The following is a 72089-nucleotide window of genomic DNA, read 5'->3' as shown; positions in this document are numbered from 1 at the left end:
AAGTTATAAATATATGTATACATGTAAGTATACTTAATGGTCAACAACGATATTAATATTAAATTAGGATTAATGTTAATATTAATATTAATATCAACATTAATATTAATATTAATATTAATATTAATGTTAGTACCTAATACTATGTTAGTAAGGGTTAGTACCTAGACTAACCTATCCAATGATACTTAACTATGGCTTAACCTATACTTATGCAAAGCTTAAGCTATTGATGCCTAACTTCAAAGGACTTTGCAAAGGTTTTGGGTTTTGGTGAAAGGCGGCAATGAAAATTCAGTTAATGTGTTGTAGGTTGTATTTGGTACTATGGTTGCCAAGTGTCGCAGAAGCTAAGGAATGAGATTTTTATGGTTATGCTCGCTATTATGAGCATTGATTTTTTTCTTCTTCACGATGCTTGAGCTCAAACCGCCATTGTGGGTTTTCAGTTAGGAAATTTGGACACTCTGTTGAGTGGGTTTCTCTACATTTTTCATGGGGATTTTGATGACCATGATGGAGAATGTCATTTCTTATCAGCTTTTTAGAGGTTCATGTTTTCATTTTATTGATGGTTCTGTTGTCGTTTCATGGGTTTTCTTAGTTGCCATTATTAAGAAGGTTTCCCTGGTAATTTTGTGTTTAGTTTTGTAGATTTGGAAGTGTGGGGTTGCAGGTTTGAGAAGAGGACTCTCTAGACAGCTTTGCTTGTGTTTCTTATCGCATATAAACAGGCAGGGGGCTTTTTCTCTAACTCTACTCTCTTATCTATATTATATTCAGTGAGTAATGTTCAATATCAATTAATTAATAGATGGAGTGTTTGAAATTTGTTACCCAACTCTGGGTGTATGCAAGATTTGGGGTTTTCATAGCTAAATTTAGTGTAAACCCATCATCGGGTGTAAGATTATATATGCTTTGTAATTTCTGCTTATATTGCATTCAAAAATTTGAAATGTGTAAGTGTATATCATTCTTTTTAGTTTTAAATGGTAAGTAATTACACTCCAGCATGGATAAATGCAGAGTATGGTTTTGTAAGCGATGTTTTGCTCTGCACATACCCATATTCGAATGTGGGTATGGAGATATCACTTTGGTAACATTGATGTATATGGGTATTACGATTTTATGTGTATGTTGTGGTTGTAGTTTATGTGTGTGATTGTGAGATAGCATAAGGTATCGGTTGTTATATGAGCCGAGCTCTATGGATACCTTGTTTCGTGTTTAATATTTTTTTTACTATTGTGACTTGGCCATGAATATGAGAGTGTGGTGACATTAGATCTTGGTCACAAATTTACAATGTTTTACGGGTCACGACTATGAACCGAGGGTATAAACTTGAAACAGAGGTTTTTTTTTTTATGTCAACAGTTGTCGTTTAACATTTTGCAATGTTTTAAATTTTGTTTAGGTGTTGAATTTAGACAGAAAATTAGGAAACAAAATGATTGCATGAATTGTTATTTGACTATTGTCTTTCATCAATAATAATGTGTACTTAGGACTTAAAGATATAGGCTCATAATTGTTACATTGTATGCGATTGTGAGTTTCAAAATTTTGTGTGATATATATATACATACATATAATTTCTAGGTTAACATTTTGAAAAGGGTTTTGGTTCCTGTTTATTGTATTATTAATTTTTGTGAATTCAAGGTTTTCATTATAAGCAAACACTTGAGTTATACTGTGATTTTATGAGAGTTACTGTTGTGAAGATTAAACTATAGCATAGAGATATTCATTGCGACTGTTAACTTATGCTTAGTTTGAATCATCGATAGGCAAACAAGATTATTTGATAGGCTATATCAGATTTAGGAAATTTGGAAATTATGTTTCATTAATTTTGGAACGAGAATTCTAAAACAAAACAAACACTTTGATACCGATACATTGTCAAACAATTACTAATTAAAGTAGAGAGAATTGTATTATCTGGTAGTGACTAGTTATTAAATGTACAGTGGAAAAAGGTTATTATCTATTTTGAAAATTGACTTTAAATTAATAAGGCTCTACATATTTTTTGGTATATGTAAGTGAGTACGTGTATGTATATGTATAAATGTTGTGCATATATATATGTACAAGTATTTATTTACAAGTATCAATGTGTAAGTATATCCTTATGAGTTGTACTATTAGTTTTACCATAGATATACAATCTGTAAATTATTGTGATTACTGGTTTTGGAAATGGAAATTGATTAATTTTTTAATCTGATGAGATTATATGTGTGGATCATTTTATTATTACGTTTTTTTTTTTTTTTTATAAATGAAATGTAAATATGGTGAATCTTAGTAAATTTGATTTCTTATTATTTAATTTGAATATAGTTGTTATTTAGTGGAAAATTAAAGTGTGGAAACAATTATGGTTTCATTTGGTACTTTGAAAGATTGAAAATGGTTTCAAGTGATATTTTTGTTTGCTAGTGCAATTGTTATATTGAAGTAAATGAAATAAGTGTATTAGTTGGAATTGGAAAATTAATCTAATATTTTCTTCCAGTTAGTATATCTAGAATTTTGTGTATGTTAGATTATGCAAGTGTGATCCTTTAGATTAGGTGGCTATCATAAAGCAAGTAACTTGTGGTGATAGAATTATTGTCGGATGCCCTCTGACAGTAGTCTGGATCCTTATGGGAAAGTTTATGATAGTTATTTAATCAAGTGGTAATATTTAAAATTTTATGGGTTGGGAAATCATATAATAAGATAAGAATATTATGGTTTCACCTGGCATATTGAGTTCTACAAGTGGCTAAACGTAGATTATTATGTTGACACCCATGGACTACTGGATCATTACCTTGTCATATTTTGTACGAGTTTATTTCTGCATATCTGCATGAAGAAATTATGTATTTGCTTTATAATTGAATGTGGAAAGAAAATAATATTTTCAGTATTTTTTTAAAAAGGATTATTATGATTATAGTTTTTTCATAAAATCTAACGTGCAGGATTACTGGAGGTTTTAATGATTTTATTCATGTTTTAAGCCCTGTTTGGTGTATTGTGGATTTGCTATTTTTTATTACAGGTTCGAGATAGGTTTGGTTATGGACTTAGAAGAAATGACTGTTAAATACTTTGATTCAAGGATTAAGCTGATTGTATTTTAAAAGTTTTTGTATTTCTAAAAAGAGTATAGATATGCTATATACTCTAATGTAATAATTTGGAAATGATCATTGCTGATTATGAGTACATTACTGAACTTATTGTGTAGGATTAAATTGTAATGGATATTGTTTAAAAAAAAAAATTTCGGGTTCTAATCTAATTTGTATGTTTGGATTATTGTTATTTGGTTATTCTTTAGTTTGAGATGGTTAGGGTATTATAGAAGATCAAAGCCTATGTGGACACCAAAATAGGTAGTAAGGGAAGGTAACCATGGACATCACTACAATTGGGACTACAACACCAGGTAAATCTATCATTACTATCAGGAATATGGACACATTACTAAAAATTGCAAGAACACATTTCAAAGGGAACTATAGTAGATGGTTGAGCCAAAACACATGTTTTAGTTGCTTGAAGACTAGTCATATCAATAGGAATCATCCAACAAGGTCAAAGGCACCCAACCCAAATAATAACAAAGGTAAAGAGAAGGTAGATGTTGAACACATAAAAGGAGAAATGAATAAGATATGGACGAAGGAAGATGTGTGTAGCACATCAAATGAAGGGATCACTTCACCTAATAGGTCAAGTGGTCACACTTCATTAAACTAAGCAAAGTGAAGGCATGAGGGACTGATTTACAAAGCTTTATCATACATCAATTCCTAAACAAGTAAGTACTGAAAAGAAGAGATTAGCATGAACAAAGATGCAAAGTTAAATTTCAAGATTTTGGAAGTGTTGCCAAGTTGCCTTCAGAAGTTGAGTTAACTAACAAAATTAGTAGAAGTTGAATGATTGATTGGAGCTAAGTTGGTAGAGGAAGCCGAGTGAAGAAGAAATCTTAGTTGAAGCTGAGTAAGGGATACTCCTATAGAAGTTGAGTGGTGGAAAGGCAATGGAAGCTGAGTAATGTAGAAATCCTTTAAAAGTTGAGTGGATAGCTGTAAACATACTAAGCATTAAATGTAATGAAAATAGGGTATATTATCACATTTTGAATCAATTTTCCCGATCATGAACAAAGAGCAAAGATGAGAAAGAGTGTAGAGAAAGTCCAAAAAAAAAAATCCAATGATTAAATAAATTTCAATAGCATTTCAGAATGATTTCATTGATCTTGAGGTATTTACATTTGTGTCGAGCCATGCAGTTTCATATTTTCTTTGCATACAAACCCTAGATTGCAAAATTAGCTTCTAGCTCTAGGAAAACTTAGGAGAACAAATAATTTGAATTCCAGATTATGTCCAATGAGGTCAAACAACTTGATTTCTGCCCAATCCCAAAGGTAGCATATAAGAATGACCCAGCTGGAGCCCTATCTATCATACCCCCTAAAGTAGTTATAGTTCAAGATGTAAGGAAGTGATATAATTGCAAGATTGGAGCCATAGGTGATATGGAGATGAGGGAAGCCTATGAAAAAATATGTGAAAATGGAGTACTGAAGGAAGAATACCAAATTGTTGAGAAGGGTTTGATGCAAGCCCAAGAATTTCACATAGCATTCAAAACTAAATGGACCAGACTAGTACTTAGCTAAATACATGATGGAAACTTATGGTTGGAGGATGGTCCTATGAAAATCATGAAGAGAATTGTACATAGAGTGACAAGGTACCCAACCCTAGATCAATCAAAGACATTTAGGAGTGATTTCAAGGAGGCAATTGAGAAGAATACTAGTGTTAAGTGGAATAAGAGAGGGATGAAAATTGACACCATATAAGACCCTCTTGTTGATTTTGTTGTCAAAGTCATTGCACATAAATTCTACCAATCTAGTAGACTCAATAGTGTGCCTTGCATTGTAGTGGATGTTGGTTATAAACTTGTAAAGAAGGATCATACCTATGATCTTGTAGAACTACAACTACAAAAAATTAATGAAATGTAATGCCCTGCCAAGGGATCCAAAGAATTAACCTAGAGTTTCACTAAGTTTGGTAACTTTTTTTTTTTTTACATGAAAGTAAATACCATACATAACTTATTCACAATAACAGAAGCAATAGCAATGTCCATCTGAAAGTAAACATAACATACATAATAGATTACATTCTTTAAAGATCCCTTAACGGGGCATTACATTTGGTATTAGAGCCCGAGTTTCTACATTAGGAGCTCTAGGTATTTTGGAACAACTAGAACTTTGAACTATAAAATGTATCTCTTCAACTTGAAACTAGGTGAACTGAAACAGAACCTGAATTGTTACTTGAATATTTTTCATACTTCAACACTTAGTTTTCAAAACTGGAAATTTTACTTAAACCTAAACATAGAATTGAACTTAGTCTATTGCAAACATGCATCTTTTGATTTTAATAGTACTTTGTACTGTTGTAGGATGGTATCTGGGACTAGGTCTTCTGTTAGAGGCCGTGGTAGAGGCCGTGGAAGAGGTCGTGGTCGTGGCAGAGCTGTCAGTGCCCATGAGTCTGCCCATGAGGGATCAGCTCATGTAGAGAGAAGGGAAGAGCACTCTAGTAGGTAGTAGGAAGAGAGCCATAAAGAGGACCAAGCTGAGTCTAATATGGTTAGTCTGAGACAGATGATGTAGACTATTCTAGAACGTTTACCTCCTGTTCAAGAATAGCCTAAAGTGCATCAGAAAGAACAAGAGCATAGACCCAGGTCTAGGAGTCCTCGAAAGGATTGACAGAGGTCCATTGTGTCCACTTAGATGAAAGATCTTTCAAGATCCAAGGTCAAGACTTTCAATGGGCAGGGTTTTGGTTATGTGGCCAACCAGTGGCTTATTTCCCTCGACAAGATTTTTTCTATGCAGGAGTTCGATAGCAATGTTAAGGCAAGATTTGCGATCACTAATTTGGAAAATTTTGGGGCCACTTGGTGGATGATTGAGGAGAAGAAGCCAGGAATCGATATGAGTAGTGTCACATGGGAACTATTCTTAGAGAGTTTTCGTGAACGATTCCTACCAGAGGAATGGAAGCAGCAAAGGGCAGATGAGTTTCATAATCTCAAGCAGTACACTTTGTCAGTGACTGAGTATGAGTGTAAGTTTTATGAGCTCATGTCTTTTTCAGGGTTCAGTGAAAATTCAGCTCAATTTACACAACACTTTATTAGGGGTTTGAATAACCGTATAATTGGGGGTGTCAAGGTATTTGAGCCAAAAACTCTCAAGGATGCAGCACATCGAGCAATCCTTTTTTAGCAAAGTGTCAACCTTGGTCAAGGTGGTTTTGTAGGAGCACCAGTAGCATCAGGATCTAAAGGAAACTTTAATTTAGGTGGTAACAAGAATCCTTTCTTTTCTAAGGGAAAATAGTATCAACAGTAGTCTCAGCAGATGCAGCAGTAGAAAGGATCAAATTCTCAGGCTCAAGGTGGTGGCAAAGGTTCTAACTTTAAGAATAACTACAATTCTCAATGCAATAAACAGAATCAACCCAATCAGCCAGCTCAGAGTAGCCAGTCTTTTGTTAGCAGGAACAGTCGCCAGCAATCTAATGTACCACCTATGGGTAGAGGATCTAGCAGGAATATAGAATGTTTTTCATGTGGACAGATTGGACATTATGCAACTTAGTGTCCACAGTGAGCACCTCAGTTTTCAAGACCTAGGCCTACAGCTTCAGATTCCACAGTTGGTGATGCAGGTAGAGCTCATAGAGTTTTTGTAGCAGTTGATCCGCGTCAAGCAGATCATCAGGGAACAGTGGTTAAGACCATAGGTGCTATTCAAGGTATATCTCTTTCAATATTGTTTGATTCGGGAGCTACAGATTCATTTATTTCAGCATCTATAGTTTCTAAGTGTTAGCTGGATGTGGTGAAGCAAGATCATGGTTGGCAAGTGGAACTAGCCTTAGGGATTAAGGTCTCCACAGATTCTGTAGTTCATAAGTGTGGGCTTAGATTATGAAGCTTTGATACTGCAGTGGATCTTCGAGTCATACCCCTTGGTTCCTATGATGTGATTTTAGGCATGAACTGGCTTGGATCTCATAGAGCCAGTATAGATTGTAGGAAGAAGATTATTTTGTGCCAAGATGACCAAGGGAATGATGTGAATTAAGTTGGGATACCAAGGCCTATATCTCTACAGATGATTTCTGCTATGCAAATGAAGCAGAGTTTCTGTAAGGGATGTCAAATATTTTTTGTTATGGTAAATGATCTTGATGAGGAAGATCCTATGAGGAAGACTTTAGATCACCCGATTTTGCAGGAGTACGCAGATGTTTTTCGAAGTGAGATTCCAGGCATGCCTCCAAAGAAGGATATTGATTTTAGTATTGATCTGATTCTTGGAGTGGAGCCTATCTCTAAAGCTCCTTATCGAATGACTACTTAGGAATTAGGTGAGCTACATCTTAAGCTAGAGGAACTTCTGGCCAAAGGGAGCATTCAACCTAGCATATCACCATGGGGAGCTCCAATGCTCCTTGTGAAGAAGAAAGACGGTTCTTTGCACCTTTGTATTAACTACAGACAGTTGCATAAGATGACTATTAAGAACAAGTATCCTTTTCCTAGGATTGATGACTTATTTGATCAGATCAAGGGAGCTACAGTATTCTTCAAGATTGACCTTAAGTCAAGATACCACCAGCTTCATATTAAGGAAGTAGATATTCACAAGACTACTTTTTGAACTCGCTATGAGCATTATGAGTTCACAGTGGTACCTTTTGGGTTGACTAATGCGCCATCGATTTTGATGAGTTTGATGAATGGTGTTTTTCAATCATATCTTGACAGGTTTGTACTTGTGTTTCTTGATGACATATTGATATTTTCTAAGACTTAGAAGGAGCATGAGGAACACCTGCGGTTGGTTTTGTAGTGTTTAAGAGGCAATCAGCTTTATGCCAATGCAGCTAAGTGTGAATTCTTCAAATCGAAGATTCAGTATTTAGGGCATGTTATCTTAGGTGATGGTATTTTAGTGGATCCTGCAAAGATTCAGGCGATAATAGATTGGCCAACACTGACTAACGTGTCAGAGATTCGTAGTTTCATGGGCCTAGCTGGTTATTATCGCAGATTTGTCCAGAACTTCTCTAGGATAGCACATCCTATCACTTCTCTTCAGAGGAAAGGTAAGAAGTTTGTGTGGATAGAGAAATGTGAGGAAGCTTTTCAGAGGCTCAAGGAGCTTTTGACCAGTGCACCAATTTTAGCTGTACCTTATCCAGAAGGTGATTTCATGGTGTGTACAGATGCTTCTCTTGAAGGAATTGGGGCAGTGTTGATGCAAAATGGATAGGTGATTGCGTATGAATCACACAAGCTCAAGGATCATGAGTTAGCAGCAGTAGTTCATTCTTTGACAAGATGGAGACATTTTTTGTTGGGGCACAGGTTTGAGCTACATAGCGATCATCACCATCTTTAGTATATTTTTACTCAGCCTAATTTGAATGCTCGCCAGAGACGATGGATGGAATTTCTATGCGAGTATGATTTTGAGGTTAAGTACATTTAGGGTAAGGAGAATGTGGTGGCAGATGCTTTGAGTCATAGGAGACATGTGGTATCATCGATGACTCTTAGTGTGGATTTGAGGAGTCAGATTCTTCAGGCACTTCCTACAGATTCTTGGTATCAGGAAGTGTGCAGAGAGATAGATTCAGGAGGACCCTTGGATGGTAAGTTTGTAGGTTACGTTCGAGAATCAGATGGTCTTTTGAGACATTTGGGGAGGATTTATGTGCCATTTTTGAATGAGCTTCACACCTTGATTCTAGCATAAGCCCATCGTACACCTTACTCAGCACATCCAGGTGTCAAGAAGATGCATGCTGATTTGAGACATTTATTCTTTTGGTCTGAGATGAAGCGAGACATTTTTGATTTTGTGGCTAGGTGTCTTGAGTGTCAGAGAGTTAAGGCAAAACATCAAGACCCAGTTGGACTTTTGCAGCCAAATCTCATTCCTTCTTGGAAGTGGGATATCATCTCCATAGATTTTATAGTAGAATTACCTATGACAGTTCGACGTCATGATGCTATCATGGTAACCATTGATCGGTTGACTAAGGTGGCACATTTTTCACCTATCAGGTCTTCCTATACAACAACTTCTGTAGCTAATGTCTTCATGCATGACATTGTGAGATTACATGGTATTCCTAGAAAGATCATTTCTGACAGGGATCCTGTATTCACATCTGCATTCTGGACATCGTTGCAACATGAGCTTGGAGCGCAGTTAAACTTTAGTTTGGCATATCATCCAAAGATTGATGGTCAGGTAGAGAGGGTGAACCAGGTTTTGGAGGATATGTTACGGATGTATGTGATGGATAGGCAGACACATTGGGAGGACTATCTCTACCTAGTGGAGTTTGCTTACAACAATGGGTATCATAGTTCTATTGGCATGGCACCTTTTCAGGCATTATATGGAAATCCTTGTCATACACCATTGAGTTGGGATAGCCTCGAGGATCACATTCTATTGGGTCTTGAGATGCTTCATGATATGGAGCAACAGGTAGTGCATATCCGTGAGCATTTGACTACGGCATAGGATAAGTAGAAGAAGTATGCCGATGCTCATAGGACAGATAAGCAGTTTGCAGTGGGAGATAAGGTTTTCTTGAGAGTGCATCCATGAAAGAGTCTGATCCGGTACGAAAAGGGTTCTAAGCTAGCACCTCGCTTTGTGGGACCATTCGAGATTCTAGAGAGGATTGGCCATGTTTCTTACCATCTTGCTCTACTGCCCAGCCTAGCTCGCATTCATGATGTTTTCCATGTTTCAGTGCTTAGGCAGTATATTCTTGATATTGTGCATGTTCTTGATTGGAATGCATTGTAGGTAGAGGATGGGCAGTTGGCTTTGAAGCCAGTTCATATTCTAGAGCAGCGGGGTTTGACCCTCAGGGGTCGAACCATCGAGTAGGTAAGGGTTCAAAGGGACCCTACTGATGATTCTTCAGCCACTTGGGAGGATGCAGCTAGATTGAGGGAGTTATATCCCTACTTGTTTGTAGGCTTCCAGGAGTAAGCCTAATCCAAGGGGGGGTGGATGTAGTGCCTACCCTCGTTCACATCTTTTCTAGACTCATTGTTGCTATTATTATCAGACTTTGATGGACTAGTATTATGTTGATGGTTTAGTGGTATTGTTTTGAGACTATCAGACATTATGTTATGGATTCAGTGGTTATATGATGTGATCATTTAGACTTTACATTTCATGTATACATGATGATCATTATACTATTTTCAGTTATTAATGATGATTAGTTAGATGGTTTATTATCTCGTGTTTTATTATGGTTACTTACCCCATACTTGCATGTGTATGGTGTGTGTGTTTTCTTATTGTATGGCATTTCTGATGTGGTTAAGGAAGGGAGTCGTAGTCACTTGCTTAGTCAGGATCTACATGATGCACCACTTCCTGCCATTGTCTTTTTAGCTTAGCATTATATATTGTATGTACATGCATGGTTTTTCTGCAGGTTGCAGGTACCGGGTATCAACTTCCCTGAATTGCTAGGATGAGCGTACCCTATTATACTATCTCAATGATAAGAGAAGGGAGATAAATTCTCAAGTCCAAATCACAAACCCTTAAACCATTTGTCCTAGTGAGTTAGGACAAGTATCAGAGTTGAGTACCCACCGAATATGTCGGATGACATATTTCATGATTTTTAACCCTTTAGACTGATTTTGTATGATTTGTTCTATGATGGGTTTTCATATTTTATTTTGGAGGTCTATGGTGAATTTTTCATTAATTAAGTCTTAATAAATAGATTTAATTAATAAATTAATTATTTTGGAGAAAATTAATAAAATATCACGATCTTTGATATTTTGGGTATAATTAATTAAATGAGAATTAATTGAGGAAAAAGAATTAAATAAAAGAAAATTAGTAAATTAAAATTAATAATAATAATAAAATAATAATAAAGTAATAAATAAATAATAATAATAAAAGTTATAAAAATTTAAATGAAAGTTATAAAATTTAAATAGAAATTATTTAAAAAGTAAATTGGAGTTATAAGCTTGCATGGGAATTAACACACTTTCATATTTCTCATGTGTCAACAACACGGGGGTTAGTGCATCAATTAAGCACATGGTGTCTAAAACTCTATGACTCATCAAAAAGGTTGGAAAAGACCCATGCTTAGTTGGTGACACCTTCTAGCTGTTTCTAGAAGCATTCTAGATGTTTCCTGAAAGCTCTTTATATTGAAGCATTCTTAGAAGCTTAGACGCAGTTTGGAGTACAATTGGAGCATTGGAGGATTCAAGAGTTCTGAAGAAGGGAGCTTGCTCTGCGAGTTTTCTGAGGAAGAGCGATTTAGCATCAGAATCTGGGTAGATTCTTGTGATTTTACTTATGCTATTTCCACATCTTGCTTTCCTTGTCTTCTTCGGGTCTTCCATATGTCTTCTAAGGAATTTCATATTTTTATGCATTTTCAATATGGGCAATTAAATTTATTTGAGAATTTTATTTGCATAGATCTGAAAGGAAGATGGGGCTAGGGTTTAAATTGTGGCCAAATCCATTAGATTAATATTTGGATAATTTTGTGATTTAAAAACTTATAGGAAAATTCTGAGAATTGAAATTTATATATATATTTATATTTCCAAGTCTGAATACATATATATGCACATATATATATAAATTCAATTATATATATGCCTATAAACTGTGATATTTGATTAAATTCTGTATATATATATATATAGACACACACATGTATATATACATATATACTCTAATATATATATATATACATATACATATGCACATATACATATATATATATTTCATTAAAAATTTGAATGTCACATATTTCACAACGAGCAAATGACGCATCTTGATCGAGGAAGGCGTTTTAATAAAACACAACATTTAAAAATATAATTTAAAATGTGAATGGGCAAAGGGGACGTGATTTTTTTTCCACCCCCACTGGCAGCAATGCCAAACGGACTGCGGTACCGTAGAGTACCTACGGTCTGCAGTGTACCTGCGACCGCAGTGTACCCTACGATCCGCGGGTCACGTATATATGCTTGTTTAAAAGTTCTTTTAACATTTGATATAAATGAAATCGTAATCGGTTTTCATATGTTATTTCATTTCAATAGAATTCGATGTTATTCGATAATTATAAATATTTATATATTATATATGTATGTATATATATTTAAATATAAATATATATATATATATGTATATATGTAATATGTAAATATGTTATTAATAAATTAAAAATTATTTGATAAAAAATTTAAGAATTATTTTTTATAATAATGAATAATTTTGTAATTTTATAATTTAACTATTAAAATTTAATTAATAGTTTTAAATTATGAAATATATAAAGTATATGAAATTTAATTAAAAGTTGGTGGGGAACAATTTCAACAGAATATTGTAATTGGAAATTGGATTTTAGACTTATAAAGGAAAACTTTTATCCATCCAAAAACAATACATGGAAAAACATACAAAATGTTCCTCTAATTCTTTCTCTAAACTTGGAAACGTAAACTGAGACTTTTGCATTTGAATTCAAAATTGAAAAACTTAGCAAAACCAAAACATGTGTTTACATTGTGTATTCTTTATGATATTGTTTTGGGTTTTGGGTTGACTAGTGTTCACCAGTTCTAGGACGTCTACCAAAGGCTTGGGGGTTTTGTGATTGTGATGTCATGATGATGTTTTAGTCTCGATCTTTATAAACCCAACCATAGTTTGTGATGGAATGCTCTATGTATTGGATGTGATTACTGATTGATATAGTTGAGATTCTTGTGTATAAGACACTTGACCTAACCATTATTTTGGTCATCGATCAATTATCCTTGATTATTTTCTAGTCGCCATGATGGGATTGAGATGTGGATTTATTCTTGATGATTTCATGTTGTGACATGTTTGACTCAACCATTTTTGGAGTCTTCAATCAGTATGATTGAGATATATTTTGGTTATTGAGAACCATTGGATACTTTTGATTATTAGTGATACTTCAGTTGCCAATAGAGAGCTGTTGTGTTCATGATTTTCTATGGATGTTTGCTCATGGAGATTTGATGCTTGTATGCATATTTGATGATTTTATTATGGATTATCTTTTGTAATTTTGAGATTTATGAGTCCATGAGCATTAGGGTAGGATATCTGCATGTAGTGACGGGAAGTGGCTTGCAATGGGGGTCGAGGTCCTAAGAGGCTGCCAGGGTAACTCATTGTAAGTTGGATTAATAAGTGATAACATTCACACCTAATACTAACAAAATGAACCTAAAAAGATAAGTGTTTTGTTCTCGCCCATTCCTTGAGTGCTTGTACAAGCTAGGATGGGAGTAGTGAGAATGCATGGTTGTGACCTTGCATTCCATAGTATGCCTTGTCAGTATGAGAGAATACTAGTGGCCGCATGAGATCAGTATGGACCCGTGGAGTTTAGCTAACTACCAGGGTAACTTGTACGTGATAAATGCGATGACACTTTCCTACTTGCATAGTAGGTTCCTACATGTCATTGTGTGCCTCTGGGAAGTAGATGTCAATTTTGTGATTGGAACCTTTGAGTTAGTATACTTTTAGGATTCCTGGACTTATAGAGAGATGTGCTATGTGATTTTGATAGCCTATTTGGGACTTGAGATTATCTCCTTAGCACGGTGGGAGTGGACCACTTTGGTACCACACGGTCAGGTGGTAGTGTATTTTCCACTCTTATCATTTTGAGATTCATTGAGACATTGTGGCTGATGCGTCCTTCATGATGGTGGATATGTATCCTTTTTCATTGATGATTAGCATATGTTAGATGATGTTATATTATGCTTATATTTGCATGTTAGATTACTTTCTACATATGATGTTGTATATATTAGTAGTGACATTCCTACTATGTTAGTACCGATGATCTCTTCGGTGATTTGAGATGTTATGCACAGAGGGATGGCTAGGGCCCACGATGGTTTAATGATGCTATTAACGGTTGGGAGGAACCATGCACTTAGTTTATTTTGTTTGATCTTTATGATGGATGTATATGTCTTCTATAATGATGTATCATGTGATTATCTCTACTTTGATGTGTCATGGATTGGAATAGGATGATGCACCTTATTCTACATATGTATATTCTTTGAGCTTGTCATACCCTGTGACATGTACAGAGGATGATTGAGCATTTGGATATGTAATGTTTAAACATTGGACTTATCATTATTATTTCATGTGGATGTTGTATTAGATGGATTCTTGTATGTAATTCAACGTTGAGGGATCTTTAAAGAATGTAATCTATTATGTATGTTATGTTTACTTTCAGATGGACATTGCTATTGCTTTCGTTATTGTGAATAAGTTATGTATGGTATTTATTTTGAAAAAAAAAAAAAAAATGTTACCAAACTTAGTGAAACTCTAGGTTAATTCTTTGGATCCCATGGCGGGGCATTACATGAAAATCTAGCAGCTATCAAAAGAACCAAGGGAGCCCAATGCAAATTTGGTGCTATTTTGATATGTATATTCTTTTATGTTAATAATTAATTTCCTTTTTTTCAAAAAGTTGCATGGAAAAAAAATAGGTCAATTTTAGCTCAAGTAAATGAATATATAGAGTATATGGGAGCTAATTTTGAGACCTTAATGACTAGTTATTTTGAAGACTTTAAGAAGTCAATGAAGAAAAGGCTAAGAATTCCAGTTTCCTTAGTAGAGAAACATGTAAATGATGTATGTTTTCTTGTAGATATTGACTATACATACATTCAAGCTGCCATACCAAGAGTGAGATGGTTAAGACATCTTGGTTATGAAATAAATATAGGTGAAGCATTAGCAACAATAACTACATTAATAGTAGAGGAAATAGAGAAGGATGCACCACATTTTGAAACCTATGACATGGTGAGATCAAAATTGGATATGGCATTGAAGACTACCTCCACTCTAAAAAAGAAGGATAAACTTGTCAAGAAATTAAAAGCCAAATTTAGAGAAGGCATTATAGAAGTAGTAGAGGAAGAAGGTGAAGAAGTCGAGGATGATGAAGAGGAACAAGGTCAGGAGGAAGTTTTTATAACCCAAGGTATGGGGGAGGATGTTGAAGAGGAGGAAGGTGTTGAGTAGGAAGCACCAAAACCAGAGCCCAAGAAAAGAAAAGCTCAAAAATAGCCAGTTGCATAGCCCAAGGGAAAGAAAGCCAAGCCCAACCAAGCCAACTACAAGGATAGATACCAGGGCTACAACTCAGGTGGCTAAGGAACAAGAGAAGTAGAAGACAATAGAATAAGGAGGGCTTATAGAGCAGAAGAGGAGAAGAAAGTATGTTGCACCTCCTAAATCAGATGAAGAAAGAACAAAGTCTGATGAAGATTAATTCAAATTGGTAAGACATTCTACCAAATCTAAATTGGAAAGTATTTTCTATAATATTAGAGATAATGCAGATCTAACCACTCTAAAGACCATTGATTTTAATAAGTTGTCAAAGGGACAACAAAACATAGTGGAAGAGTCCATCTACGCTATGATGGCTAAGTTCAAGACCACCCCACTTGAACTAGACAACTCAATGCCTAACGAGCTAAGCTCATTAGTTGAAAATAAATGGCATTACTATCTCAAAATGGAAAAATAAATAAAGGATTCTACATTGGCTTATGTAATTCCAAACCTTACAAAAGTTCAAATAAATAAGGCTAGCAAGAAACATGGGAGCAAATTTGCACCCAAATATAGAACATTTAGAATTTTGCAAAACCAAATAGAAGATGTTGTGCAAAAGTCCACACCTTTGTGGAAATTAATCTATGCATTGACAATAGTCAAAGAAGGGTAGGAAGACCCATTTGAAGGGATAAACGATGAAGAAGAAGAGGAAAATGAGAAAGAGGAAGAGGTAGAGAAAGAGAAAGAAGAAGAAATAGTGGAGAAGACAAAGGGTGAAGAGAGAATAGTTGAAGAGCAATAGCCAAAACATAGTGTCCAAGACACCCAATCGCCACCACCAAGTCCTCCACATACATCACCTATAGAGACTATAATTGTCAAGTGTGTTCTCGACACTTTAGCTTAGAACATCAACCCATTGACTACAAAGGATCTCAAAAGATCCTTCACCAAACTACAATGCAATCACAACTATGTACTAATCTAGTTTTGGTGAGTGTGGATGATTTGCAAAAGGCTATAGTTGAGATAACAAAGGAGAAGGAAAACACACAAGAAACACCTTTACAACCTCTTGTTAGATTGTGGTGACTAATCAAGAAAGTACTGTACATATGGCTAACATGTTTTAACCCTAAAACAACATAAAATACTTGTATAAAAGGACTTAGGGTTAGGTATTTTTCATTATTATTTTATGTTGTGATGCAAAATTGGTTCTTGCAGTGGTATTGAGCTGTAAGGGATTACAGATTGTAATCAGGTTGTAATCACTAGATTGTAATAAGATCAAACTTGCTATTTGGTGGATGTAGCCCAGGGATTGGGTGAACCACATTAAATCTTGGTGCCTTGTGTTCTTTTCTGTGTGATCTATTATTTTCTATTATTGGTTATATTTGGATGTAATTATTATTTCTATCCATGGTTTAATCCTAACAAGTGGTATCAGAGCCTAGTTGTTTTTTTTTTTTCAGTTATCCTCTATAGGAAAGTCTCACAGTTGAGTGTGAGTCTCATGGTTGAGTAGGAGAAATGGAAGATGAGGGTAAGCTAAGGGTTGATAGCTTTAATGGGAAAAACTTCCAATTATGGAAGATGAAAATGGAAGACTATCTTTATCCGAAGGACTTATAGAAGTTGTTAGAAGGCAAAGCCAAAAATTAGGGATCTATGTCAAATGATGAATGGGATCTTTTGGATAGAAAGGCACTCGAAAGGATTTGGTTCTGCCTAGCACCATCGGTGGCATTTAATATTACAAAAGTGAAGACGATAGAAGAGTTGATGAAAACCCTAGCGACACTATATGAAAAGCCCTCTGCTTCAAACAAGGTATTTCTCATTAAGCCTTTATTTAATATGAAAATGGTAGAAGGCGGATCTATTCAGATCATTTAAATGAGTTTAGTACTATTAATAGTTAGTTATCTTCTATGGGAATCAATTTTGATGAAGAAATTATGGCTCTTTTAATTTTGTGTGCTTTGCCTGAAAGTTGGAATGGCTTGGTAATGGTTGAGTAATTTTGTTCCTGTATCTAGTACCCTAAAATGTTGAGATGCGATCGGTGTTGTTTTGAGCGAGGAAACTTGTAGGAAATCCTCAGGTGGATCTACATTAGGAAGTGCTTTGAATGCAGAAAGTAGGGGCAAAATGACTGAGAGAGGAAATAACTCTAGAAATTGTGGGAAATCAAGAGGAAAGTCAAAGGGTAAGAGGTCTCAATCAAGAGGACCAAACGACTATTGGTACTGTGGGAAACTAGGTCATAAAAAGAAAGATTGTTGAAATTGAAAGAAAAATGAAGGAGATAAATTAGATGGAGACAAGAAGGAAAATGTGGTAAGTAACAAATCCGAAGAGGATGCTTTGCTTCTATCTTTAGAAAGTGTTGATGATTCATGGGTTTTAGATTCTAGTGCTTCATTTCTTGCTACACCTCATAGAGGTTATTTCATTGATTATGTCCAAGGGGATTTTGGGCTTGTTTATTTAGGGGATAATGAACCCTATTAGATTGTTGGAAAGGGAAAAATTAAGATTAAGTTACAGAATGGGAATCATTGGCTACTACATGAGGTAAGACATGTTCCAAGGCTAAGTAGGAATTTAATTTCAGAAGGGCAACTCGTTGATGAGGGTTGTGTAGTTACTTTTAATGATAAAAATTGGAAGGTTTCAAAAGGTTCCCTTGTATTAGCAAAAGGTGTGAAAGTAGGTACCTTATATCTTTATGTAGGTCATATTGTTCCTTCTACTTTGATTGTTTCAGATAAAAATGAATGTTCAGGAACAATTGATGCAGTTGAGCTGGGAGAACAAATAGCTACTGTAGATTCTGATACAGCGATGTGGCACAATAGACTTGGGCACATGAGTGAGAAAGTTATGAAAGTACGTCATTCAAAGAAAGTTTTACCAGGTCTAAAATGTGTTAATATGGATTTTTGTGAAAGTTGTGTGTATGGAAAATAAAAGAGAGTGAGTTTTGTAAAGACTGGGAAGGAAAACAAAAAGGAGAAATTAGAACTTGTGCATATAGATGTATGGGGACTAGCTCAGGTATCTTCCCTTGGAGGCTCTCATTATTATGTTACAATTATTGATGATGCAACAAGAAAGGTATAGGTTTATTTCCTTAGATAGAAATTTGATGTATTTCAAACTTTTAAGAAATGAAAATGGTTGGTTGAAAATGAGACTGGTAAGAAATTAAAATATCTCAGATCTAATAATGGTGGTGAGTATTGCAATCATGAATTTGAAGATTATTGCTCCAATAATGGTATTCATAGATAAAAAATTGTTCCAAGGACTCCACAGGAAAATGGAGTGGCTAAATGCATGAATAGGACTATAATGGAGCGTGCAAGGAGCATGAGGTTGTGATGAAGACACAACCCAAGCACAGAATGGACACAATAGGAAAGGGAAAACTTTATTAACTATGAAAATATGCTAGTACACTTAGTGCAAAGAAAACAGACTCCAAAACATGCCCTATGGACTAACAATAGCATAAATCTTGAGATAATTACTTCTCTTAGTACCTTCTCTCAAACTCTACTCTAAACTACCTTTTACAATGCTAGAAATATCCTTAAGTAGACCCCAAAGGGTTAAGGATTAGGAATACATTCTAGAAAGTGCTAGTTGGCATCCACTGCGAAAATGGAAGGCTCCATAAGTCACTTTAGAGGTCCATACAAAATTAGAAGAATTGAGAAACGGTAACTAAACTTCTGAGAGGCATAACTTTTGAACCGTAGCTCCGATCGATGAACCATTTACATTTTTGGAAACCTCTCAGAGTGCTCTATAGCCCTATGGAAAAGCTTCACTTGTCCCTCATTTTTCAGCCCTATAAAAGGTCATTTAATACCTCAAACCTGACTTTGAAGCATTCTTAGGAGGTCTCCAGAAATTGAAAAACTACAATAACTTTCAAACCATGCAGCCTTTTGACCTGATTCTTTTTCTAGAATGTTCTAAAATTACAATTTTAATCCTCCCTCAAATTTACACCTTCTGATTCACCATAATTATGGCTCAATTACATAGTCCTATTTTTTTAGCATTTACACATATCCCAAGGTGCTTAAATACTCTAACCCAGAACACTGATAGTGGAACTGTGAGAGTTGGAACCTTTATTTGACCCAAATGGGTATCCAAAAAAGAAAACACATGAAACAAAAACTATGTCTAGGTTCATTTTTTTGGGTGACACAAGATTGCCCTTATACCTCTGGATTCTCGTGCATGAGGTTGCATGCTAGGTTGTCCTTACACATGTGGGTGGAGGCTATCAATACTGCTATATATTTAATTAATAGAGGTCCCTCTACTCCTTTGGTCTATGGTATTCCAGTGAAAGCATGGACTAGTAAGAAGGTGAGTTATTCTTTTCTCAAGACCTTCAGTTGTGAAGATTTTGCTCATATAGACTCTAAAAATAGAACCAAGCTAGAAGCTAAATCAAAGAAATGTGTATTTGTTGGATATGGCATTAATGAATTTGGTTATAGGCTTTGAGATTTTGAAAATTAGAAAATTGTAAGAAGTAGGGATGTCATATTCAATGAGAATGTGTTGTACAAATATCTATTACAGCAACATGAGAAGAAAGAAGATGATTATGTAGTGTTGGATGATACTCCAAAAGCTAATATTCCAGCCATTCCTCATGATGTGCAACAACCACAACAAAAAATACCACACACACTAGTGAATGTTAGACAATCAACAAGGCAAATTAGACCTCCACAAAGATTGTCTCCCTCTTTGTATTTTATTCTACTTAATGATGCTGGTGAACCTAAAAGTTATGATGAAGTTGTGCAGGTAGATACTAAGATTTAGTGGGAGTCTGCAATGAAAGATGAAATGGACTCTTTGCTGAAGAATAAGACATGGAATTTATGTAAGTTGCCTATAGGTAAAAAGGCTTTATAGAATAAGAGGGTTTACAAGTTGAAAGAAGAGGAAGGAGGTAAGAAAATTTTTAAAGCCAAGTTAGTTTTCAAAGGATTTGCATAGAAAAAGGAAATTGATTTTGATGAGATATTTTCTCCTATTGTTAAAATGACTTCTATCCATACTATTTTAAGTCTTGTGGCTACTGAAGATTTGGATTTAGAGCAACTAGATGTTAAAATCACCTTTCTTCATGGAGATTTGGATGAAGAGATATCTATGGCTTAGCCACAAGGATTTGCAGTCAAAGGTAAGGAGAACTTAGTGTGCAAATTGAAGAAAAGTTTATATGGCTTGAAGCAAGCACCTCGGCAATGGTATTTGAAATTTGATAGTTTTATGCATGAGCATGGATATAATAGGTGTCATTCAGATTACTGTGGTTATTTTAAGAGGTTGGATGATGATAGCTACATTATTTTATGTTTATATGTTGAAGATATGCTTGTAGCTGGGTCTAACATGGATCATATTAAGGGGTTGAAAAGCCAATTAGCACATGCATTTTCTATGAAGGATTTGGGGGCAGAAAAACAAATCCTTGGTATGAAGATTTACAAAGATAGGAAAAATAGAACATTGATGCTATCTTAGGCTGATTATGTTGAGAAGGTGTTGCAATGTTTCTCTATGGAGAATGCTAAAGTTGTTAGCACACCTTTACCTGGTCATTTGAAGTTGACTAAGGAGATGTGTCCTAAGACATAGGAAGAGGAAGATATGATGTCTAAGGTACCCTATGCTTCAGCTATAGGAAGCTTGATGTATGCTATGGTATGTACTAGGCCAGATATTATACATGTAGTGGGAGTTGTTAGCAGGTATATGAGTCAACTAGGAATTGAGCATTGGAATGTAGTCAAATGGATTCTTAGACATTTAAGAGGCACATCTAATAAGTGTTTACACTTTGGGGGCTCTACTACTAATTTATAGAGCTATGTTGACTTAGATTTGGTAGGGGATATTGATACTAGGTAGAGTACTACAAGTTACATCTTTACTATTGGTGGGGTAGCTGTGAGCTGGGTTTCTAGGTTATAGAAGATTAATGCTTTGTCCACTATAGAGGCAAAGTATGTTGCTACTACAGAGGCAACCAAGGAGATGATATGGCTTCAGTTCTTCTTGGAAGAATTAGGACATCCTCAAAAGGATAATTATTTGTTCATAGATAGTTAGAGTGCCATTCATCTTGCAAATAATTTAGCTCTACATTCAAAGACCAAACACATACAGTTGCAGTACTATTTCATTCAGTTAGTTTTGGAGGATGGATAGTTAAAGCTAGAGAAGATACTTAAAATGACAATCTAGTAGATATGTTGACAAAGGTAGTAACAAGGGAGAAGTTTCACTCCTCTTTAGCTTCAGTTGGTCTTCTAGACTGAACATGAATAACAGAATAGTAGAGTGTAGGGTGGTTTGATCCAGTGGGAGCCCCATGTCTTAGCAATATTGCTATAGGATCTTTCTCCACGTGGGAGATTGTTGTTTAGTGTAGAGCTTGATCAGTCCCCAAGTGGGAGATTGTTAGATTGTGGTGACTGATCAGGAAAGTATTATACATACTTCATACATTCTTCGAGTTGTGGCTTACGTGTGGCTCACATTGTGGCTAACATATGGCCAACATGTTGTAACCCTAAAATGGCATAAAATACTTATATAAAAGAAATTAGGGTTAGGCATTTTTCATTATTATGTTATGTTGTGATGCAAAATTGATTCTTGTGGCAGTATTAAGCTATAAGGGATTATAGATTGTAATTAGGTTGCAATCACTAGATTATAATAAGATCGGACTTGTTGTTTGGTGGATGTAGCCCAGGGATTGGGTGAACCATGTTAAATCTTGGTGCATTGTGTTCTTTTCTGTGTGATCTATTATTTTTTGTTATTGGTTATATTTGGATATAATTGTTATTTTTGTCTGTGGTTTAATCCTAACACCTCCCATAGCTATAGTAGATTAACCCAAAGAGCAAGAAGCACAAGATAAGATTGCTAAGGTTGATAATACAGTGACAATCACAAAAACTACCGAGGAGCCAGCAAAGGAACAAATAGGATAGGATGTTCTTACTACACAAAGACAAGATGCACCTCCTCAAATCATCATTATTGATCAAGGAAATAGAGAAGAAGATAAAGAAGAGGAGAGAACCTCTAAAGAAAATTGCTGGAGGCAATACAAACACTAGAAAACTTGCCTACCTCAGGGACTCCTACTAAGAAGCTGAGCACTGATGTAGTACCATTGTAGATTTTAGAACCAGGCTCGAGCTTCACCAAGGTTACAAGGGTACTTCAATATGGAGATCCTTCACTTGAAGAAGAAATAGTCATACCTAGCTATGACTCCATAACAATGAATTTAGCATAGATAAATGAAGTGCAAGAGGCACTTGAGAGAAGGAAGAAATAAGAGATAGTTATAAATGAGTATAGATAGAGGCAAGCACTTGTGGAAATCAAAGACATATTTCTTGATGCATTTATCTTGCAAGTACCTAATGAAACCTAGCCCATCATGAAGCAATTGTCCAACATAGTGGACCAGGTATAGAATGAAGACCTTGACACTAATGTTAAATTATTAGAATGGTCAGAAAAGGAGTTTTAGGTGAAATTCAATGAAAATATATCTAGTGAAATAGCACTTTCATGATTAGAATTGGCTAAGAAGGTTGAAAAAGTGAAAACAATACTTGAGAATGTATTCTCATTACACTCCAAGTTGTGTAATTCATCATATTTCACACAAGAAACTAGCCAAAGGATATTGAGCTTGGAATGAAATCTCAAGATTTCTAGCACACAACTACCAAAAGATCTAGCTCAAAGTGAGAAGCATTTTGCAACTATGCTTCACAAAAAAAAAAAAAAAAAAGAATTAGCTATATTGATAGTAGAAGAGGCCAATATTAAGGCCAAATTGATACAAATTAAATCTTCCATTACCCCACATCTAGAAGTACTCCATAAGGAATAGGCCTATGTAGAAAATGTACTAAAGAAAATTGTAATCTTTCTACTTCAAAAGGCCCAGTACATCTTGCAGCAGAGATAGCCATCCAACACAAATCATTGAAAATCACTTTAGATAATTGAGATGCTTCTCTGAAGATGATTATGGAGGTAAATAAAACATTTTTTTCCAAGTATTCTATTCATTCTTAGGACCCTTTGACATAAGTGTCAAAAAGGGGGAGATAATGCATTGTGTAAATAAGAAAGGGGGAGATATAATGTTTTGGGGGAGATGTGAATAAGAATAGGAGATATTACATTCTTTGATGGAAGTAATAAAGAATATCCAAAAGGGTTAGATATCCAAATTCACATTTTGAAGAAGAAATAAAGAAAAAGAAAAAATAGGGTACACAAAAATAAAGGCAAAATAATGATAAGGCAGACAAGGCAAAGAGTATCAGGTACATCAGCATGAGACACATTCAGCACAAGAATTTTGGTTATAGAATTGGTACATCAGCTTAGGGGGAGTTACAATATTTTGAGGCATACAAATTTTTGAACAAGTTTTTTGAAGTCTTGTACATATGCTGAATAGAATATGTAGTATACTCATAGGGATCAGATTCACAATGTTTAGTTAAGTGTTTTTGCCACTCATGTCAAAGGGGGAGATTGTTAGTCTCATATTGGTTTTGACAATTGAGTGTCAAAACACTTAATCAATTCTCAAGATGATGCCGAGTATAATACAGAAGCCAAGCTATAGTGTGTGCTAAGTCAAAGAATTTAATAGGTGCCAAGTGAACTTTAGGTGTTGAGTGATCTTTAGGTGCCAAGCAAAGTTCAAATGTCGAGTCACTATAGATGTTGAGTCACTATAGGTGTTGAGAAAAGTATAGATGTCGAGTGAAATAGAATTACTATAGTAGCTAAGTGAGCTAGAATTCCTATATGTGTCAAGCATTAGGAACTAGTAAGTGTCGAGTAACATAGAATCACCATATGAGTTTGTGCCCTCACAAACTTAGATGTAAACCATTTTTGAAGCTGACACAGGATGAATCTTGAAAGACTTGAAGATAATAATGAATCTTTTGCATTACCTATGTAATCAGCATGTAGCCAATAAGAAACATGGAGAAGGCATGTAACCAATAGGAAAAGTGTAAGAAATGAGTAGGAAATGAAGATTTAATATTGATCATAGATTCATACCTAAGTCTTTGAAATGTTTAAAAGGAGGATTAAACCCTATTGTGTATGTGTGAGAGAGAAGTGTATGGGTGAATTATAGTGAAGAGAAGAAGGCTGAAAAGACTTAGTGAAGAACAGAGTAGCATTGAAGAATCTAGTTGAAAGAGTGACATATCAGATCAAGCAAGGATCAAAGTAGTTAGACCAGAACAAGGATCTAGAATCAGCAATTGAGGATTGCATGTCATCAGGTCAAGGCTTTCTAATACTCTCTAGCAATATTATTATGACTAAAAATCTTATGGACTTAGGTTGGCTTAGTAACTATTTGTAAATCCTTTAATAGGGTGACATTCCAAGTGAATGTACTAAAGTCCTTTAACCAAGCCTACTTTTAGTAGGGTAGTTAAATCCTTTAACTAGATCACTTTTAACAAGGTGTAAATTCTTTAATAGGATAGGCCTTTCATAGGGTAGACCATTAGAAGTGGTCAAAACTTTGTAACCTTGAATAGTTACATATTGTTGTAGTGATACTTTGTGGGTGTCATCCTCACCCTAGTTTTACCTTCTCATTTTGGAGGGTTTTTGGGTTACCAAATCTTGTGTTACTTGTTTTCATGCATGTCTTTTTCTTTCATATTTATCAAATGAATTAGATGCATGTGAATGTTATTAGCTAAAATATTTTAAATAGGATTAAAGTTAGTTACTTTTGATTCCACACCCCTCGCCCCCCCTCTCAGAAGTAAATCTTCCTATTTCTAAATTCCAACAAGAATAAGCTATTCTTATTCCATCATTTTTTAGGAATTTTTCTATGCTTATTTTGGGGTCAAATTAGGATAGGTGAATTCTAATTCCAATTTTGTGTTTTGCAAAAAAATTTCAAATTCATGAATTTGGGTATTTAGATTTTCCTATTCCCACCCAATTCCTACAACCAAACAAGGTCATAATGAATAAAATAAGCTTTATAAATCATATCTCAAAATCCTAACATGGGCTTCCTTATAATGACTTGCTAGAAACAAACTTATTATGAAATTAATAACCTATAATGCAAGAGCATGGATCAAATTAATGAATCAATATTCTATCAACACTACCTTGAATCCTCTATAGATAGACCATAGTTTGGATACAAGTATCCCTTATGAATGAAAACATGTCCTAATTTTTATGTAGGAAAATGCTTGTAATTATTTACAACAAAGAATATATATAATGCAAATATGCCATATCATTTAACGAGCCTTTGACATGTCGCAATTGTTATGTAGGAAAATTCTTGTCATTATTTAAGGAAAAGAATTTATACAATGAAAATATGCAATATCATTTAATGAGATTTTGAAATATCATAATTGTTATGTAGGAAGTGTTTGTCATTATTTATAGCAAAGAGAATATATAATGCAACTATGTGATAAACAATTGTAAACTTGGACTACATAGTCTTTTCTAGTATCTTCCTAGGCTATACAAAAGTTGTGAACTTTGTCACTATAATGGGATTATATCATTGAGTTATGTGGGTTTGATCATGTCAAACTAGTATGGATGCTCAATTGTGCGATGTTGGATACCCCAATGTCATGTTGTAAGATCTTGTTTTGGGTAGAATTTACAATTGGTTTGGGTCCATGTAGGTACTTGGTCCTAAATAATTGTAGACAATCATTCCTCTTGTGGAAATGCTAGGAAATTTTCATGTAGACCCCATTTTGTACAATTTGTTAGTTCCATAGGGTGTTTGATTCAGATGCAAATTGTAGGCTATACAAGCAACCATGGTAGTACAGTTCCTATAGATAATTGACATTGGTTTGGGACATCTGGAGAATCTTTTCCAACTACATTTGTCCTATTCCTTCTAGGGGATTGGTGTATTCTAATTTTGATGGCACTAAGGCTAGTTGGAACCATACATTGGTATCTAATGTATTTATGGTTGATTGTAGATCACTCTATAGGTTATCATTTTGAGGTGCATGAATCTCTAAAGAGGTGATTAAAATTCCAAATTGACATTGTTTGGTATGTTATTCATCTCATTTGTTGCAAGGTATGTTGTGCTATTATTCTTGCAAATATTTATTGTTGGTGGATGTTGTGGAGGTCAATGTGTTTCAAGAAATCACAAGCCATAATTGTCCTCTTTTGCAACATATCTACCCAACTAAACACCCTGATCAATTAGTAGGGATTTTACATTGTCATTAGATAAATTACTCAATAGTTAGGGTAACTCATTAAACATGAATAAGAAAAGAAAATTTAGCTATATGCAACTTACACAACAATAAACTTACATAGTTTAACCTCATTTTTTTGTGGTATGTGCTTTGTATATACCCATTGTGGTGTGTGTCAAGTTGTCAATTCACTGATTAAATAATTATTTAAAATCAAATAATGCTCATTAATTAACGCACATGCAAAATAAATCTATGTAATCAGGTTCATAATATACATGTATATATGTTCATCTACAAGAAACATTTTCATAGTTTGTAGAATCTAAAAATTAAAATTGGTCCTTGTTGACAAAGTATCTAATTGAGCATCAGCTATAATCTGTACAAGAACATTTTCTTTTCTAAAAAGATCAAAAAACTAGACATATATAGCACTAGTATTCAAGATGATAATTAAAACAACATAAAATCCAATTTAGATAGGCCTCTACAAATGGTTGGAGGAAAAACATTACTTTAGTTAAATATTTATATCACTGAAAAAATAAATCAATTTTCAAGTTGATAGTGAAGAAGAGAATGAGATGCAAGAAATGTCTACTTCAATTCATATTCAACATTTATTAGGCCTTTAAGAATCTATTTTTATTTAATCATATGACTAGTAATCCAAATCTTTGCAACATTGAATGATAAAATAAACTTGTTCTATGTCATATACTAGGTCAAGAATTTGTTTCTAGTTTGGGCCTCAATCCAACTTGGTTGTTCTACACCTTGAGCTTTGTAAGGATATATTGTCTACTAAATTTTGTAGCTTTATAAAAGCCACAAAGGATCCTCTTACAAGAAAACTAGTTGGACAAGGACTTGTGGAATTGACATCTAAGAGATAGACTCATGTCGGGAAAATCATCAATCTTGCTTTTCATATAGATCTCTTGAATGCAAGACACAAAGTGTGAGTATTCATATTCTAGGGATAAATCACTCAAGTTGTGACTTATAATTTATATCACTCTTGGGTACTTTAAGAGGGTTTATTCATATTCTAAAGTATGTAGAATCTTTAGCTTACTGTAATATTGTTAAATATAAGAAGCTATGGTGTCAATTTGCTTGGTTTTAGGATGTCTGGAAGAAAGAAGTAGGGGAGATACAATGCCAAATTTAATGGAACCCTAATTATAGAGGAAGATTGATGAATGAAAGACTTTCTACTTTGGTGGTCATGAAACCACAACGTGCTTGTGACATAATGTATAATATTGTTATGCATGTATCAAGGTTGACAAGGGATAGATCCAAAAGAGATATTATATGTATATAGGAGGAACAATCTTCCAAATGTAGTCAATTTAGGTCACCTACAAATTGTAAGTACTAGATAACACTTTTCTAAATTTCCATGTGAATACCACAAATTTTATGGAGACTTGTAAACTAATATGAAATTCACTCACAAATAGAGGATGGAAATCTAAACTGAATTAGAGCATTAAATACCAATTTCACACAAGTAAATTGATCATTTCACAATGTATGTAAGTTGTCATGTAAATATAACAAGGCACATAAATTGGAAAGAAAAGGCATATTAATCTAAATTTTATAATAATGAGCCAAATCATAAAGCATTTAGCTAAGAATCACTTTGCATATGATAAACCATAGAGTCTAACAACATATGTAAGTCATTACTTCCATTATAGACCTATCACAATAGTTCTGTTGGAAGGTGTAAATTATGTCATAGATTTGTATTAGGTATTATTGAAAATATAGGGAAAATTGGGTTATTTTTAGGGAGGCATCTATTTTGTTTGAGGTGGAAGTGTGCAAGTGTGCTCAAATACCTAACAACTATATTATGCTACAATGTTAGGCTAGAAAGGGATCATCCTAAAGAAATGTAATGGTAGTGGGAGTTGTGGAAGAAAATACCAAGTTCCTTGTCTTAAATTAAATGTATCTATTCTTGGAGATTCTTCACCTTCTATATTTCTAAAACATAGGTGTGTTGGAAATATAGATGGAGTGACTAAGAGGGGTGGGGGTGAATCAGTTACCACAAAAACAAATCCACAAATCCCTTAGATGTCTTATAAAACTAGTTATTGTTGTCACTTAGTAGCCACACAGAAAAATGTTGTAACTCGGCAGATGTATTATGTATTAACTTATTAAGCATTCACAAAGATTTAACATGCATGCATATAAGAAATAACATGAACACAAGAGACACTAGATTTAACATGGAAACCCAATATGGGAAAAACCACCAAGTAACTAGCTACTAATTTTCACTCTTCTGAAGTGAGCCCTGTTAGGAGCCAACCCTATTAAAGGTTACAAAACACACTATTAGGTGTGACCTTGTTAGAGGATTTAATCATATTGCTAGGAGTGGCCTTGCTAGAGGACTTTTAAAAAATTCAATAGAACTGTCCACCTTGTTAGAGGATTTACAAAAATGGTTGTTAAACCAACTCTGTTAAGAGATTTAGGAATCACTACTAAAATGATGAAAAAGTAACAATGAAGAGACTTAAATGAGATGCAACTAAACTTTGCTAATATAGATCTCTGTTTGCTTCACTAGATCCTCTCTGATCGAATACAAATTTTCTGCTCCTCAAGGATAAATGATCCTTTTTCAAAATTTGCTCACACTTTCCTCTTCACACAATCAACTCACTTGCATGCTCATTCATTACAATTAAGAATTCACAACTTGACCTTTTATTTATACCTTACAAATTGTCAACTTGGCTCATTTACAAGTTACATTTACCAATAATCATTACATCAATCGGCTACAAACATTACATAAAATAATTAAACTTAATTTCCCAAGGTAATAATATCCTTCATTGGCTAACCCAACTCAATAAACACTACTCCAAAAATGATTTCCAATGTTAACCAACTGAAGCTTGGTAAACACTACGAATTCTGCAAAATCCTTATGAGTTCGAGTGAACTCGGTAAACATTGACTTTTCTTTGCTAACCTTGTGAGCTTGGTAGAAACTAACTTCTACCACAGAAACCTTTGATGCCTAAGTGAGATCAGTAGAAATTGTTTCCACAGTGTAACTTTTAGGAACACTCAATAGACTCTGTAACTCGCTTTGTTGACCAAATGAGCTTGATAGACTCTATCTTTTGCTTTGCTAACCAATTGAGCTTGGTAGACTCTATCTGATAACTGATATGAAATTTGTGTAACATCAAAGAGAACACACAATTGAACAATTTTATTCAACAATCTCCCTCTTTGGCATTGATGGCAACACAACATGTCATAGCACAATAAAATTTGAGAACAAGTTTTTTCTTGATAGAACATTTCTCCCTCTTCGATTTTATGCCACAAACTTCTCAAATATAGTAATCTCCCTCTGTGAAGGAATTACATAGCTTCTTTTAAAATAACAAACTCTCTACAATCAAATTCAAATTTTAGAAAGATATGATAGAATACTCTCCCTCTTTGACAACACATGCCAAAAAAAACACAAAGCAAATGAGTAACAATGTACCTTAAGTACTAATTCATATGTAATGTTTCCATGACTATGTTGCATCAATTGAAAGATCTTCAACTTGGTACCTATTGATGCATCACTAAAACTTCATTTTAGTGAGCTTTAGATAGGGGAATAACCCTTAACTTACCTCTTAGATACAAGAATGCATCCTTAGGTAAAGGCTTGGTGAATATGTCAGCAATTTGTTCCTTTGTATGGACATATTCCAATCTGATCTCCTTATCTTGCACCAATTCTCTGACAAAGTGATACTTTATTGCAATGTGCTTCATTTTTTAATGCATCACTGGATTTTTAGATATGTTGATTGCACTTGTATTGTCACAAAACATAAAAATAGGTTCTTTGATTTCCACCTTCATGCCTTCCAATAATTGCTTAAACCAAACAATATTAGAACAGTTTACTGTTGTAGCAACATACTCTGCTTCTGTTGTAGATTGGGATGTACAATTTTTTCTTTTACTTATCCAAAAAATCAACTTCTTTTCAAGAAAGAATGCTTCTCCACTTGTACTCTTTCTATCATTAATGTTTCCTGCCCAATCTACATCAGTAAACACTTCCAAGTCTAGACTATTTCCAAATTTGTACCACAATCCATAATCTTTAGTGCCTTTCAAGTATCTCAAGATCCTTTTGATTGCCATCATGTTTTTTTCTCTTGTTTTTGCTAAAAATCTTGCTACAATACCAACTACAAGAGCAATATCAGGCCTTGTATGAACTACATACTATATTTTTCCAATCATTGATCTATATAAGGTTTGATCAACCTCTTTTGATTCATCATCTTTGGTAAGCTTTACTCCAATACACATGGAAGTCCCAACTGGTTTATAATCTTCCATGCCAAACTTTTTGAGTATCTCCTTGATATATTTAGACTGAGTGATGTAGATACCATTCTTAATTTGCTAAATTTGAAGACCAACAAAGAATTTGATCTCACCAAACATAGACATCTCAAATTCCTTGTTCATCTTCTCTAAAAACTCATTGCATAGATCATCATTTCTTATAAACAAAGTATCATCCACAAATATTTTTTCCCAAACCATCTTGTTATCTAGTCCTTCCTTGATATACAAGCTATTGTTATCATTAGTTCTCTAAATAATAATCTAAATAAGATAGTTATGCAATCTTTCATACCATGCTCTAGGGGCTTGTTTCAGACCATACAATGCTTTGTGTAATTTGTAGACTATGTCCTTTTTGTTTGGATCAGAAAAATCTTTAGGTTACTTAATGTAGACTTCTTCATCTAGTATACCATTGAGAAATACTGATTTGACATCCATATGATAAATCTTAAATCCTTTGTATGCAACATATGCAAGTAAGGTCCTGACACCTTCTAGTCTTGCAATAGGAGCAAAAGTCTCTCCATAGTCTCTTCTTTCTTGATAGACTAGTCCAGCATTTACATACCAGTCTAGCTTTGTTTCTTCATACATTACCATCTTCATTAACCTTATTTCTAAATACCCACTTAGTTCCAAACACATTTTTATCTTTTGAAGGCTTGGGTACAAGAGTCCATGTTTTGTTCTTCTCAATTTTCTCTATCTCTTCATTCATAGCCTCAATCCAACTTTCATTTTCTAATGCATCTTTGACATTTCTAGGTTCAAAATCAGCAAGTAAACAAGTAGCTTTTAGCTTATGTCTTGTCATAGTACCTTTAGATTTGTCTCCAATAATTTGATCTGGTGCATGATGTCTCTTGACATACTTGGCTAATACAAGTTCCTTGCCTTTTGAATGAATTCTATTGTTATCCTTTTGTACTTCAACTTCAGGTTCTATCTATTTTTTCTACTACTCAGGTCCTTTAGACTCGGTAGGCATTGGCTCAGTAGTAACTGACTGTGACTTAGGTTCCTGCAACTTGGTTTGAACCTCTTGCAACTCAGTGACTGAAGACTTGGGAGTAGAAGTTTCTTGATTGACAGATGTATTTCACACTATATCAGGTTCAATGAAAAAAAATCTCCTATAGTCTTTTGGTTCCCTTTTGCTTTCTTCTTCAGTCCTGCAAACTCATCAACTTTCACATGTGCACTTTCTATGATTTTGTGAGTAGATAAATTCAAACATATATATGCCTTACTCTTGCAAGAATATCCAAAAAATATTCCTTCATCACCCTTCACATCAAATTTACATTTTCTAGATTCTTTCAAAATATAATATTTACCTCCAAATACCTTTAGGTAACTTACATTGGGTTTATATCCATACCATAACTCATAGGGGGTTTTGAATGAGTCCTTCTTCAATTGTTCTCAGTTCAAGTTATGAACTATAGTGTTGATAGCTTCCTTCCAACATTTGATATCAATGTTCTTTTTAATCATTAAAGTTCTTGCATAGTCCATGATAGATCTATTCCTCCTTTTAGCTATTCCATTTTTCTCAGGAGTTCCAGTGGCTGATACCTATCTTTTGATCTCTCTTTCAATGTAAAAGTTATTGAATTCATGGGAGATGAATTCATCACCTTTGTCTAACCTCAAGCATTTCAGACTTTTCCTTGTTTCCTTTTCTACTCTAGCCAAATACCACTTGAACTTCTCAAATGCTTTTGACTTCTCTCTTAGATACATGATAGTCATCATTCTTGAGTACTCATCAAAAAAAAGAACGAAGAACTTTTCTCTAGTATAGCTCTTAATTCCAATAGGTCCACACAAATCAGTACGCACAATTTCTAAAATTTCTTCAGACTGATAGTTTTTACTTTAAAACTAGTCTTTCCCATCTTATCAATCTGACAATTCTTGCATAGACCAACATCAAGTTTCTTTATACTAGGAATGCCTCTTACTTTTCTAAATTTTCTTATTTTCACCGGGTTATCAAAATTCAAATGACATAACCTTCTATGCCATAACCAACTTTCTTCAACTTGAGCAATGAAACATGAACATTCACCAAGTTCAAGATAGAACAAGTTACCTTTTGTTTGTATGCCTAATCTAATCAGCTTTCCTTTGTCATCTAGTAGTCTTTCTTTTCCATGCATGAATTCCACCTTGAATCTAATATTGATTAGTTGTACCACACTCAACAGATTGTGTTTTAGTCATTCAACCCAATAGGCATTATCACATACAAGCTCTTTGGTTAGTGAGATTCTTCCTCTTCCTATATGCAACAAGGTTCATTATTACCAAACCTCACACAACCACCATCATAGTCTTCAAAATATTCAAACTTTTTTTTGTTACTAGTCATATGATGTGAACAACTACTATCTATGATCCATGTATCATTTTTTCTCACATGAGAGATAAGTACCATTTAATCTTCCTCATTATTATTAGATTCATCTTTCATAGCAATGTAAATAATTTCATCTTCACCATCATCAAAATCATTAGAATCCTTAGCCATGAAACATGTTTTCTTACCGTTGTCGTTGAATGATCTGAAATCTTTCTTGCCATTGCACTTGTGACCTTTCTTCTCATCCTTACTTTTCTTTTTTGGGCACCTAGCAACAATATGACCAATTTCCTCACATGAAAAATAGATTAGAGGAACCTTGCCTTTTTATTTCCCTTTGCCTCTAGAATATTTCCTTCCAAGCAGAGCTTCAACCACCTCAAGAACATTGATAGAACTCTATTTTGATTCTTCTTCACTTTTGAACTGAGAATCTTTTATCTTCTTTCCTTTTTATTTGAGTGAAAGCTTGGCTTCAAATGCTGATTCAATGTTCTTAGAAGCTGGAACATAGTTGTCATAGTTATCTAGCTCAAATGTAATCAATCTTCCTACTATGGCCTCTAAATTTATCTTATGATTTTCTTCCCATCTTCTTTCTTGAATTCCAGAAACTCTAATTGCATAAATGGGAAGTAATGTTCTAAGAACTTTAGTTACAACTGTTTCCTCCTTGATATCCCCTCCAGAAGCCTTGATTACACTAACGACTACTTTGACTCTTTCAACATATTTGGCAATGTTTTCATCCTTTCTCATCCTCATCTGATCAAATTATCCTCTTAGACTTTCTACTTTGGCTCTTCTCACATTATCATCACCTCCATAGATATCCTTCAGCTTGTTCCTCATTTCAAAGGCAATTTTGTAGTCCTTGACATCATCAAATTCTTCATAGCTTAGGGTAGATGCAATGTCTATCATCATGGTGCTATGTGTTTTCTTCTTAGCAATGTCATTATTTAATAGTGTACCAGCAAGAATTACATATGCTTCATTAAGATATTTTAATCCTAAATCTCCAATGGAAGCCAGATGGAGTCTCATGAGACATTGCCATTTTGAAAAGTTATTCCCTGTTAAGTCTTAGATTTTCCCTCTTGTAAGACATCCTAATCTTTAGCTTAGATCCTTGAAATCCTTCCTAAAAGCACCAAATGCTCTGATATAGAAAAATGTTGTAACTAAGTAGATGCATTATGTATTAACTTATTAAGCATTCACAAAGATTTAACATGCATGCATAAAATAAATAAACAATGAACACAAGAGGCACCAAATTTAATGTGGAAACCCAATATGAAAAAAACCACCACGTAACTAGATACTAATTTTCACTCTTCTAAAGTAAGCCCTATTAGGAGCCAACCCTATTAAAGGTTACAAAACACACTGTTATGTGTGACCTTGTTAGAGGATATAATCACCCTGTTAGGAGTGGCCTTGCTAAAGGACTTTTGAAGAATTCAATAGAACTATCCACCTTGTTTGAGGATTTAAAAAAATGGATGTTAAACCAACTCTATTAAGAGATTTAGGAATCACTACTACAATAATGAAAAAATAATAATAAAGTGACCTGAATGAGATGCAACTAAACTTTGCTGATACAGATCTTTGTTCTACTTCACTAGTTCCTCTCTCATCAAATATAACTTTGCTGCTCCTCAAGGATATTTAATCCTAATTCAAAATTCACTAACACTTTTCTCTTCACACAATCAACTCACTTGCATGCTCATTCATTACAATTAAGAATTCACAACTTGACCTTTTATTTATACCTTTCAAATTATCCAGTCAACTCATTTACAAGTTACATTTACCAATAATCATTATATTAGTTGGCTACAAAATTACATTAAAAAATTAAACTTAATTTTCCAAAACAATTAAAGCCTTCATTGGCCAACCTAGTTCGGTAAACACTACTCCAAAAATGATTTCCAATGTTAGCCAACTGAAGCTCAGTAAACACTGCAAATTCTACAAAATCCTTTATAGATTGACTAAACTTGGTAAACATTGACTTTCCTTCACTAACCTTGTGAGCTCTATAGAAACTGACTTCTACTATAGAAACCTCCGATGCTCAAGTGAGATCAGTAGAAACTGTTTCCATAGTGTAACTTTCAAGAATGCTCAGTAGACTCTGTAACTCATTTTTCTAACCAACTAAGCTTGGTAGACTCTGTCTTTTGCTTTACTAACCAACTGAGCTCAGTAGACTCTATCTAATAACTGATATGACATTTGTGTAACATCAAAGACAACACACAAATGAATAATTGTATCCAACAAGGTGGTCCCTTAAACTAATGAATCCATCAATCTAGATAAATCTATAGCTTATTTAGAAGTAGTGTGGGATGGACGCAAATGAAATCTCTATAAATATTTGTCATTTCCAAAGTAATGGGTGTTCTTCATTATGAACTAGTTGTTAAATAAGTACTTTATGTTCCTTAATTACTAAGAATATGACTAGTATTGAGAAGCTATAAGCAACAGTAAAATATTGATGATTGTTATTGTTGCCTATAGTTTGAAATGGAGATTATTTTATTTTTACCTGGGTGAAACTATCATTGTGGATGTTGAAACCTAGAAGACCAATATGGGACTTGCTACAAACTTGGGAACTTTTAGAGTTGATAATTCTAAATTGTACCTATCTTTTAATATCAAAATGTGGTTGTTATATTTATTGGTTTTATAGGGTTTGAGCTGATAGGTGAAACCCAAGTTGTGCATTCTAATGTAACTTGTAATTCCTTGAAAAATAACATATTCTTCCTAATGGAGGGAAATCTTTTTAAAGTTTCTTTCTTTGTATGGTACCATGCAACAACTTACTACTAAATTGTTAGTACATGAATGATCTAGAGTAACTTTTTAATTTCCATAAAGTATATTTTAGAATCCTCATAGTTTAGCAATTGAAATTATCAAAATAGAGAGGAGAGGACCAAGAAATGTGCATCCATTATTTTAATAAAAAAATGTGATAACTCACAAAAAATAATATAACAATTATCTCCAACATTTTCCCCATTTTAGTCATCTATGAAAATTTTCATTATTGAGGAGGGGATCAAGTTCAAGACACTTGTTCTAAGCTCATTCATGAACAAATTAAGGATATTTTCCTATGAAATATATCATTTATTTGATACTATATTATTGATTCCTATTTATCTTTTTAGGGATGGGGATAGAATTTTCATTTATCTTGTGGGTGTCACTTACTGGCCTATGATTTCCTTTTATTTTGTGAGTGTTACTTATTAGACATATACTTTCATTTAATGGGACAATATTGGCAAAGCATATCATCGAGGATTCAACCCAAACATAAATGATAACCTTTGATTGACAAAAAAAATGTTTAAAAAGTGTGCAGGGATAGGAAGATTATCCAACTCATGCATAAGGAAAGATTGCTAAGTAATAAGACATGGTAACAATAAAACTAAATGTACTTACAACTAGAGGAGGATTAGTGATCAGCAAAGAAGTACAGGTGGTAGATTGTACTAATATGCATTGCTTTGTTAAAATAATCAATCTAAATAAGAGAGGATAGGAGGATTGTACATGAGGTTTTATTGATAAAAACTATTTAGAGGAGAGGACTAAATTCTAGGGTACCTATATTCGAAAGCAATTGATTGATGGAAATCTCTTTTCTATTATTAAATGGTAATATTAAAGAGTATTGATTATTAATTTGATGGATTAGTGAAGTTAGAATTTGTGGATTTTCTTATTAAAAGTGAAAATATTATTAATACATGCAAAAAAAAAAATTTGAAATTATGAAGTAGCCAAAATGATCACTAACCCAATAGAGAGAAAAATAGTTATCCAAATATTAGTTGGTAGTCATTACCATAAAATTGCCCAACCCCCCTTCTAAATTTCCAAAACCCTCCCTTAAATATTACAATAAGGTAAATACTATAAAAAACATTGAAACTATTAACAATATACATAAACTTGGCCATCAGATGCAAATTGACCATAATACTAGTCCAGTATAAAAAACCTAACAAGGCCTAAGGAATTAGATAATAACTAACTAACATAAACAAAAACAAAATAGAAAGCACACTAGCAGGAGGACAAATCCCTGGTTCCTCAAGTTCTCTTGTAGCAAGAAAACCTAGTAATCAATTAGGAAGTTATATAGTGAATGAGTAGTCTCGACCTATTCATCATTTGTGGCATGATCCTTGCTAGTTAGCATGAGGTAGAGAATAGTGGTCACCGAGTACATGACATGCACTAAAAAATTAGCATCCCTATCAAATTATCCTCCAAGTCCATGTTTCTTTTTATTAGATTAGCAATGTACCTTTCCAACTTCTCCACCTCCAAGTTTCTTGGCATTTTGTTCTTTGTTTCCATTGTGGCATATTTCTATTAAGTGTGCTCTCCCCCTTATGCCTTACCATTATCCTCCCCTTCAGCCCCAGTGATCTTCGTCTTGGTGTGGCTACTCAAATTCCCATCCTAACTAATGAAGTGATCATTCCTTGCTCCTCAACATTCTTAGATTTCCCAAAACCTTGGGTGATGGTATCAGTTTTGAAAGTATTTGAAACCTTAGAGGGAAAAGGACAATTCTGACCCTCCTCCGTAAGTTCCTCATTTTTATCCTCACTCTCTACTTCTTCATCATCTTGTTCTTTGTAATTCCTTCTAGTGACCATGCATTTAGGTCTAGGGCCAGAATTTTTCCCCAGATTGTCTAGCTTAGGCATAGTCAAGGGATTTTTCTCTCTTAGCCTCTTACTTCACTAGTTGATGCCCTTCCTAGAAGTGGTACTAGTGTTTTCAACATCAAGGATTTCAATTTTTTCCTTCTTAATATTCTTAGCCAAGGTAGTGGGGTCCTCTTCAAGCTTGGGTTTGGTAGGGGGAGGAGAACTTTGGTCAATAATTTTCAGGGGTTACGGGCTAAGGCTCAAAATTTGAGGGTGAAGGCCTTTGTAAAATTTAACAAGATGAAAAATCAAAGCTTGATTGTAAATAGAGTATATTTTCCCCTCCTTGCACTTCTCCCTAATATTCTACACACAATCCTAAAAAGAATGTAATAGGAGAAAAGGTAAGGAAATATAATCTTTGTTTTGAAAGTGATACAAAATAGGTAAATGATAGTAATAATAGACATTGATCATGTCCTCCATAGTAACATAGTGTATTATGACTTAGTAGACCATATCCCATATTTTACAAAGGTTTTCCCACAAAAAATTACCATCGAAGTAGATGGGGCTTCATTAGAGAAAAATAAGTTTCTAAGGCTCATCTTGTCCACCACTCTAGGTTGCTTCCTCCATGATTTTACTTTTATTGATAGACCAATTACATTAGCTATTAGCTCTTCAATGACCTCAAAGGAGATCCCATCAATGGTAACCCAACACTTCTTCTAGGAGTCAATGAACTCCCAAGTGACCATCTCATCATGGCCCTTGATGCTTTCCATGAAGGGGATGAAGCATCCCTCCTTCAAATGAGATGATGTTGCTCTGTCTTCTCTAATAACCCTCTTGATTTTGGATGGTTTAATTCTTTAATTATCTCCCTCCATGACCTCATCATTTTCAAGGTCCACAACTACATCTTCTTCCCCTTACTTATGTTTGGTTTCCATATCCTTCACTTGTTTGAACAAATTGTTGAGAAAAACCAGAGTGAGATCCTTACACATGAGGCAATGATGCTTGAAATTTTGAAACACCAAGTGAATAAAGGCCATTTAGGAATCATAAAAATTAAGTTACAATAATAATTAAATTACATGATCACATTATATCTATGATTTCCTTTTGAAGCCCAATCTTAAGATTTGAAAATCCATCTTGGATGATGTAAAATATCATCCCAAATATTGCATTGAATATCAACTTTCCAATACCCATCAAAAGTAATGATTTCCACCCTTTCACTAAAGGTAGCTCTATAATAGATAAAAGCCTCCTCTAAATTTATCACCATCATGATGTGGCCCATTAAATAGGAAAAATAGTTAGTGGTCATGTAAATTTCCATCACTAAGCCCATTGTGAAAAGACATTCCCTATCATACATCAAGTTGAACTCCATCATTTAAAGGACTCTTTATGGATGAGTAATTTGATCATCAATTGAAGATCTTTCTCATTCTGCCAAACTTGGGCATTGATGACTTCATGTATGTATCTTGTCAGGCTCTCTACTAGCTAGTTTGCTTCCCTATAGACATTTTGTATCCTCAATTCAAAATACATTGGGCATCCTTAATGATTGATGTGGCATCTTTAATTACTAACATACAATCTCCCTCCATAATTAAATTTTATATTCCCATACTGCTAGCTAACTCCACTCCCCATAAGATCCCAAGCACTTTGGCTTGATTGCTCAAACCACTGCCACATTTTCTAGAGTATCCCATAATACCAACACCTTGATAATTTCATATTATTCCTCTCACAGTAGCTCCCTCTCTACACTTTGACCCATCAAAAGTCAATTTTTACCAGCTTAGGGGGGTGACTTCTGTAGACACCTAAAAACCTTTAGAAAATAAAATATTTTTATTTTCTGAAAAAGTCCTGATGACATCATCATTTATTAATTAATTAATTATTTAATTAATTTTTATGCCATTAAATCCCTTTATATTAATTAAAAATATTTAATTAAGGAATCCCTCCCAAAAATGTTTAAATCTTATTTAAACATTATTTCCTTATTTATTAATTATTTAATTAATAAATTGACCAAAAATCCCAAAATAAATAATTTATTTATTTTTTCCCAAAAGTTGACCAATTTCCTTAAGACCAATAACCTCTTCCAAAATCTTCTAATCCTTCTTTAATTTCGATTAAAGGCTAATCTCATCATTTCCTACCCCTAATCCCAACTCAAAATATTTAATCAAGATTAAATATTAATCCTCATGTTTATTAAAAATATTTTAATAAATATCTCCTAAACCCAAACCCTTGAAATAAATAAAACTTTATTTATTTCATAAAATCTTATCCTAAGAAGTTCTAGACTCTTCTAGAAAGTCTTCATCCTCATCCAAAGCCTAGACTCTTCTAGAAGATGTCTTTAACCCTAATCCTAATCCCCTCCTAACCTTGTCACATTCCCTAAACATGGGTTAAGACTTGCTAACTCAAGGAAAAGTTAACAAATATCTCCTCCTTCACTCACCCTCATTAATTGCAATCCACTTGCCATCCACTTTCCTAGTCCTAAGCCATCTCTAACCCTTCCTCTAATCATTTTTACAACCCTAAGCAAGCTTAAAACCCCCCTAAACCCTCAAATTCGAATTTCATGGTATCTCTCACAATTATCTTCAACCAAAAAACTTTATAAAGCCCACAAAGTCATAAATTTTCTTACAAAGCACTTATGAAGGGTCTTTATGAAGATTTTATCTCTTGAGCCTCCTTTGTTGACTCATCCTTGCCCTTTCCTCCATCCTCTCACCCTATGACATGTGTCACTCCCTGATTGGTTGTAAGGAAGTACAATCCATGTGCTCTCCTCTCATGCAATCTAAGCCCTCCATGAGCTTTTTTCCCATCCTTGCATCCTAGCCCTTGATCCCTCAAGCCCTTTGCCTATTTAAGAAATCCTCTCCCAAGCCATTTTAACACAATCCATGAAGTAAAGTTATAATGCTATTTTGAGAGCCAAATCCATACTAAAGCCATCTATCCACACTAAAAATCCACAATCATCCATTGAAGCCTTTGGAAGCATATTGAGCATACATCCTATCCATTTAGATAAAGCTACTCAACAAGAGAGCTTCTTATTGAGAGAGTCCATTAATGGCTCATATTCTCAATTGAGAGTTCATCTTAGTCTATCTTAAAGTTTATGAATTTTGTTTAGTTTGTAGAAGCTTTATTTAAATTTGGTTTCTATTAGCATACTAACATTGCTCATATACATTTTGGCACGCCCAGTGGGACCCCGCATGGGTCATCTTCATTAACTTTTTTAGTCAAGTTTTGTATGTCATTTGCTGGTTTTGGCTAATTTTGCTTGTTTTTGTGATTGGTAGGATCGTATAAATTGGTTTTGTAGGTCCAAATGAGCATGAAGAAGACAAAGGAACTCATAGTCTATCTCATAGTATTTGCAGATTTTTCAAGCTTATAGGTGGACAAAGCACTTGGAATTCTTCTTCCTCTTCTTGTCTATATTCTTCTTATTCCATCTACTTCTTCTTCTTCTTCTTGTGGGAGATCTTGGCCATTTTTATTTTTTAAGGAAGAAAAATCATACACACTTCTTTTTAGTGCTTAAAATGAACCCCCAAATCATACTTAAATCCATTAAAAAATTAAAAATTTGCAAAAAAGAAAAAATCTTTTAACAAGTGAAACTAAACCAATCTAATCATTTGCATCCTTGCAAAATCAAGGTTTTAGATGCATTCATGCAAAGTTAGGAACACTTCATTTTTGGGAATTTAAAAAGAACTTCAAGTTTCCATTTCAAAAGGTTCAAAATCAACACTAAGTGCACACTAAAATCTAAATCAAACTCAAAGCATCAATCAAGGATAAAATGAACCTCATTTGCAAATATGTTAAAGTTCTTTTTAAAATCTCATGAAAACTAAGAGTCCTAAATGGTTGCCAAAATTGTCCTAAAAAGCTTTGTTATTTGTTCCAAACAAATGTCTTGTTGCAAAATCTTGAATGTTTCTTAGGTTTTTTATGCATCAAAACAATCTGGGAATATCATTTTTGGGCTTTAAACATGCAAACTAGAACACAAAATCTTGAATAAAAAGCAAAGTCCAAAGAGTCATTTTCACTTTTGAGTCCAAAAACAATCTTGAATGATCTAAGGTTAAAACAAAGCACTTCAAAGTTCTTAAAACAACACACAAAATCTCAATCTTGAATGCTCAAAGGAAAAAACTTGAATGTTTAATCACTTGTCTTTGAATGCATGTTGCTAAAATCACTCTTGAGTGCCATGGATTAAAATCAAAATTTTTTTTTTTATGAATGCATGATTAAAACAACAAATCCAATCTTGAATACCATAGATCAAATAATCATCTTTTGGAGCATAAAAAGAATCTACATTTTTGTAATCTTTTAAGTTATAAAAACAAATAAAAATGCTTTGAGTGAGTTTGTTGTTGGACTCACCCTCTTTAATCACCCATCAATTTAACCATTGGTTGCAATCTCAGTGCCATCTATGGGGATGGGTCCACCTAAGAGGGTGTTAAGTGCTCCAGGCAAATCAAACTCCACTCACTTGGGTTTTTAGTGGTTTTTCTAAGTTAGAAAATTCCTTGAATGCGCATTAATCTCGCTCACACTTCATTTGGGCATAAAAATTGGACAAATCTTGACGTGGAGGACCTCTGGGCGCGTGCTTGAAATTGAATCTCACACATCTTTGCTTTGGGCTTAAAAAAAAATCACACCAACTCTTGAATGCTTTAAAGGAAATTAATCGATACTTGACATGGAGGGCCTCTAGGCGCACGAGTTTACTTTTGTTGACCCTAACTCTTCTTATTTTTTGCATTCTTTGATTGATTTACTTTTTTTGGTGCTTCAAGTTGGAATTGGACATTGTCTCTTAAACATGAGTGCTTGCAAAATCTAGATTAGCACACATAAGAGTCAGTTGGTAAAAGAACAAGCATGTTTTTTAGCCCAAGGTCATCCAAGTCTGCTCTCCCCTTGTCATCTTTCGAGGCCATCTTGGGTGCATAAGATTAGGATCCAAAATCTTGTCTTAGCTTTTTAGGAGGCTTTCTTGGGGATTTCATCACCCCTTGGGATGACCTCAACTCCAGCGTTTCGGCAGAGTATAAAGATCGGGAGGTGAATCCAAAGACACCTCTCTTGGGATCAAAATTTTGTCACTCGGGCTAAGCCTCAAGGAACTTTATACCCTTGAGAAGTGAAAGAGGAGAAGTGGGTTACCGCTCCTCTCGGCTGTGTGACATCTTTTTGGTTTCATCTACAGATTTGGGCCTCACGTACCTTGTGCATATCGAGGACTCCCTAGCTAAACCAAATTTCATCCTTGTAGAAAGCTTCCTAAGATGTTGGTGTGTTTGATGTGCTTGCTCAAAACTTTTGTCTACTTGTTTGTTCATAGCTTTTGAATGAATGTTTGCCAATTTTGGTCGAAATCCTAGAAAAGCAGAAATCTCCCAACTCAAGGCATACTTAGCGTAGTCACTGCCTTATCAGAAAATCATCCAAGCTCCCCCGATGCAATTGAATCTATCTAGTTCTTTGCCTTAGAACAATCCCAAATCCAAAGTCCATCCAAATCATCCCCCCAGCCAGCTAGCAACCCAATCCAAAATCACCCAAGCCTTTAAAGAGTTGTTGTCACTTTGCTAGATTTTTCTATCCAATCAATCCTAGCAATCAACCAATCTCACCAAGGTTATCCCTTTGACAGAGCATTGTCTAGGGTAATCCAGCTTTGTCACTTGTATCCCTCATCACCTTGAGCTAAAGGTTGGGATCCACAAGTGGCCAATCTCGTTTCATGCCATAGGATCACTAGTCTATCCTTAAGTTGACACAATCACCATGAATCCTGCACATAGGAAAGCAAAACTCTCACTTTTTGACACATACCCTTGAAGTCTTCCACCCACAAGACAGCCAAAAATCTCTAGCCAATCCTCCTTAGGTCTGTCATGCAACTTTGAATCTACCTAGGAAATCTTTCATCAGCCAATCCAAAATATGTGCTTAATCCAAATCCAACCATGAGCTTCCGTGTTCATCCATATGCAAGACCCCATCCCCATCAAACTCATCATCAAAGCATGAAGTACCAATCCTATCATGATGTGTTTGGTCACATTTTCCTTGCTCCCGCCACCTTCTATTCCAATGATGGTGAAAATCGTGTTGACTATGACGGGTATATTGAAAGCCTTAGAAACATTCCCCCAAGCATCCCCCAAAATCCAAGAGTTATTCCAAACTATCTAGTCATGCCATCTGATATTCCAGCTTCCCCTCCATCACCCCATCAACCAAGCTTTCAATCTTCCACCCCCATCACACTAGCTATTCTTGTCAATCCACCTCCACCTTTGACACACGAGTCTCCAAGGAATCTCCTAGAGAAAATACAAGAAAATTCGCCTCCAATACTCGATAAGCCATGTCATCTAATCCAACCATGTGAAGTAGTCAGTAATGAAGCTTCCCCATCTATAATATCACCTCCATCTCCCATAGCTATCATCCCCATACCATCCATCAAATTGCTTAAAATCCTTCCACTTCCCGCAAGCATCAAAATCCCACCACCTATCAAATCCCTCCAAATCCAATCCACATTGCCTCCAAGCATTTCCCAAATCTCTCGTAATGACCCTTATGTATCCATCTTCTACTCACCCATCTCCACTACTAAATCTCCCATATATCCATCCGCTACCTTTGAAGAATCCATCCCTTCACCTCCTATCACACCATCCACTCCAAACCGATCCTATCAAGATCCTGCCCAAAAGCATGTTGACATCCCCCAAAGCATAAATGAAGATATCATCATACCGTGTCTTCCATCCATAGTGCAGTCACCATCTCCTCCATCTCCAAAACCTCAAGCCATATCTCCTCCACTACAAGATATCTTGTCATCCCACCAGCTACATCAAGATCCTATCCTTCCATCTCCCCCGCTCCATGCTTCCATCTTACCACCTATCCAAGCTATTCCACCATCTATAATCTACCCTCTTGGTTCACTTACATTCATCCATGGTGGCCCTCTCTCAGCAGAAGAATTAAGAACAGTATCTCCCCATTGCAATACACCTAATAAATCACTTCTACCATTTTCTGCAAGCAAAAATTTTCCACAGCTTGTTCAAATGCTCAATCGATCGCATTATCAAGGTCAAGGTTTAGGAACACAAGACCAAGGAATCAGAGAGCCTATTATTGCACAAAAAAATCTAGGATTTCATGGTCTTGGATATGTATCCAAAGGCTCACCATCTAAAGGTGTTGGTACACCACACCCCCAAACCAAGCCTATCTCCAAGCCCACCATGCCAGCCTCCCATCACTCCTTCAAGAAATCTTATGGCATCCCCCCTCCACCATCTTTGCAACCCAAAACAACCTACCATATCCCCCCTTCATCTGCTAAATCCATTTTGGGTCCCTATGTCCCAAAATCTACCATCCTCCATCCTCCTATCAGCCATCATAAAAATCCTATTCCATCCATTCCTATTCAAGATCAACAAAGGCACATATTAGGGCACATCATCCATCATCATCCCCCTACATGCTCTTTCATATCCTCTCCATCTCACAAAGCTTCTCCTAACCATCTTCCCAAAGCTTACCACAACAATGTAAATGCCAACTTCAAAATGCATAAAGCTAAAAATCCACATCCTAGGCAATCATATGTCTATTCTAAAAGACATACTCCAAAAAGGAAAAATCCAATCAAAGAATGCAAAACAATGCAAAAGCCTATGAAAAGAAAATCCAAAACCATGTGGATCCCCAAGAAAAAAGTTGAAACCCAATGCATAATGGCATCCACCATTTCTAACCCCCCATCTAGTGACTCATGTCCCCCATCTCCTAACTCCATCTTGGGTGCCTATATCCCCAAGAACACTTCCACAAATCCTCCATCATGCTCGCATCTACCATCTATCCCCCATATGCTCTTTTCACACCCGTCCCAACATGTGCCAATGTTGCTCTTGCAAGCATCCCCATCTCATGCTCCTTTCCAGCATTTTCATCCCTCCATCTCCTACCATCAATCCCATCTAATCCGATCTATTGCATAAATCACACATCTGGTATACCAACAGCTAGCAACAAAATTAAACATTCCAACAGCCAGTGAAAAATCCCAAAAAAGCCAAAATAGTTGAAGAAACCCAAAATCATTCCAGCTAAGTCCAAAGTCAAAAAGTCAAAAAAATAAAAGAAAAATAAAGTGTCCACTGGTGAAAACTTGGCAATTCAAGCACCTTGGACAAGTACCATGATGAAAACTTGGCAAACAAGTGTCATGCATAATCCTGCCATCCCCAGCTTAGCCTATCACCCTCATGCTTTTGGTCATCTCTTGACATCCACCTCCATCTTCCAATCTATCCACCTATCCTCCATCCTCCAGCCTCCATCTCACACCATCCACTAATCTTATGCAGCTTCAGCCAATCATCTCAACTATCATCCATCTCCCTAGCCCCTTCAGCTTTTTCCATCCTAGCTTCAATCCTATCGCATCCGTCATAAGACCTCCTTCTGCATGTTATCTTCTGATTGGGGGCACTATATTCCTTGGAGATCTTGTCTTGTCCATCCTCCGTTGTCATTGATATCTAGCTCTAGGCTATCCTCATGCAAACCCAATGTCATCTCCTTATATCCATCATAATCCTAGCTATCTACCATCCTATCCAGCCATCTCATCCTGCTCCTCTAGCTATCCTTGGTCACAAAATCTCTCATCATCATTGGATGCATCTTGTCAAATCCATATCTTTCATTAGCACCTCATCCTTAGCTTCTGTCTCTTGCACCAAATTGAGCCATCCCACTATCCTCTCATCCTGAGCTTTTTATCCATCTGTATCATCCCTATCATTGGTCCATTAGCTTGTACCATATCTTGATTAGCTCGCTTGTAAATATCTTGGTTTGCCAGCTTGTACATCCTCTTTAGCTGAGTACCATTGCATATATCCAGCGTTCATGTCAGTTCATCCTTGATCAACATCTTGCACCCATCGCACATCTTGGTTAGCTATTCCAATGCATCCTTTAACTAGATTTCCTATCACCAAAGTGTTATCTTTCTTAGTTCAGCTTGCCAGATGCATCACTCATCCAAATCCACCAGCTTAGGTGCTCTCCGATAGGTCCTTGTAGGATATAGCTTTTCTCATGTCTGATCTTTGTCTGTTAGTACCTCATCCTACCCATCTCGTTGGCAAACAGTTCTCTTTTGGATTTTCGCTTTCTTTTGATTTGGACTCTTCCCTGTTGGGTCTTGAAATATCTTTTCCAAGAAATCTCCTTGTTTCCTCCTTAAGGTTGCCACGATCTTCCATATCATGGTATACTGTTAATGGGGCAATCAGAGCGTAAGGTCTTGATCATGTCTTTTGCTTATTTTCTTTTTTGCTTGTGGGTTACCCAGTGTCGTTTCCACACTGCTTCCTCTGGGATTCATGTGTGATACTGGGGCAATCCTTGCGTGTTTGTTTTGAGTCAGTTTGTCAGTCCTCTGGATAGTTGGTGAAAAGGCCTTGATGTTCTTGGTAACCTTGGCAATTAACCAACAGTCCTATAGCAAATCTAGTGCTCAATTACATGGTGGTACTTCTCTTTGAAGTATCCCCCCCGCTCAAAAAGCTTCAATGGTTTTCCTTCATCTCCCTTATCCCCCATCCATATCCAGCATCCATCTCTCCTACCCCAGCTTATGCATCAGTATCTCTTTGAATCACTCCTCACCTTTAGCTTTAGGGATCCACAATCCTAGTCTTAGGGATCAACCAATCCAAATCAATCCACCAAGTCTCATCTTTCGAGATCCACAATCCTAGTCCTAGGGATCTCCGAAACCCATCTTCCGCCAATCTGACTCTTTGAAATCCTGTTGCATCAGCTTTTTTAATCCCCTCATCCATCTCCCCATCCTGGATTCCTTTTATAGCGCTCCGCTCCTTCATCCTCTGCAATCCCTGAGATCTTAAGCTTGCTTCCTCTTGTGCCTCTGATTCTCCCTTTATCATTCTCCTGTAGTGAGAGTTTGAGCTAACCAAACCTCTTCTCTTAAGAAAATCTGAGTCTTCTTGCTCATCTTGAATTCTTGAACTTTTCAAGAAGTCGTCGAGCCTCGCTTTCTCTCCCCACCGCCTTCTTGAGGGGGCATCTCACAGTCCATTCTCTCCTCTTCTGCTCTAGCCTTGGGCATCTTATTTTCTTATCTTTGATGTCATGCCACTTGCGGCATCACATCAAAGAGGGGTAAAATGTAGACACCTAAAAACCTTTAGAAAATAAAGTATTTTTATTTTCTGAAAAAGTCCTGATGACATCATCATTTATTAATTAATTATTTAATTAATTAATTAATTAATTTTTATGCCATTAAATCCCTTTATCTTAATTAAGGAATCCCTCCCAAAAATGTTTAAATCTTATTTAAACATTATTTCCTTATTTATTAATTATTTAATTAATAAATTGACCAAAAATCCCAAAATAAATAATTTTTTTTTTTTTCCCAAAAGTTGGCCAATTTCCTTAAGACCAATAACCTCTTCCAAAATCTTCTAATCCTTCTTTAATTTCAATTAAAGGCTAATCTCATCATTTCCTACCCCTAATCCCAACTCAAAATATTTAATCAAGATTAAATATTAATCTTCATGTTTATTAAAAATATTTTAGTAAATATCTCCTCAACCCAAACCCTTGAAATAAATAAAACTTTATTTATTTCATAAAATCTTATCCTAGGAAGTTCTAGACTCTTCTAGAAAGTCTTCATCCTCATCCAAAGCCTAGACTCTTCTAGAAGATGTCTTTAACCCTAATCCTAATCCCCTCCTAACCTTGTCACATTCTCTAAACATGGGTTAAGACTTGCTAACTCAAGGCAAAGTTAACAAATATCTCCTCCTTCACCCACCCTCATTAATTGCAATCCACTTGATATGCACTTTCCTAGTCCTAAGCCATCTCTAACCCTTCCTCTAATCATTTTTACAACCCTAAGCAAGCTTAAAACCCCCCTAAACCCTCAAATTCGAATTTCATGGTATCTCTCACAAATATCTTCAACCACAAAACTTTATAAAGCCCACAAAGTCATAAATGTTCTTACAAAGCACTTATGAAGGGTCTTTATGAAGATTTTATCTCTTGAGCTTCCTGTGTTGACTCATCCTTGCCCTTTCCTCCATCCTCTCACCCTGTGACATGTGTCACTCCCTGATTGGTTGTAAGGAAGCACAATCCATGTGCTCTCCTCTCATGCAATCTAAGCCCTCCATGAGATTTTTTCCCATCCTTGCATCCTAGCCCTTGATTCCTCAAGCCCTTTGCCTATTTAAGGAATCCTCTCCCAAGCCATTTTAACACAATCCATGAAGTAAAGTTATAATGCTATTTTGAGATCCAAATCCATACTAAAGCCATCTATCCACACTAAAAATCTGCAATCATCCATTGAAGCCTTTGGAAGCATATTGAGCATACATCATATCCATTTAGATAAAGCTACTCAACAAGAGAGCTTCTTATTGAGAGAGTCCATTAATGGCTCATATTCTCAATTGAGAGTTCATCTTAGTCTATCTTGAAGTTTATGAATTTTGTTTAGTTTGTAGAAGCTTTATTTAAATTTGGTCTTAAGGAAATTGGCCAATTTAAATTTAGTTTGCAACCTCTCCTTGATATTATAACAATCAACTCTCTCAATAACCTAGTTGATGTTCCAAACATTCTCCTAGTACCACTCAACTTGTGGGGGTGAGGAGGAGGAGGTTTCCATTTCTAGTTTAGGGCCTCTGGGTACTTGTATCTCTAAAGATATGATTATCTTGTTCTTTCCATATGTTCCAATAGACATAGGGGGAATGGCCTTCCATGTCATTTTGATTAGGGGGTGGTGTAAAGGGCTCTACTATTTGAGGATAAATTGGGAGATAGTATTATGAAAGACCCATAAAATTTGAAGCTGGTTAAAAATAGTCTGTCAAACCTAAATAGGGTAAGGACATTGAATGAAAAGGTGAGGGATGGACTCTTCATCTTGGAAACACAACACACACCTATTGCACATCTTAAATTGATGCCTCTAAAGGTTTTCAATGGTGAGAATGCTATTATGCATGACCAACCACTAGAAGAAATTAATTTTGGGGAGGAAATGTGATATCAGTTGCTCCCCTTAATACCATAAACTAATAATAGAAACACAGGAACAAAAAAAAATGTGAAAACAAAATATGGACTTCTTATTTGAATTACAAATGCAGAATTACAAAATTCATAAATACAATATGCTAACCCACATGGGTGCTTTCAGTACAATAACTTGTAAGACAAGCTATGAACTATCACCTAGAGCTATTCTAGACAATGTTTGGGCCTTTCTTAAATAGCCAATTTTATGACGCATAGGAAAGTTCTAGATGCTCAAACCTAATACCTAAGGCCGATAGACCCTAACAATACACATAGATTTGGCCAAATACATCTTTGACAAATTATTTTAGAAATTTTGATAGCAAAACTTCTAAAGGCCATAACTCACAAACTCGTGCTTTGATTGGCTATCATAACCACTTTTTAGAAATTCCAACTCCTAATCTCTAAGCTCAAAATTGAGCTAGTGCTCTTCCATTGAGTTTTTAGACCTCATCTAAGCACTCTAAGGCCTCCAATAGTGAGCCTAAAGATTTTTCTACAAATTTTTCCATGCAAAATCTGTAATAAACTTTTTTGACACTAATGCTTGAGCACTGAGAATTTTATGGTAGGCTTACAACTCTAAAATGAACCTTCTTGTAGAAAATTGGAACATTTTGAGCTTGTATGAAAAACTTACTAAAAATAGTAAGTTCCCATGGATAGTAACAACCTTGTCTACTAGTCCTTATTAAAATAGAAAAGACTGAAAATAAAATATTTTTGTGTGATGCAAGATTGTCCTTGTACCCAGGATGTTCCTGCATCAAAATGGGAATGCCAAAAATTCTTCCATTCCAAAGCTCCCTCCTCACCAACCAAGGACAAATAATTCAATTCCACACTAAATTCCCCACATAATTTTTGTCTCAAACTACTATATCTATCATTGGGAAAGAAGGAATATGAATCTCCTTCAGATGAGCATTTAATTCTTTTGATAAAACTTTATCCATCCTAATGAAGTTACCACTATTAAATGTCTCCCACTCATAGTGATGGATATTGTATTTCACCATTTCCCCCATCTTAATCTCCCCCTCCCTTTTACTGAAATGAATTTAATTTCAACTAAGGGAACTTCCCCAATGCATCCATCCTTCTAGAATTGAGGCTAGTTGTTATCACCAATGCTCCATCTTATGCCCCCTCTCAAGGGTTTCCTTATTTTGATGATATTTTTCCATATCCTTGACCCTATTGATATACCATCTCCAAAGAGATCCTAAGAAAAAGGGTGAGATTTCAAGTACTTAGCACTTATAATATGATACCAAGGGCTAGAGTTTTAATCCAGCCTCTAGCCAACTGTCATCATGAGGGCTTTATTAAGATCTCCAATTCTTCTCACATTCAAACCTCTTTGAGATTTTTGTTTACACACCTTATCCCAACTAACCAAGCTTACCTTTTTATTTTCCCCTAATTCGATCCATAAGAAATTCCACTATATCTTCTCAATAATATCTATAAACTTACTAGATATCTTAAATAGGGATTAAAAAAATAGATAGGAATTCCTTGTATGGAGGCTGAAAGTAGTTGACATTTATTAACATTACTTAGGACCTCTCCCTTCCAACTTGCTAGCTTCCTCTACATCCTCTCCACCATCATATTCCAAAATTTGGGGGTCACTTCCTTGACCATAAGGGGAAGACCCAGATAAGTATCAAGAAGGTTGGCAACCTCGCATTACAACTCCCTAATAATTCTTTGCTGAAGAGTCATCTTAGTATTGCAAAAGTATAACTTACTTTTATGATAATTGATATGTTTCCCCAATACTTCCACATACCCATTTAGAGTCTTTTTCTAGGCCTTCACCTCCCTTATGGAAGACACTCCATAGAGAAAGGTGTCATTAGGAAATTGTTAAAGAACCACATGAGGGAGGGTCAAAGTAGGTTTAATCCCCATGGTTTCATGCCAAGATGTCAAAGCCAAGAGGCTCCTACCACAAAGCTCAATAACCATTATAAGAGGTATGGTGATGACGGGTCTCCTTGTATAAGCCCTTTCTCTACCAAGAAAAAATTCCCTAGAGAACCATTAACAAGAATAGAGAAGTGGACTATGTTTGTCATTTCTCTAATTAGAGTGATAAAATGCACCCCCAATTTGAATTTCCTAATAATTATAAAAATAAATTCACTCCTCACTTTTTCACATAGGCCTTAAAACTATCAATATTTAGTGCCATAGCAGGGTTACTACTTCTTTCCATGGAGTATAACACCTCATGGGAGGTGATCATAACATCTAAGATCTTCATCCTAGGGACAAATCCATTTGAAGTCAAGCTAGTAATAGTATTCAGAATCAGTTTCATTCTGATGACCATCACCTTGAAGAATATCTTGTAAATAGTGTGATAGAGGCTTATCAGTCTAAAGTCTTCCATCCAAGTGGGCTCATTAATTTCAGGAATCAATGCTATAAAAGTCTTGTTTAGCTCTTTAAGAATCTTACTAGTTTTGTTGAAATCTGTCACTGCATGTACAAGATCATACCTGACAATCTCCCAGAATTCATGGAAGAATGCCATTGGAAAACCATCTAGTCTATTGGCTTTGAAGGCTCCCATGGAAAATATTGCCCTCTTGACTTCATCCTTAGTCACCTTCCTTATCAATTCTTAGTTAGTTATATCATCAGCAACTAGTTGTAGGATTTCCAAGAAGTTTGTCTTAGTTTGGGAACTAACATGTATTATCAAGGAATTGTATATATCATGAAAATAACTAGTAGTCCATCTCCCTAGTTCCTCCTCATCATTAAGTTCTTCATTTTCATTGTTGATCAGCTTCCTACTAGTGTTTCTCTTCTTATTCTTAGAAGTCAGCTAATGAAAAAAGGTCATATTCCTATCTCCTTCCAATAGCCATTGAATCCTGGATCTTTATTTCTAGAAGAATTCTTCTCTTCTAATCGCTTGGTTCTACTTAATCCTCCACCCTTGTTCCTCCTTGTGGGTAGCCATTGAAAGGTATCCTTCCACCATTCTCCCTTGTAATTCATCCAACTTACTTTCAATCTCTTTTTTCTATTTGAAGATATCTCCAAAGTAGTTTTTACTCCACTTGATAACCTCCCTTCTTATTATTCCTAGATTCCTCACTATACATAACATAGTCATCCCTTGTATTTTTGTGTTCCATCTATAGTTAATCTAATATCTAAACTAAGCATGTGAATGCCATATGATTTCATAGTGGAAGGGTTTCTTCTTATGGTGATTGTTGGTAGACTAGGTAAATAGAAGCATAGAGTGGTCTGAGATAGATCTCAAGAATCCCTAGAGGGAAGTATTCAGCAAGATATCCCATCCTACCAAACTAAAAATTCTATCAAGTCTTACCTCGATAAGGTTGTTTCCCATCCTGTTATTAGACCAAGTGAATTGGACTCCTTATAGCTCAACATCCATAAGGTCATTTCCACATAGGAAACATTCTAGGTCATGCATGCTCCCTCAGACATCATGCAATCCACCTTTCTTTTCTAATGGGTATAAGGGGATATTAAAATATTCTACACACATGAAACATGCATCCTTGTAGTTCTTCATGTATCTAGAGGCTCACTTCCTAGAGGTGGAGGTGCCCTCCCCTCATGTTTAAAGCATAGCAGGTCAATAACACTTAGTTATTCACCTCCTCATTGAAAGAAACCACAACTAAGTAGGGGTGATAGTGAAGCTTAACACCATTGATATTATTTGTTGGGATTATAGATGGATTAACTGAGGGGGGGAGGGGGAGGGTGAATCAGTTACCACAAAAACAAATCTAGAGATCCCTTAGATGTCTTAAATAACTAGTTATTATTGATACTCGGTAAACACTATAAAAATGGTGTAACTCAGTAAATTAACTTGTTACTAATCTTCTAGTATTCAATATTATTAACATGCATGAAAAATTAAATAAAATGAACACAAGAGACACCAGATTTAATGTGGAAACTCAATATGGGAAAAACCACCAAGTAACTAGCTACCAATTTTCACTCTTCTGAAGTGAGCTCTATTAAGAGCCAACCCTATTAAAGGTTACAATACACATTGTTAGGTTTGACCTTTTTAGGAGTGGCCCTACTAGAGTTCTTTAGAAAAATTCAACTAAACTATCACCTTGTTAGAGGATTTACAAAAATGGCTGTTAAACCAACTCTATTAAGAGATTTTGAAATCACTGCTATAATGGTTAGAAAATAACAATGAATTGACCTGAATAAGATGCAACTGAATTTGCTGATTATAAATCTCTATTCTGCACTATTAGATCCTTTCGATCAAATATAGCTTTTTTTCTCCTCAATGATCTTTGATCATCCTTCAAAATTTGCTTTCACAATAATCAGTCTTCCTTCTCATTCACATTACATCAAATCCATCACTTACACTTAGAATTCACAACTTGACCTATTATATATACCTTTTAGATTATCAAGTTGGCTCATTCATAAGTTACATGTACCAATAAACCATACACCAGTTGGCTACAAATATTACTTTAAACAAATAAACTTTATTTCACAAAATAATGAAATCTATCACTAGCCAACCCTGCTCGATAAATACTGCTTCTAGAAATAATTTCCTGAATTAACCATCTTAACTTAGTTAACACTACAAGAACTAAAAAATCCTTTGGCTATCAAGTTGACTCAGTAAGAACTAAATTTTCTTCACTATCCATGAAAGATCAGTTAGAACTGTTTCCTGCAATATTTTCTCTTGATGACCGAGTGAGCTCAGTAGCAACTAAATTTTCTTTGCTAACCTTGAAAGCTTAGTAATGACTAAATACATAATGTAAAGATTGAGAATGCTCAGTAGAGAATTTAAACCTTCTTTACTAACCTTCTGAGCTTAGTAGACCCTATCATTTGCCTTGTTGACCAACTGAGCTCGGTAAACTCTGTCTGATGACTAATATGACATTTGTGTAACATCAAAGACAACACACAATTGAACAATTGTATCCAACAATCTCCCTCTTTGGCATTGATGTCAACACAACATGTCATAGAAAAATGAAATTTGAAAACAAGTCTTTATTGATAGAATACTTCACCCTCTTCCTTAAATACAATAATCTCCCTCTTTCATAATAATCTCTCCCTCTTTCAAAAACTCTGATTTTCTTGCAAATTTTAGAAAGATATGACAATATACTCTCCCTCTTTGAAAACATATGCCAAAGACAACACAAATCAAATGAATAGCATTGTACCTGATGTATTGATTCATATGCAATGTCTTCATTACTTTGCTGCATCAACTAATAGATCTTCAATTATGTTCCTATTGATGCATCACTAAAACTGTATATTAGTGAGCTTCAAATAGGGGAATGACCCCTAACTTACCTCTTAGATACAAGAGTGCATCCTTACGTAAAGGCTTTATGAATATGTCAGCAATTTGTTTCTTTGTATGGACATATTCCAATCTGATTTCCTTTTCCTGTACCAATTCTCTAACAAAGTGATATTTTATAGCAATATGCTTGGTTTTTTAATGCATCACTAGATTCTTGGATATCTTAATTGCACTTGTGTTGTCACAAAACATAACAATAGGCTCTTTGATTTCTTTCTTCATACCTTCTAATAATTGTTTGAACCACACAATGTTTGAGTAATTTACTACTGCTGCAACATATTCAACCTCTGCTGTGCACTAGGATGTACAGTTCTAGTTTTTACTTGTTCAAGAAACCAACCTCTTTCCAAGAAAGAAAGCTCATCCACTTGTACTCTTTCTATCATCAACATTCCCTCCCCAATATGCATTAGTGAACACTTTTAAATCCATATTTCCTCAAAGTTTATGCTATAATCCATAATCTTCAGTTCCTTTTAAATATCTCATGATCCTTTTGATTACCATCATGTGATTTTATTTTGGTTTTGTTGAGAATCTTGCTACAATTCCTACTACAAGGGCAATGTCTAGTCTTGTGTGCACTACATACTACAACTTTCCAATCATAGATCTATATAATGTCTGATCCACTTCCTTTGATTCATCATCTTTGGTAAGTTTCAATCTAGTACACATAGGAGTTCCAATTGGTTTGCAGTCTTCCATGCCAAACTTTTTTAGTATCTCCTTGATGTATTTAGATTGAGTGATGTAGATACCATTCTTACTCTAATGAATTTGAAGGCCAACAAAGAATTTGATTTCTCCAAACATTGACATTTCAAATTCTTTGTTCATTTGTTCTGAGAATTCTTTGCAAAGATCATCATTTCCTATGAACAAAGTATCATCTACAAATATCTCTGCCAAAATAATCTTATTATCTGATCCTTCCTTTATGTACAAACTACTATTATCATTAGTTCTTTGAAAACCAATCTAAATAAGATAGTTATGCAATCTTTCATACCATATTCTAAGTGCTTGTTTCAGACCATACAATGCTTTATGAAATTTTTAGACCATGTCCTTCTTGTCTGGATCAACAAAACCTTCAAGTTGTTCAGTGTAAACCTCTTCATCCAATATGCCATTGAGAAATGCTAACTTGACACCCATCTGATAGACTTTGAATCCTTTGTATGCAGCATATGCAAGTAAGGTTTTGACACCTTCCAATCTTTCAATAGGAGAAAAAGTCTCTCCATAGTCTACACCTTCTTCTTGAGAGTATCCTTTGCATACTTGTCTAGCTTTGTTCCTTGACAACTTACCATCTTCGTTTAACTTGTTTCTAAATACCCACTTAGTTCCAATCACATTTTTTTCTTTAGGTCTAGGTACAAGAGTCCATGTTTTGATTTTCTCTATCTATTCTATCTCTTCATTCATAGCTTCAATCCAAATTTCATTTTCTAATGTATCTTTGACTTTTCTAGGTTCAAAATTAGTAAGTAAACAAGTGTCTTTCAACTTACTTCTTGTCATTGTTCCTTCTGATTTATCTCCAATGATCTGATCTAGTGCATGATGCTTCCTAACATACTTGGCTAACAAAGGCTCCTTGCCTTTTGAATGACTTGCATTTTTATCCTTCTATGCTTCAACTTCTAGTTCTAGTTTTAGTTGTTAGGGCTCAATAGGTGTTGATTCAATAGCTTATGTTTGCAACTTGGGTTCTTGCAACTTAGTAGGTATTAGCTCGGTTTGAACTTCCTGTGACTCAGTTATTGAAGACTTAGGAGTTGAAGATTCTTGATTGATAGGTGTATTTAGCATTGTATTAGGTTCAATGTAAACAAATCTCTTGTAGTCTTCAGGTTCCCTTTTACTTTCTTCTTTAGTTCTTTCTGCAAACTCATCAAATTTCACATGTGCACTTTCTATGACTTTGTGAGTAGACAAATTCAAACATCTATATGCTTTACTTTTGCAAGAATATCCCAAAAATATTCCTTCATCATCCTTTACATCAAATTTACCTTTTCTAGATTCTTTCAAAATGTAACATTTGCTTCCAAATACTTTTAGGTAACTTACATTGGGTTTGTAGCCATACCACAACTCATAGGGGGTTTTGAATGAGCTCTTTTTCAGTTGTACGCAGTTCAAGGTATGAACTACAGTACTAATAGCTTCCTTCTAGTATTTGATAGCAATTCTATTCTCAATCATTAAGGTTCTTGCACAGTCCATGATAGATCTATTCTTTCTTTTAGCTATTCCATTTTGTTTAGGAGTTCTAGGTGTTGAAACATGTCTTTTGATTCCCTTTTCAATGTAAAAGTTATTGAACTCATGTGAAATGAATTCACCACCTCTGTTAGACCTTAAACATTTTAGTCTTTTGCCTATTTCCTTTTCTACTCTAGCCAAATACCATTTGAACTTTTCAAATACTTTTGATTTCTCTCTTAGGTACATGACAGTTATCATTCTTGAATAATCATCAACAAAAAGAATGAAAAAATTTCACCAGTATAACTTTCAATGCCAATAGGTCCACACAAATTAGTATGCACAATTTCTAAAATTTCTTCAAACTAATAGTTCTTGCTTTTAAAGCTAGTCTTTCTCATTTTTCCAATTTGATAATTCTTGCATAGACCAACCTCAGGTTTCTTTTTGTTAGGAATGCCTCTTACTTTCCTGAATTTACTTATTTTTACAAAGTTGTCAAAGTTTACATGACATAACCTCCTATGCCATAACCAACTTTCTTCAACTTGAGCAATAAAACATGAACATTCACCAAGTTCAAGATAAAACAAGTTACCTTTTGTTTGAGTACCTATTCCAATCAGCTTACCTTTGACATCCAGTAGTCTTTCTTTTCCATTCATGAATTGTAATTTGAATCTATTATTGATTAGTTGTGCCACACTCAACAGATTGTGCTTTAGTCCTTCTACCCAATATGCATTATCACATACAAGTTCCTTGGTTAGTGAGATTCTTCCTTTTCCTTTTATACAACAAGGTTCATTGTTACCAAATCTTACACTACCACCATCATAGTCTTCAAAATGTTCAAACTTAGTTTTATCACTAGTAATGTGATGAGAAAAACCGCTATCTATAATCCATGTATCATTTTTGCTCACATGAGAAATGAGTGCCATTTCTTTATCATTATCAGGCTCATCTTTTACAACAATTTAAACAATTTCATCTTCTTCTTCTTCATCAGAATCATTAGAATCTTTAGCTATGAAACATGTTTTCTTACCTTTATCCTTGAATGATTTGAAGTCTTTCTTGCCATTGCACTTCTAACCTTTCTTCTCATCCTTATTTGGGCACCTAGCTGCAATATGTCCAATTTCTTCACAAGAAAAATAGATTAGAGGAACCTTACCTTTGTATTTCCCTTTTCCTCTTGAATATTTCGTTGCTAGCATAGCTTCAACCACCTCAAGATCATTGTCTAAACTATGTTCTGATTCTTCATCACTATCTAACTGAGGATCCTTTATCTTCTTGCCTTTTTCTTTGAGTGAAATCTTGGCTTTGAATGCTAATTAAATGTTCTTGGCAGCTAGAACATAATTATCATAGTTGTCTAGCTCAAATGCAGTCAATCTTCCAACTATGGCTTCTAAATTTATCTTATGTTTTGCTTCACATCTTCTTTCTTGAATTACAGAAACTTTGATTGCATAAATAGGAAATAGAGTTCCAAGAACTTTACTTATAATTGTCTCCTCCTTGATATCTCCTCCAGATGCTTTGATTGCACTAACACATGCCTTAACTCTTTCAAAATATTTTGTAATGTTTTCATCCTCATTTGATCAAATTATCCTCTCAAACTTTATACTTTGGCTCTTCTTACATTATCATCTCCTCCATAGATCTCTTTTATCTTGTTCCACATTTCAAAGGTAGTTTTGCAATCCTTGATGTCATCAAATTCTTCATAGCTCAAAGAAGATGCTATATCTATGGTCATGTTGTTGTGAGTCTTCTTTTCAGCAATATCATTGATAGATAATGTACCAACAGGTTCTACTTATTTTTCATCAAGGTACTTCAGTCTTGAATCACTAATAGAAGCCAAATGAAGTCTCATCAATCCCTGCCATGCTAAGAAGTTGTCCCTATTAAGTCTTGGAATTTCCCTCTTGTAAGACATCCTAATCTTTAGCTTAGATCCTTGAAATATTTTCCTAAAAGCACCAAGAGCTTTGATACCAATTGTTGGGATTATAGATGGAGTAACTGAGAGGGGGGGTGAATCAGTTACCACAAAAACAAATCCATAGATCTGATGGGGACACGAATCATGCACATAATGGACACAACAGGAAAAGGGAAATTGTATTAACTATGAAAATAAGCTAGTACATTCAGTATAGAGAAAATAGACTTCAAAACATGCCCTAAGGGCTTACAATAACATAAATCTAGAGATAATTTCTCCTTTCAGTACCTCCTCTCAAACTCCACTACGAACTACCTTTTACAATGCCAAAAATGTCCTTAAATAGACCTTGAAGGGTTAAGGACTAGGAATACATTCTAAAAACTACTAGTAGGCATCCACCGACCAAGTAGAAGGCTCCAGAGGCCACATTAGAAGTTGGTGCAAATCTAGAAGAATCTAAAAATGGTAACCGAACTTTCAGGAGGCATAACTTTTGAACCGTAGCTCCGATTGACAAACCATTTACATTTTTGGAAAGCTCTCAAAGTGCTCTATAGCCCTATAGACCAGCTTTTCTCATCCCCCATTTTTTGGCCCTTTTTGAGGTCATTTAATGCCCCTAACTTGACTTTGAAGCATTCTTAGGAGGTCTCCAAAACTCAAAAAATTGCGATAACTTTCAAACTGTGGGGCCTTTTGACCTGATTCTTTTTTTGGAATGCTCTAAATTACAATTACATTCATCTGGCCAATTTACACCTCTTAGTTCACCAAAATAATGGCTCAATTACATACTCCTATTTTTTTGGCATTTACATGTATCCCAAGGTGTTCAAATACTATATCCTTGAACACTGATAGTGGAACTGTGAGAGTTGGAACCTTTATTTGACCCAAATGGGTATCCAAAAATGAAAACACATGAAAAAGAAACTAAGTCTAAGGGCATTTTTTTGGGTGACACAGGATTGCCCTTATACCTCTGGATGCTCCTGCATCAGACACCCAAGGTAGATTGAAAAGTGACCCTGTCACTTTATGAATGGTAGAGGATATCCCAAATGGGAAACCTCAGCTGCTGAAATCCAATTTGAGTCTTTGATCAGCCGTCCTTTCCACTTGACCAAGTACTCCTCATACTATCTGTTTCTAGTACTTCTACCAACATAATGATCTAGAATGTCTTCTATCTCCTCCTTCTTAGAAGCAGGAATTGGACATTGCTCTAACACCAGCTCCTCATCTGCACCATCATCATGATACTCTATTAAGTTTGCAATGTTGAAAATAGGAGAAATGTAAACACCATTTGGCAGCTCCACCTCATATGCATTTCCTGATTCATGTTTCTTTAGAATTTTGCAGGGGCCAAATTTCTTCATTTTCAGCTTGTTGTAAGCATCGGCTAGAAATATTTCTTTTCGTAAGTGCACCATGACTAGATCCCCTACTTGGAATTCCTTATGTCTTCTCCTTTGATCAGCCTTAGCTTTATACTCTTGATTCATCTTGGTAATGTGTTTTTGAACCTCTTCATGTAGACACTTGATATGTTTAGCAAATTCTTCAGCTTCAACATTTGTCCTTTCTCCTTGCTCTATCTTCCTCAATTCTAGTGTAGTCCTTGGGCTACTTCCATATACAATTTGGAATGGTGATTTTCCAGTACTCCTATTTATAGAGTTATTGTAAGAAAAATCTACTTGTGGTAGAATCAAATTCCATCCCTTGGGCTTATCCCCAACTAAACATCTTAGCAAATTGCCCAGACTTTTGTTTACCACTTCTGTTTGGTCGTTAGTCTGTGGGTGATGCGTGGAACTAAATTTCAAGTCTATTCTCAACTTCTTCCACAATGTCCTCTAGAAATACTTCACAAATTTAGTATCTCTGTCAGAAATTATACTCCTTGGAAGACCATGTAGTCTTACCACCTCTCTGAAAAACAAGTCTACAATATGGATAGCATCATGAGTCTTGTGGCATGGAATGAAATGTGCCATTTTGGAGAACCTATCAACCACCACAAATACTGAGTCATTACCGCATTGTGTCCTTGGCAATCCAAGAATAAAATCCATACTTATGTCCTCCCATGGCCTTGTTGGAATAGGCAATGGCTGATATAGTTCAGTATTTTGACTAAATCCCTTGGCAACTTGACAAACCTGGCAACTCTGTACAAACTTCTTCACATCCTGTGAAATTTGAGGTCAAAAATAATGTTCTCTAAGAATGGAAATGGTCTTATCTCGACCAAAATGTCCTGCCATCCCTTTTCTATGTTTCTTCTTAATCAGATTTTCCCTCATGGAACTCCTTGGAATGCACAATTGACTACCCTTGAACAAAATGCCATCCTGAATCAAATAGTCTAACCACTTGGTTATATCTACAGCAACAGGCTCTTTACAAGCTTTCCATGCTTCAGCAAAATCAGAATCCTTAGGATACAAATTCTTGAGTTCATCAAACCCAAATACTTCAACCTGCATTACTGTAAGCAACAACTGTCTCCTACTTAGTGCATCTGCAACCCTGTTAGATTTTCCACTTCTATGCTTCAACACAAATGTATAGCTCTGCAAGAACTCTACCCACTTCATATGCCTTTGATTCAATTTACCTTGGCTATTTAGGTACTGTAATGCTTGATGATCAGTATACAAAACAAATTCCTTTGGCAACAAATAATGCCTCCATTTCTTTAAGGCCTGAACTATTGCATAGAACTCTTGATCATAAATAGAATACTTCTTCTTTGCATCATTCAATTTTTCACTAAAATATGCAATAGGCTTACCTTCTTGGCTTAATACAGCCCCAATAGCACTACCACTAGCATCACAATCCACCTGAAACACCTTTCTAAAAGTTGGAAGTGCCAACACAGGTTGTTCTGCCACCTTCTTTTTCAGCAATTCAAAACTTCTCACAGCTGTTGTAGTCCATTTGAACTCTTTTCTATCCCCTCTTATTGTGTTAGTTAGGGGTGCACATATGCCACTAAAAGTCTTAATAAACTTCCTGTAAAAACTAACCAAACCATGAAATGATCTTACCTCAATAGCAGACCTTGGAGTAGGCTATTCCAAGATGGCTTTTACCTTCTCTAGATCCATTTTGAGACCTTTAGGTGATATAACAAACCCCAAATAGACTAACTCCCTTTTTGCAAAGATACACTTCTTCAAATTAATTAATAGTTTCTCTTCCCTTAACCTTTTAAGGATGCTACGAATATGCAATAAATGTTCTTCCAAAGTCCTGCTGAAAATTAAAATATCATCCAAATAGACAATAACAAATTTTCCCAAGAACTTCTTAAGTACCTCATTCATAAGCCGCATGAAGGTGCTTGGGGCATTTGTCAATCCAAAGGGCATGACTAACCACTCATAAAGACTCTCCTTGGTCTTGAAGGCTATTTTCCACTCATCTCCTTCTCATATTTGTATTTGGTGATAACCACTCTTGAGATCTATCTTTGTGAAGTACTAAGCTCCACTCAAGCAATCCATAAGATCATCCATTCTTGGCAAAGGAAACCAATACTTGATGGTTATCCTATTTATAGCTTGAGAATATGTACACATCCTCCACTCTCCATCCTTCTTTGGTGTGAGTACTACTGGTACTGCACATGGACTTAGGCTCTCTCGAATCAAGCCCTTCCTTAACATCTCCTGAACCTGTCTGTTTAGCTCCTCTATTTCAGTAGGAGTCATCCTGTGAGTAGCCTTGTTAGGAAAACTTGCTCCTAGAATTAGATCTATCTGGTGACTGATTTGCCTTACTGGTGGCAATCCTTCTGGAACATTATCAGAGATAATATCTCCAAATTCACCTAGTAAATCTGAAACTTCAAGTGGTATCTCACTACTACCTTATTTATCTTTCCTAGGAATCAAAGCATAGCACATACGCTAATGTTTCATTCCATCTAAAAACTTCCTTCCATCAACAAGAAAAATCCTAGCACTGCTACATACCTTTTCACCTTCCTTTTTCATGGGCTTCAGTTTGTGATGAACTCCATCCTTTGTTAGAGAGTATGTGTTTGCATGACAATCATGTACTGCATGTCTATCAAACTGCCATGGTCTACCCAATAATAGATGGAAAACATCCATCGAAATAACATCACAGAGAACTTCATCATGGTAACTCCCAATTTTAATTTCACTAAACATTGTTCACTTACCAGGACCTTATGATCATCTTTTACCCAAGCAATCCGATAGGGCTGGGGATGTTTCTCCCTCTTGAGCTTCAGCTTAGAGACCATCTCTTCTGATACCAAGTTATCAATGCTACCACCATCAATGATCACGTCACAACATTTATCCTCACACTTGCATCTGGTATGGAACAAACTCCTCCGTTGTCCTAGTTCAATCTCACCACTTAGTAGGACTCTTTCATTTACCAAGGTCTCTCCTCTTTCTGCATCCTCTAAATGTGATGATTGTGCATCCTCATCCACATGAGCAACCCTAGCTTGGCCCTCAACTCTCCTATCTATCCTTCCTTGTCATTGATGGCATTCAAAGGCACGATGACCTTCTTCATTGCAATGGAAATAGGTACCACAGAAGCCTCCTCTTCCTTGTCCACATCCTCTACCTCTTCCTCTCTGATTTCGAAAGTCTTGATCATGGGAGCAGTTGAAACCCTCATTCCTCTGGTTCCTGCTAGTACCCACATCTTCATTTTTCTTTTGGGTTTCATTGCAACCTCCAGATGATCTACCACTTCCCCTTCCTCCTTGACTGTGCCCTCTTTGTCTCCCTTCAAACCTCTTATTCAGCTTCTCTTCAACTCATAGGGCAAACTGGTATGCCTCTTCAACACTGGTCATTCTTACCAGACTTAATTCCTCCTGGATGGTAGGTCCCAACCCACTGATATAATGAGCAACCTACTCCTTATTTGCTTCTAAATGCTCTGATCTAATCAAAAGTTGATAAAACTCCTCTGTATATTATTGGACTGATCTTCCTACTTGCTTTAGCCCATGCATCTTCTTAAACAAATCAAGCTCGTAGTCCACAAGAATGAACTGTTTCTTCAATTTTTCCACCATGCGATCCCACCTTGTGATATTCTCCTTTCCTCTTTTGTTTCTTTCCAATTGAACCTCTTTCCACTAGATTTTGGCATGGCCTTTGCAAACTTAACCCTATATGGGTCCCTGATATCCTCATACTCAAAGTATTCTTCCAGTTCATTGATCCAATCGATCAACTCATCTAGTTTCAGATTTCCTGAAAATACACCCACATCAATTGTAGGTCTTTTCCCAAATTTAGTAATGGCCCTAAAAAGCCTTTCCTCTACCTGATTTAGAAATTCCCCATCAAATTCCCCTTTTGGTCCAATTTCTTCTTCTTCATTGTCATCCTCATTGTCGTTACCTGTGGCAACATTTGTTCCTCTACGGAGCTCCTCCTGCAATGCTTGTACCTGCCTTTGGAGGGCTCTAACCTCCTCAGGATTAATAGCTCCATCCCTTCTACCACACTCTCTTCGTGGAGGCATCTTCTTAACTCAAAACCACAACAACACAGTCCTGGTGCAAACTACCTCACAATCGGCGCTCTGTCTACACACTCAAGAAAACCAGCTTTGATACCACTTGATGGGGACATGAACCACGCACAAAATGGACACAACAAGAAAAGAGAAATTGTATTAACTATAAAAATAAGCTAGTACATTCAGTATAGAGAAAATAGACTTCAAAACACGCCCTAAGGGCTTACAATAACATAAATCTAGAGATAATTTCTCCTTTCAGTACCTCCTCTCAAACTCCACTCCGAACTGCCTTTTACAATGCCATAAATGTCCTTAAATAGACCCCACAGGGTTAAGGACTAGGAATACATTCTAGAAACTACTAGTAGGCATCCACCGACCAAGTAGAAGGCTCCAGAGGCCGCGTTAGAAGTTGGTGCAAATCTAGAAGAATCCAAAAATGGTAACCGAACTTTCGGGAGGCATAACTTTTGAACTGTAGCTCCGATTGATGAACCATTTACATTTTCGAAAAGCTCTCGAAGTGCTCTATAGCCCTATGGACTAGCTTCACTCATCCCCCATTTTTTGGCCCTTTTTGAGGTCATTTAATGCCCCTAACCTGACTTTGAAGCATTCTTAGGAGGTCTCCAAAACCTGAAAAATTGCGATAACTTTCAAACCGTGGGGCCTTTTGACCTGATTTTTTTTCTAGAATGCTCTAAATTACAATTACATTCATCTAGCCAATTTTCACCTCCTAGTTCACCAAAATTATGGCTCAATTATATACTCCTATTTTTTTGGCATTTACATGTATCCCAAGGTGTTCAAATACTCTATCCTTGAACACTGATAGTGGAATTGTGAGAGATGGAACCTTTATTTGACCCAAATGGGTATCCAGAAATGAAATCACATGAAACAGAAACTAAGTCTAAGTACATTCTTTTTGGGTGACACAGGATTTCCCTTATACCTCTGGATGCTCCTGCATCAAGATCCCTTAGATGTCTTAAATAACTAGTTACTGCTAATACTCATTAAACATTGTAAAAATTTTGTAACTCAGTAGATTAACTTGTTACTAATCTTCTAGCATTCATAATTATTAACATGCATGCAAAAATAAATAGATTGAACAAAAGAGGCACCATATTTAACATGGAAACCCAATATGGAAAAAACCACCAAGTAACTGGCTACCAATTTTCACTCTTCTAAAGTGAGATCTATTAGGAGCCAACCCTATTAAAAGTTACAATACACACTGTTAGGTGTAACCCTATTAGAGGATTTAATCACCCTATTAGGAGTGGCCTTTCTAGAGGTCTTTAGAAAAATTCAACTAAACTATCATCTTGTTAAAGGATTTATAAAAAATGGCTATTAAACCAACTCTATTAAGAGATTTTGAAATCACTACTACAATGGTTAGAAACTAACAATGAATTGACCTGAATAAGATGCAACTAAATTTGTTGATTACAGATCTCTATTCTCCACTATTAGATCCTTTCAATCAAATATAGCTTTGCTGCTCCTCAATGATCTCTGATCATCCTTCAAAATTTGCTTTCACAATAATCAGTCTTCCTTCTCATTCACTTTACATCAAATCCATCACTTACACTTAGAATTCACAACTTGACCTCTTATATATACTATTCAGATTATTAAGTTGGCTCATTCATAAGTTACATTTACCAATAAACCATACATCAGTCAACTACAAATATTATTGTAAACAAATAAACTTTATTTCACAAAACAATGAAATCCTTCACCGGCCAACCCTATTCGATAAATATTGCTTCTAGAAATAATTTCATGAGTTAACCATCTTAACTTAGTTAACACTAAAAAATTGCAAAATCCTTTGGCTATCAAGTTAACTTGGTAAGAACTAAATTTCCTTCACTATCCATGAAAGCTCGGTTAGAACTATTTCCTCCACTATTTTCTCTTCATGACCAAGTGAGCTTGGTAGCAACTAAATTTCCTTTGCTAACCTTGAAAGCTCGATAATGATGATTGCATGAACAATGTAAAGCTTGAGAACACATGGTAGACATTGTAAACCTTCTTTGCTAACCTTCTAAGCTCGATAGACTCTATCTTTTTCCTTGCTAACCAACTGAGCTCGGTAGACTCTATCTGATGGCCAATATGACATTTGTGTGACATAAAAAACAAGACACAATTGAACAATTGTATCCAACAGATATTTACTTATCTTAACTTTCAGAATGAGAACTATATGTAACTTATGATCTTTGATCATAGATCTCAAAAAAAAAAAATTCCTTAGGTTGTTGAAGCTCCTAATATCGAATTAAACTACTTTCATTTCTTACCTCTTAGGGTGTCATCCAAGGTCCTCTATGACCCATTAGCAATGCCCCGAGAGGTCACTTTGGCTCTTACAATGCTTGTTAAAGGTCTCTGAGTTCTTGTCCCTAAACCCACATCTGCCTTAGGTTCACCACACCCCTTTCATTAGGGTTCTTGTCACCCCTGATCCATTCCCAAAAGGCTACCTAGAATTGAGGATGGAGAGTCTAGCTCTAAGGGAATCTAAATCTCTATACAAGGAAGATTAATAGTAAGAGTTTCATGTGGCAAGGAGCAACCTGACCCATATTTGTCACCCATCTCCACGCTATATTTTCCCTAAGCCCACATTATCCTTAGGTTCACCACACCCCTTTCATTAGGGTTCTTGTCACCCCTTATCCATCCCCAAAAGGGTACCTAGAATTGAGGATGGAGAGCCCAGCTCTAAGGGAAGCTAAATCTCTATACAAGGAAGATTAATAGTAAGAGTGTCATGTGGCAAGGAGCAAATTGATCCATATTTGTCTAGTTGAGCTTGTGTTACCCTTTCCTCAATAGTCTAAGGAACCCATACCTCAACAAACTATGTCACCCTTTCCTCACTAACCTCCATCTAAAATTATCTTTCCTCCAAGAGGTCATAAGCCTAGGTGATCCTTTCCTCCATTGCCTCCATCTGACTTCTCCTCCCTCCAAGGGGTTAGATGATTCCTTGTTAACTACTTAGGAGATAGCTTTATCTATCTAATCCTTTTTGTCCACTTGGATGACCTACCCCACCTTATCCCCCTTCCATAGGGACTAGTCTTGGTTCATCTCTGGGGATTTTCCTTGACCCCCCTTTAGGACACCTCCCTCTTTTATTATTTCTTTCTCTTTTCCACTATCCTTTTTGTTGGGGCCCTCTTTGAATTAAAAAGCTACATGGTTGTATTGTCTATATTTTTGGAAGTATAAGTAAGCATTCTCATAACTGAAAACTTTCCTCCAACTTCCCCACTTTGAGTTCAAGACAATACAGCTTGGAAGGGTATTGTTGACAACCATATTCACACAAATTATGGAAAACCCTAACCAAGACATTTTTAAGTAACAAAACCCACCTTAATAAAGTAATTGAAGGATTCCCTAACCCCTTGAAATATTTTTGCATCCTAGAATTTCAATGGTAGGCCTAGAAGTTGAACCCAAACTAGGACCATTCTCTATAAATCCACCACTAGATTGAATCTAGGTTTCTATTTAGCCAAAACTAGATTATGTTTGCCTAGTCTCCAAGAACTTGCCAAAATATGGTTTTAATCTTCTTCATTTGTAAATTTAAATAGGAACATTTCCCCCACTATGACTACAACCATATCTGAGCCTTTTGACTTTCACCTATTAGAGACCCATTTTCTAACCATCTCTATGGAAGGTCTAAAGGATAAGAATCTTCCAAAAAGGCTCAAAGAGAATCCTTTGGAAATATTTTTCTACAACCACGTCTAGCAAGGAAATCTCCAGACTAGAGTTCTCATACATAATAGTGGGGGTAACATTAGGTGTGTGGCTAGAATCTATTCGACCCATTAGCACACCTTTCCATCTCATTTTAGGGTCATTTGTACTCGACACACTCCCCTATTGAAAATAGATTGAAGTATGAATATATGTTTCAATCATTGTTTTGTCACTGATGTCAAACCTACTACTTGTTGGTAAGACAATTGCTTATATTATTTGAGTACTATCATTTGTTTGATTAATGAAGAGGATTTGATCAAATGAGGTAACAATAGCACCAAGAGGAAAGGTTGAGTTATGATATGGAAAACAAGTACAAGGATTAGTGAAGATAGTGATATTATAATCCATTTATTATCTACTTAAGGTTGTGAAGGATGGATACACTAATTAAATTCTAGAAGAACAAAAGAAAAGAATAGAGTTTTCCAAGATTGACTGAGTGGATAGTAGGTGTTGAACAAAGTTAGTGCAAGAAAAGAAAAAAATTAGTTGGAGATGAGTAAAGTCAAATTTTAGTGTATGCTAAGTGAAATAGTATAAGCCAAGTAAAGTTTAGTTGATTTTGAGTACTAGTATACTTTAGTTCATGTCGAGTGATTTGATAGAGGATGTCAAGCAATGCAGTTTGTACCAAGCATTAGAAGCAATTAAATGTCGAGGGACAACATTATGAAAAAGATCATGAATTCAATGAATCTAAGTTGATAAGTTTGATTTACTAGATTGTGTGAACCATGTGGAAGATAAGCTTGATGAGTTGGTGGTATATAATTCAAGATAAACTATTTTGAGGAAAATTCAAAGAGGATTGAGGGATAAGCTTCTAGAAATGAAGAAATGAAATAAGGGGTAGATTCATTGAATCCTACCTAATCCTTCAAACCCTAAAATAGATTTAGGAGGGTGAATAGTAAAAGATCCAAATTCTCTTTATAAGCGAATACAAGGCATGAAACAATAGTTGGCTAGTTGGCAAGTGTGAAAACCTAAGGAAGATAAGAGGTCTTAGGTATTGTTTCATATGGAAGCCAAACTATAGAGTTTGCATTGGCAAGCAAAGAAAGAAGGCTTAAGGGTATGGATGCTTGAAGGGTGAACAATCTATTAGAGTTGAAGTGTGTGAAAGCCAAGAAGAATGGAGGACTGAAATAAAGATCTATAATATGTAAGTGTGTTGTAAGTTGTTATTAGATCAAGCCTTACTATTACTTTCTAATAATTATATCAGTCTAGGGTAAAATCCTTTGGATTAAGGTTGACCTAATAGTCATTTGTAAATCATTTAACTAGGTGACATTCCAAGTGAATGGTCTAAAGTCCTCCAAAAAGGCTCTCTCCTAACAGGGTAATTGAAATCCTTTAACCGAGTCATGTTTAATAGTGTGTGTTGTAACCTTTAATAGGGTTGGCCTTTCATAGGGCATCACTTAAAAAGAGTAAGAATTAGTAGTATGTTACTGGTGGGTTTTCCCAAATTGGGTTTCCACATTAATCATGATATCATATGTGTTATTGAATTTATTTTGTTTCATATTTACATTTTTGGAAAGTTGATTTGGCAGTAACCTACAAGTTTAAGTAATTGTATGATCTAATGGATGCATGCATGATGAAAATGTTTTATGGATATGGGTTCACTAAGTAATGAAAAGTTTTATTTGTACATCTAGACCTTGGATAACTAATTCACCCCCTCTCTTATTTATTCTAAAGAGTTCCAAGAATTGTTATTAGAGCCATCTTCTTAAGAGGACTATCTTGAAGGTGCTAGAAGCAAGAAGATCAAAATGTCAAAAAGAGAGGTACCCAAGATTAATGGAGATAACTTTCTTGCATGGAAAAGTCTAATGAAGCTACACCTTGTAGGTCTTGGTGATGATGCACAATCTACCATCACCATAGAGCATGTTGACCCTATTGGACTCCCAACTACTAAATATCTGAAAAAGAAGAAAGAACACAAAAAGGAAATGTTGGAGATTGTCTCTACCCTAAGTTATGCCAAGTTTGATGACATCAATGGTTATAATTTTGTAAATAAAATGTGGGATACACTTCACACCATCTATGGAGGAGATATAAATGTCTTGAGATCCGAATCTAAAAGTCTTAAAGGTAAGTTTGATGATATGAGAATGCAAGAAGGTGGAAATATTGCTCAATGTTGTTCTAGGATAAAAGATGTTGTTAATGCAATTGGAAGAGCTACTAGTACAATAGATGATGAAAATGTACTTAGCAAATTTCTAAGAAAATTGTTCCCTATTCATACTATTAGAGTTTCTACAATAGAAGAACTAAGATGTATACCAGTTTCTAATCTGACTCTTGAAGGTATGGTAGGTAGGCTCACTACTTTTGAGCTATCTAACTTTGATAACTTCAAACCTGAAAATATTGAATCTACATTCAAAGCCAAATTTTCATTGAAAGAACCTAATGAGAAGAAGAAGAAAAAGGTAAAATATGTATCCAATTATAGTGGCACAAATGAAGCAGATGTAGAATAACTTGAGGCACTACTAGTAAGGAGATTTCATTTAGGTAAATTAAAATACAAATGTAAGTTACATATCATATGTTTTAACTACAATGAGGTTGGTCATATTGCCACTAAGTGTTTAGAGAAGAAGAACTATATAGGTGGAGACAAGTACAAAAGTAGAA

This window comes from Cupressus sempervirens, chromosome 7 (genome assembly GCF_028749045.1).
Source record: "Cupressus sempervirens isolate cs-2001-9-10 chromosome 7, ASM2874904v1, whole genome shotgun sequence".
Taxonomy (NCBI): domain Eukaryota; kingdom Viridiplantae; phylum Streptophyta; class Pinopsida; order Cupressales; family Cupressaceae; genus Cupressus; species Cupressus sempervirens.
Note: the sequence above shows the minus strand (reverse complement) of the source record.